We start from the raw sequence: 72,089 nt of genomic DNA, 5'->3' as shown, positions 1-72,089 counted from the left end.
AATACATTGTCTTTACAAAAAACAGAAAGAAAAAACACATATTGCAATCATAGAAATCTAAATAAAATACTACTCTCCACTCCTGGTATAATCAGACCACATAGCTTGGCATATCTGAGCTCTCTTGCATTCCACGATCTACTATCTTCAACGGACTCCCGACGTGATTGTGTTTCTTGTTGGGGGTCACTAGACTCTACTTGGTTCATTGCTTCTTCCATAATATGGTCATTTGGTTCAACCCCCATAATGTGATTATGAACCACACAACATGCTAACACTATTTTCACTTGGGTTGGGAAAGACCAAAATGGTTCTGCATCCAACACTCAAAAACGTTTCTTCAACACTCCAAACCCTCGTACAATGGTAGTTCTCAATGAAGAGTGTCGGAGGTTGAACAATTCTTGCTCATTCTCAGGAGGATGATCACTAAACTCTTTTAAGTGATATCGTACACTCTGATAAGGTGACAATATTCCATTTTTATTACCATACCCAGCATCACCAAGATAATATTTACCTACATATATTCAAAAATAAAACCAAATCACTACTATGCTTAGGAAAACGCATAATGTTTATTAAACTAATAAACCAAAAAGGTGAAGTAATTGTATAATACCATCGGGAATTGAAAATCCCCCTGGCCTAGCAAATGCATCATTTAACACACGTGAATCATGTGCACTGCTTTCCCATCCAGCCAATATATAAGTGAAGTTTAAGTCAAAACTAATGGTAGCTAACACATTTTGCGTAGTTTCATCTTTGCGACCACGAAATCTTCCTTGTATTTCAGGTGGCACAGATGCACAAACATGTGTACTGTCTATTGTTCCAACACAATCCTAATTTTCGACAGACATAATGGTTTAAAATTACACAAATCTTCACAATTTACAAAAATACACAAGTCGCAATATTTACCTTAAAATATGGGTAGAACCTTCTGCTATTCCTTATCTTTGGGGGTGTATCTTCGCTACGCAGTCTTATTAGAGCTCTATATAATTTCAGGACCCCCCTAAGGACGACCTTGAAGTATCTATGAACAGTCTCAGTTGATCTATAGATCCGACTACCCATTACACAAAACCTCACATTTTGACCAATAATGTATAAGAAAATGAATACTTGCTCCGTAACAGACATGTGAATAGTCGGGCGTACGTGCTCCCCCTTAGTGAGGATGTGACATAAGTGGTGGAAAGCTATAGGCTTCATCCTAAATTGATTCACACAATGTCTCTCAGTTCCATGCAGAACACTATTTATGTATTCCTCTCTCTCGACGACATGATTAACATAAGGCGCCCTAGGCAGTCGTCTACGTATACACCGCAATTTCCTTAACAATGCAACCCCCACAAGGAGGACAGATGCAACTGAGGCAAGAATTGCGGTTTTGATTTTTTTCTTCATCTAACAAAATCATAAACACTGTGGTCTAAGAGGTATGTAAACAAGCATGCTATTGATTACACAGTAAATAAAAACAGCCACAAACAGAAAACATCCAAACCACATTGATAACGAGTACCAAATCACATTGCATTCTATTTACAATCAATATTTACACTATCACAATACCATCACATTGATAACTGCATTGATATCATCACAATACCATCACATTGCATTCTATTTACAATCACCTATATACCCAGTGCACCTTCAATTAAGGTTTAAACACACACATATTCTACTGCAAGAAAATAATAACACCAATCATGGGTCAAGCTCCAAAATTTCTACACATAACCCAACTAGCCAAATTAAAAAAAAAAAAAAAAAAAATATATATCACAGCAAAAGTTCTACACATAACCCAACTAGCCAAATTCTAAAAAAAAATCACAGCAAAAACCAATCATGGGTCAAGCTCCAAAATTTCATACGCGTAACCCAACTAGCCAAATTCTAACCAAAAGCATAGCAAAAACATTGACCACCCTAAACCCAATCATGAGTCAAGCTCCAAAATTTCATACGCATAACCCATCAAGCCAAATTCTACCAAAAGCACGGCAAAAACATTGATCCCCTTAAACATCCATGAATAATACACAGTTTAAATAAAAAATGGATAATTAAAAAAATTAAATAAAAAAAGTAAATAATTATATAAATATTTATATAAATAAATATATAAATATTTATATAAATAAATAATATATATATATATATATGTATATATATATAAAATGCTAAGATCGGATCCGAGAGGTGGGTCGGAAGGATGGGTTGTGGATTTTGGCATATCTGAGTTTGAGGGGATGTGGATCGGACTTGTGTGTGGATCGGAGGTGAGGTGAGGTGAGTTATGTGGATCGGAGGTGTAAAACGGTCAACCGGAGAAGGAAAACTCACCGTGGGTCTGCGTTTGGCTCAGTGATCGGACTACCGTGAAGGAGAGGATCGAATGGCTGAGCTCGGTGTGACCCGGAGTGAGCTGGATCAGTGTGAGTGGCTGGATCTGTGTGAGTGCAGTGTCTGAGCTCTCTTCTTTCTCTCGTTCTCTCTCTCTTTTGCGCGTGACCCGGAAATGATTTGAAGTGAAAATGAACGTGTAAAACCATTTCCGGGTCAAAGGAGTAAATTATAGGTCAAATGAAATGATTTTCTGGAAAATTCTATTTTCCGTAGCTGCCAAACACGCGGGTCAAGGGGAAAATGATTTCCTGAAAGCGTTTACCACCAAAACAAATGCAGCCTAAATTCCAATGTTTTCCAAGCCAAAAATGCGATTCAATTTGCTGCTGAAGATAATAACGTTTTTTGAACATTTTACCTTTTTTTTTTTTGAATTTTTTCATGGATCATATTTTTTTCTCTCCAAATTGTTTTTCAAAAGAGCAGATAAGATGCCATAAAGGAAAACATTTTTTATTAAAAATAAATAAATAAAATGAAATCCAATCAAAATTCACACTTAATTCATTTTAAATAAATTCTTACTGGAACCAATGAAAATTAAGTGTTTAAAATAGGACGTGATCGAGCCCATTGTGTATGATAACTGTGGGCATCGGGATACCTCTTAGTAAGTTGGTAATTGGGCCCCCAATTAATTTGTACGTGGGATATACTTCAATCTTACTAATGGGGCTCTCAACTTAGTTTGGTTCGTCCTCTCTAAGCCCTAATCTAGGACCCTCCCCCTGACTTCCCTCAGTTCCCAAGCGTTTCCCTCTAGCTTTGCTCTCAACTTCATTCTTCGTTTGGAGATCTTCGTGCACTACGATGGTCAGCTAAGGGCCTCCCCTCTAATCTTAGGTTGTGTGCCCTCCTATACAACTACTAGAATTCGTCAAGTGCTCTGACGGTCGGTAGGTCATTGTTATCATATTTGGACGTTCGGGGAAGCCTAACATTTAGGTCCTCGATTGGTTAGGCACGACTCCTTAGAACCCATTCAAGACGGTTCGGGGGATATCGTTTTCCAAGGTCATGCAGAACATATTCTCGTGGACACCCTATCCTTAAGAGATCCTAACGAAGAGGGTCCAGTTGCCGAAGAGACAGATCCTGTACTCCCTAACCTGGCAAAAGAAAAATGGTGAAGAAGCAGTCAATGACCTTGGACCGATGGTTTCTAGCAGCACAGGCCTTGAGGGTCCAAGCTCCGACTTAGCCCACCCCCTAACAAACAACTCCTCATGCGTCCTGACAGCACAAGAAATGCCACAAAGGTAGCTGTGGTGCTGCGACCGAGGAAAGGACCCCTCTCGTTACCCGATTGCCCATCAAAGCATTGGGTTGGTTGACTGTTCCACCTACCAATAAGACCCCTCAGGAGTCACGATCCTTGAGCCAACCTGTCATAATTGGCTCGCAAGTCACAACATCCTCCTCGAGCTCGGCTTCTCCATGGGAGTGTTCCTTCCAACTGGGGGATAAAGCCCTAGCCTCTAACTCATTTCTCCAAACCTGGAGGAATGGCAAGGGGGGCCAGGTATCGGACAGTATTAGGCAGGCCTTGTTGCTTCCCGCTGACATGGAGCATTACTTTAACTACTGAGACAGCAACCTGGTGCTCAAGCTGAAATGGCACACCATAGCAATACGTTTCGCTTCCTCCCAAGCCCTTTTTGTTAGCACCCTTGTACACCCACTACTGTGATCACTATCCCATATGCATCCATATGCATATATCGGTTTACTCATTCATTTACTTCTTTATATTCTTAAGTGTTACTAATTGGTCTAGGTAACCAAACTCTACTTTCTCTGTTGATTCAGGTCGCCCAACTAACCCATGTGGTGGAAGGTCGGCTTAAAGACGCTCAAGAGGAGGCCGATAAAAAGAAAGCCTTGAAACAAGTGGTCGAGGCCAACCTGAAAGAAAAAACCCTTGGCTGAACATCAAAGAGTGGCAGGCAAACACTGCTGAAAAGCCGCTGGAGCTGGTCGAGAAGAAAGCCAACAAGGCCACACGTAAGCTTGGTGAGACCAAGCTTAAGTTCGTTGAGACCGCCAACGTCCTCTTTGCTTGGGACAAAAAGTTTGCTGAATATAAGGGTAGGGAGAAGGCCCTAAAGCAAACCTACTACAACAGAGGCTTCAAGGATGTTGAAAACTCTGCTAACCCCGTTATCTTTCAGGCCTGGAAGTTTGGGTTTATGGAAGGCTGGATGGCAGCTGTTAACGCCATTGGCCTTCTCGAAAACTCCCCCTTCAGGAACTCCGACCGAGTACCTTTGCCTGAAGACCCTACTAGTGAGGCCCAGGCTGAAGAGCAGGAAGAGGATAGCAGTGACAAGGAGGGCACCGAGAGCCCGAAGTCCCAAGAGTTGTCCCAACAAATCGACTCCCACATGGTGGTGCTTGATGATGACCAATCGAGAACTAGAGCCACCATGTCCAATCAGACTGCCCAGCCAACGGTCACCTCCGGCCTTCCGCCGAACATCCTTCCAACTGATCAAGAAGCCCCCACCACAACTCCCGTCGCCACTATCACCCCTGAAGCCTAACTTTTAGGAGTGTCTATATTGTGTAAGTTGGTTTTGCTTTATTTTATTTTTACTGTTATTAATTTTCCTCTCCCGCTTTTTTGTATGAGATTGATGGTGTTAACTTTTCTTTTTATCATATTGGGTTTGTATTGGAAAGAATAATGCTCTCTACCTACTTTTATCATGCTTTTGGTAATTCTGCACCCGTTCTAAAGGCCTTGACGCTTACTCTGGAAAGCATTCAAGTATCAACGTCAGGTAACATAGTAACCCAAGTATTTAGTAATACGACCAAACTCAAAATTTACGATAAAAATATGCCTAAGTGTTATCGTTCAGTGACACCCCATTACTGCTAAGTATTTCCTTTCGGTGCGCCTCCTTTACCTACACCAATCAGTTACTATCAAGTATGTATTTAAAGATAATGTCACTCATTTATCACTAGTCAAAACAGAAGGTTGTGGCATCTATAAAATGCATCCAGGCTATTGTTTGTATCCGATACCGAGCATAGTTATGATCCTCATTATTACTATATATCACTTTTTCATTTTTTTTTTTTGAGTGGTGCTAAGGTTTCTGTTTGGTCAGTGACCGAGGTCAGATTGAGATCAGACTTCTGTCCTTAGGTGGAAATGTGAAGGTTTCCATCTAGTTGGTGACTGGAGTCAAGCCGAGGCCAGACTTCTGTCCTTAAGTAGAAATATTTAAGGTTTCCATTTGGTCGGTGACTGGGATCGAGCCGATGCCAGATTTCTGTCCTTAAGTAGAAATATAGTTTACTTCATCATTCATCTCTTCCTTACACAGGATCAATTAACCGAAAATTACTTAATTCCATGGTCCTTACTATTTTACATATTACAACTGCCTTTTCATGCCAACCATTACATTTACTGGTAATACTTCTTTAAATTGTAGACATTTCATGGTCGAGGCAAAGGTTTCTCTTCCAGATCTTCCAAGTAATAGGCTCTCGCTCCAACCGTTGCTGTCACTCGGTAGAGCCCTTCCCAATTTGGAGCCAATTTTCCAACATTTTGAACTTTCATACTCTCGATGGCTTTTTGCAGGACAAGGTCCCTCGACACATTCCTAAATCCTAACCTTCCTGTTTTACCCCTGAGCCAACTTCTACTGATAATTTGCGAGCCGTAATGCCACCATATCTCTTCACTCTTCCAAAGCATCCAGATTTTCGATCATACTTTTGTCGTTACGTCCCTTTGCAAAGCACGCCACCCTTGAACTTAATAAACTGATTTCAATCGGTATAACTACTTTGGTACCGTAAGTCATGGAGAAGGGCGTTTCACCTGTCGACCTTTTAGGAGTTGTTCGGTATACCCACAGAACGTTCGACAACTCCTCGACCCAGCTTCCCTTTGCCCCCCCCCCCCAATCTCTTCTTCAAACCATTGACAATCGTCTTGCTCTTCGCTTCGACTTGCCCATTGCTTTAAGGGTATGCGGGTGATGAATACTTGTTGGTTCTACAAAGGCTGCTACAATATTCTCGAAAGAGCTTACTATTAAATTGCAACCCGTTATCAGATACCAACACTCGGGGAACTCAAAACCTTGTGACAATGTTCTTCCACACGAATCTTTTTGTATCCACATCCTTGATATTTCCCAAGGCTTTGGCCTCCACCCACTTGGTGAAATAGTCTGTAGCCACTACCACATACCATTTGTTTCCCGAGGCTCAAGGGAAAGGTCCGACTATATCTAGGCCCTATTGGGCAAAGGGCCAAGGGCTGGCGATCGGGTTGAGGTTTCCCCCTAACTGATGCAATAATGGTGCTTGAATCTGGCACCGATCACATTTTCTAACATAATTTGCCACTTCCTGTTGCATATTTGGCCACTAGAATCCTTGAGTTATGGCTTGGTGTGCAAGGGACCTCCCTCTCGAGTGCCCGCCACATACTCCTTCGTGAAGTTCGGTCAACAACTCAGCGGTTTTCCTAAGATGAAGGCATAGCAAATACAGTCCACTGTATGACCGTCGGTATAACCTCTTTTCCTCAGACAACTAGAAACGTGCCAACGTCCTCCGCACCTTCTCTGCCTCTTTTACGTCCCTCGGCAAAGACCCGTCAAACAAAAAGGCTACGGACGGATCCATCCAACTCAGCCCCAGTTCCGACGCAACTGCAACTAACGTTTGGCACTCAATGCTCGAGTGCCCCAAAAGCTCTACTAGTATCATTTGGGGAATGTGATCACCCGAAGAGGATGCCAGCGTAGCCAAGGAGTCAACGTGGCTGTTTTGACTTCTCGATACCCTGACTATACTGACATCATGGAAGTTTACGTGTAGAGATCCAAACAATCGCAAATACTGCAACATATGCTAGTCTCTTGCCTTGAAACTCCCATCTACTTAACTCACCACCAACCTGGAATTTGAATCCACTTCTACCTCCAATGCCCCGATCTCTTATACTGCCTGCAGTCCAGCAATAAGGGCTTCGTATTTGGCCTCATTGTTCGAAGCCTGAAAGCCTAACCTTTGTGACTTCTCTATCCTTATGCCCTCGGGGGACACCAACAGCACCTTAACTCCCGAACCTCTCACGTTAGACGTACCATCCACATACACCTTCCATTGTCTAACTGTGACTTGGCATATCATCAAAGAAGCCTTAAAGGAGGGAGTGAACTCGACAACAAAGTCTGCCAACACCTGCCCTTTAATGGAATTTCTCGATTTATAGCGTATGTCAAATGTCCCCAATTTCGTCCCCCATTTCGCTATCCTTCCCATGAAACCCGACTTCCTCAATAGCAACTGCAGAGGGTACTCGGTCAACACTCAAACTGTAAGCGCTTGAAAATAATGTGACAACTTCCTCATAGCGTGCACTAAGGCCAATAACATTTTCTCTAATAGCAAGTACCAAGTCTCTGCATCCACTAGGGTTTTTCTAAGGTAATAAATGGGTCTTTGAATCCCTTCATGTTGCTTGATCAATACCGAGCTCATGGCATGGTCGAAAACCGCCAGATACAGGAAAAGTCCTCATCGGGCTCTGGTCATGATAGAATTGGCGGGTTGGCTAAATAAGACTTCAAATCTCTGAAGGTCGCATCACACTCCTCTGTCCACTGAAAACCTTTCCACTTCTTATATAACTAGTAAAATGGTCGGCACTTGTCCCCCGATCTTGAGACGAATTTGTTCAGGGAGACAATCATTCATGTAAGTTTTTGTACCTCCTTCAGGTTACTAGGGGGTCACAGTTGTCAGATCACTGAAATCTGATCGGGGTTCACCTTTATTTCCCGAGTGATTATCATGTAGCCCAAAAACTTGCCAGATCCTACTCCAAAGGAACATTTCTCGGCATTGAGGCGCAACTGGTGTTGTCTTAGTATATCAAAAATCTCAGCTAAATCGATTGTATGCCCCTCAATCCCCTTCATTTTTACCACCACGTCATCGATATATACTTCTACAGACTCACCGATCTAGTCTTTAAACATCCGGGTGACCATTCGCTAATATGTGGCTCCTGCATTCTTCAACCTGAAAGGCATTACAGTGTAATGGTAATTCCCCCCAGGTGTGATGAACGATGTTTTCTCCTGGTCCTCAGGCGCTAGCGAGATCTGATGGTAACCTTGGAATGCATCTAAAAAGCTCATTCTCTGATATCCGACCATTATGTCTACTAATTGATCTACTTTCGGCACCGAGAAAGGATCCTTCGGACATGCTCAGTTAAGGTTGGTGAAATCGACACACACCTTCCAACTGCCGTTCTTTTTCTTTACAACCACCATGTTGACTAACCACTCTGGGAAAAACACTTCCTTGATCGCCCTTGCACTTTTCAGCTTCTCCACCTCCTCTTTGATAGCCTTAATATAAGGCTTTGCGGCTCTTCTGGGCCTCTGCTTCTTAGGAAGGGTTAAGGGGTCTACATTCAATCGATGCATGATAAAAGTTGAGTCCACCCCAGGTACTTCGTACGGGCTCCACGCAAACACGTCCAAGTTTTGCACCAATGACAATAGGATTTCCATTTGATCCCCCACCAACAAGCTCTTACCAATTCGGAAATACCTACCCAAATATGGCAATATTCTGACTTGGACCAACTCTTCTGCATTATCCACACCCACCGGACTCTTGACTATCGGTAATTGCTATAATTGCTCCCTACTCGTTTGCTCTTTCTGCTTTATCTCGTGGTTTATCATTGTACTAGACACTGTCTTGCTACTTTCTAATTGGCACAAACTACCACGACTCCATCTTCAATGGGGAACTTGATCTTCTACTGTAGCGTCGAAGGAACTGCCCTTATGGAATAAATCCAGGGATGTCCGAGTATCGCTGTGTAAGGCAAATAGGCATTAACCACTATAAAGTTAACTTCAACTTCCTTACCCTTGGTCACTACTGGCAACTTTATTTGTCCTTTAGGGGTCACAACCTTCCTATTGAAACCCACCAAGGGCTTGTCATACTTACTTAAATCCTCAAGTTTCAGTCTCAACCCCTTATAAAGGTCGTGGTACATAATTTCGGCCTCGCTCCTTTGATCCACCATTACTTTCTTAACTAGGAAACCACCAATCCTACACGTAACCACCAAAGTGTCATCAAGTGGCTGGGATGTCCTTGCCAAATTGGTTTCGCTAAAGGTAATCGAGGTGATTGACCTCCTAAGTTTCTTCTCTGGCTGGCTCTCGCTGTTCGTTTCGGGGGAAGACACTATTGGAAAAACACATATTTGTATCGCATACAAAACATACGCAGCGGAAAATTAACGAATCTACTTCATTCGCAATTGATAATATGTACTATGTAAATTTCAGAATATAAGAACAAGAAAGTGTACCTTGATGTGGTGAAATTCAAAACCAAATATTAGAAGTACTTGAGAACACTTTTAATCTTCACTCCAATTTCACTTGTGCCCAAGAAGTGTGGTTTCTCAATCAGTTTATATGTGTATGTTCAAGGAGAGAATAAGAAAGTGTCCTACACTCACATACAAAACATTTCATTCTCATACAAAATTCTATATGTTTCTCTCCTTATAACTGATTATCTAATTAGGCTAGCCTTTTAGGCCATTCCAATTGGGTTTTAGTATGTGACCTGGAGTGGGACCAAAAGAGAACAAATAAGACACTAGTTTCAATGGGTTTTGAGCTTTTCTGTCAACTCTTGACAAGTCCAAAGTTACCATTAATTATATTTAATACCACTATATAAATATAATTGCAATCTAGGCCTTATTAATAAATTATATCCCAAAACTTTATTATACATACAACCCCTTCTTAAAATATTCGTAGTAATATAAAGTCATAAATATAGACTATCACTTTAAAGATTACTACATCTTAATCCTTGAGTACGCGATTTAATCCTTTTAAGTTATTCCTTATATATTTATGAAATTGGATTTCATAAATATATACTTTAGTAACTCCTTACTAAAGTAGTTAAGCCTAACATTCTGAATAACCAAACCCATTAAACTTATCTCAAGGGAATATTTTATATCTCCGTTAAGAAATTATGAATTTCATCTTGAGAATATATGTTCCATCAAAACTAAAGGCTGCCCAACATACTGAAGTTTTGATCGTGACTTTAGATCTCACTTCTGATATATCAAAACAACCTACACTTTATGATTATGTCTGTTATTCTCTCAGGATTAAGAATTCATGTAAATAGAAGTCATAAGATTTATTATTCATTTGACAGTCGTTAGGAAAATAATAAATCTCACAGTGGTCCAGTTCAATATGTCTTAACTCTTAAAACATATCAACATATCAACTAGAAGTCTCTCCACTTCTATAATCAAGACAAATCATCTTAGTTGATATGTTATAGTCTTCGCAGATGAAATGCCCAATTTCATCACCAACTACAAACTAAAATTCTGAGTTTACAAAAAACTTATGATTTATATCTTCTGTGACTAAATCACATAAATCACATACTATGCATCTCATGGATTATATGATAATGTCCAAATATTCATGTTACCATTATTTTAGATAATAATAAAACAACTTTATTAATCACAACATTAAAGTCATACATAATGTCATATATAGTATCATACAATAGAATTTAAGGGCACTAATCCTAACATACACCACACTTAAAACTGCCCTCTGATTGCTCCAACTTGTGCCCCGTGAGGCCGCATGAATAACCTCAATAATTCCTAATGGAGGGGGAAGAGTACGGTCATTTCGATTGCCTGACCTCTGGCCCGCGTTCCCTCCCCCTTGACCGATCAAAAACTCCTTGAAGTGCCTGCTTTCACCAGTTGTTCCAAGTGATCCTTCAAAACACGACATTGTTCGGTGGTGTGGCCTTTCTCCCTATGATAAGTATAATACAAACTTTGGTTCCTCCTCCCCGGGTCACCGCCCATCTTACCGAGCCACTAAAAATAAGGTTCATTCTTAATACGTCCAAAGATCTTATAAACGAGCTCCTTGAACGCTAGATTAACTCCCTCGGGTCGTTGTGCCGAATCATCTCTAGAAACCCTCGATTCACTTCTAGGCCTCTATTGGAACTTGTTAGGATGATATTCTTTATGGTACTGTGAAGAGGCCGGGGCCTTGCCCTTTCCCTGCAAGCGATCATCTTCTAATCTCTTGTACTTTTCAATCCTCTTTATTAACTGATGCATGCTCTCGAGGGATTGCATGGTCAAAGAGTCCCTCAACTCGAAGTCCTTGGGGAGACCTAACCGAAAAGTGCTAGTGGCGGCTTGCTCATTCCCCCCTCCTATTCCATTATAGAGTTCCCAATACCTATTAGCGTAAGAACAGAGGGTTTCCCCAGTCTTCATCCTCATAAACAACAAAGCATTTATTAGTTATGGGACTTTACTGCACGTTATGAACCAAACACCAAACTCTTGTATTAGCTCACCGAAACTTCGAATTGATCCTTTCCTCAGTCCGTTAAACCATCTCATAGCTGTTGGGCCAAGATTGGACGGAAATACTTTACACATCAACCCGTCGTTATGAGAATAAAGCAACATCATTTGTATATAATGACTTACATGCTTAACTGGATCAGTTTTTCCATCATAAATGATAAACGGTGAACGAGTAAACTGCCTAGGCATCTCTATGCGCTCCATCTGTTCAGAGAACAGTGACCTGGCAGCCCTCCTCAGCACTCTACTCATAGCATCGAGAGCCACATTATAATGACCATGTCGACCACGACGGGGAGATTCGCTACACTGCCCAGTTGTCTCACGAGATCTTTCCCTCAAATGACACGAATCACTACCTCGGGATGATGCCCCCGGAATGTAGTCGGGATTGACAGATAAATCATCCTGCTATCTTTTATGATTTCGGCCTCTCAGTTCAATTTTCAAATCATTAACCTGCTTTCGCAAGTTCTCTAGTTCTCTTTTCCGATCACCCCGATGAGATCGTTTGGGAGCGTAAGATATAGTTCTCTCCCCCTGCGAAGATCTCTCATCTGAGTCTACCCTCGTCTCGTGCCCATCTTGCATGTGCTATTGCTCCCTTCTACACTCCCTTTCTAGCCTCCTACGGCCTCGCGATGAGGCCCTTAAATGATTTCCCGCCTTAGAACCTTCTCCAACATGCGGACCTTCCATGATCAGACAATATCAGACCAGCTCAAAGCCCCCAGAATAAGTAAGATTCCCACAGACGGCGCCAATTGTGGGCACCGAGATACCTCTAAGTAAGTTGGTAATTGGGCCCCCAATGAATTTGTACGTAGGCTATACTTTGATCTTACTAATAGGGCTCTTAGCTTAGTTTTGTTCGCCCTCTCTAAGCCCTAATCTGAGGCCCTAATCTGGGACCCTCCCCCTGACTTCCTTCAGTTCCCAAGTGTTTCCCTCTCGCTTTGCTCTCTCTCTCTCTCTCTCTCTCTCTCTCTCTCTCTCTCTCTCTCTCTCTCCTTCCTTTTGTTTCTTCCTTCCATTTTTTCAACCAACCCTTAGCTCTCTCTACCTCTTCCCCCTTTTATAGAACTTGGTTAGTGGGTTGGTCATCGTTATTTTCATGCTATACACGTCCTCCCACGTCCATATAAATCCCCAGGGATCCTCACAACTTTAGAGGATTCCCTCGTAACTTGTTCCAGACGCCACCTAGTGCTTGGCGGCAAATTTCCCAAAGGCGTTACTTAGTGTCTGGTCACTGACCTAAACCACCCTTATTTTCTTAGCTGGCCCAGCGGTTGATACCTGTGCGAGACTAAACACGATCCCAGTTGAAGTGGTGCTACCAATCATTGTGCCCTGATCCTTGTGGGCCTCTCAAATGGATGGTTCTAGCCCAACGATCCTGGGCTTCAGTCATGTGAGCCATTCTGGGTCATCCAGGCCCATACCCCCACAATAACTTTTGATCAGGTGGTTCGATCAAAGCCCAACATACCATTATAATCGTTAGAGTATCATGATTTGTTTTGTTTCACAAACCTGAAGATCTATTTGTTGATTAAATGCAAGTTGTAAAATGGGGTGTTTACACTAGCCCACATCGTAAGGTCACTAAAAGTTGGAGTTATTCAAGCCTTGAAACAAGCCTACCAGCAAGCCCTACCTGAAGTCCAATTCACGAAACTTGTCCTAAGTCTCCAGACTTGAATAAAAAATTGGCGATTTCACTTGACTTGAAAAATAGTTACCGCACTAACAACAATAAAAGTGAAGTTTATCCTCAGTTTTAAGCCCAAAACAACCAGAATTCATAAGGTAAAACAAGTTAAAAGTATTTCTAATCCTCATTACAAAAGAAAAAGTAATTTTAGCAAATTTAAGAAAGGAGAGTCGACCAAGTCCATAAGACAAAAATGCAATTTGAGTTCCTCACAATACAAGAGAAGGTACATAGAATCATTTAGAGGATATCCGTGACCAAACCCAAGAAAAGCATATAAAAGGGGATACACGAATGACTACAAGCTTCACTATTTGTAATAGTTCTATAGTTTCTTATAAATAGTGTGCTTATATATAAGTGTTTTCATCATACATTTTGATTTTATTTTTCCAGTTTGGTGTTTTTATTTTTTTCAAAGACAATATAAGTATTTTTATTGTACTTAATTTGCTTATGTAATTATGAGTTTGGTGTGTTTATTAATTCTATTTTGCTATCACATTATACATTTATTTTTTTATATTTCTTGGGTTCCATATTTAATTTGAAATGGCAATTAAAACCTCATTTGATTCTAATCGTATGGAAAATCTTAATGGTAGTAATTTCTAATCATAGAAGCATCATATAAAATATTTATTATGACACATGAGGACTTTATTTACATTGTCAACAATAAAACTTGATGGAAGCCTTAGAAGTTAAATATGGACCAAAATTTGAAACACATGTGCAATTACTATTAGATAAATTTAATAGTACACGTATGAATGAAGGTGATTACATAGGTGACTGTAGTAATACAATGAAACTTTTAGCCAAAGAATTGGCTAATGCCGATAATTCTATGTCGGACAAAATGCAAGTAACCACCATTTTAAATAACCTTCCACCATCTTGAGATCATATAGTTACAATATTTACACATAGTGGTAAAAAAATCACTATGATATCATTGCCTGTTTTGTTAGTTGTTGAAGAAGAAAGAATGAAAATCAAAATAACAAATTGATGATGACTCAAACAGTTCCTAAATCAAGAGCTCCTAAATGACAATGGAAAAATACATCATTTCCATATATTTAAAAAAAAAATTTCAAAGAAAGTGGCCGAATAAGCAAAGATATAATGGAAAACCAAAATATGCTTGTTATCTTTGTGGAAGATTTGGACATATTAGGATTAATTATCCTAATTATAATAATAATAACAAAAATAATGAATCAAAGTAGATTATAATGACGATTTTTGAAGCAATGATAATTGAACCATCATCAAACAATTGGTGGATCGATTCAACCATGACTCATCATATAGCAAGAAGTAAAGAATTGTTCGTTGAACTAAAGGAGAAAAAGATAGGAGAAAATAAATTTTATATGGGAAATAAGACCTTATAGTGATGTATTAGGTGAAAGAAAATGTAAATTATCAATTAATGGTATTGTTGTAATTTTAAGTGATGTATTATATGTACCAGATGTTCATTGGAATCTTATTTCTATTTCTATACTAGATAAAAAAAATGTTATGAAATTAAGTGAGTCTGGTTGCGTGACTATTTGTAAGGGTAATGTAAAACTCAAAGGAGTAAGAATCGATAAAATGGTTGTACTTAGCAATAATATTTATAATAAAGATTCCGTTTGCTATTACTTTGTTGTGTAAAATTCTTTTTACTTGTGGCATCTTAGATTAGGACATATGAGTAAAATAGATCAAATGAGTAAAAATGATTTATTACCTATCTAAACACTGAAAATTTTGATGTTTGTGAATCATGCATCAAAGGAAAGATGACATCAAAAGATTTTGCTAAACATTGGAAATCTTCAGAGTTATTAGAAGTAATCCATTTAGATATTTGTGGACCCTTGAGAACCAAAACACATAAAGGAATGGAATACTTTATCGCCTTTATTGATGATTATTCGTAATATGGATATATTTATCTACTCAAACACAAATCTAAAGCATTCAAAAAATTTAAAAACTATAAAACTAAAGTTAAAAAAAAACAATTAGGATGATCAATTAAAAGTATCAACAATGATAGAGGTGGTGAGTATGAAGCTTTTGATCAATTTTGTAAGGGGGAAGGAATTAGGCTTATTTACACTATGCCTTACAAACCTCAACAAAATGGTAGTGCTAAAAGATGCAATAGAACTCTGATGGGGATGTCAAGATCAATGATGGCTCATTCAAAATTTCCACTCACTTTTTGGAGAGAAGGTTTGTCAACTGCCACATATTTATTAAACAAAGTTAATATAAAAGTCCAAGGATCTTACACTTTAGGAATATTGGATCGGTCACAAACTAAATCTATCAAACTTAAGGATTTGGGGATGTAAGGCTCATATACTTATATCGAAATTAAAAGGGAAGACGTTGGAGTGAAAAATCATTGAAAATGTTCAAAATGGAAGTGATTACAGATTTTATAATCAGGAAAAATGATTTATAGAAAGCAGGGATGCTATTTTCCTTGAAAGTACTAATCAAATTACACCACTTGTAAGAGATAAGATTATGAGAATACCTTGAAAATGAAAATCAGGATCAGTATATGGATGCTTCTAAAAGTGGGAGCAAAAGAAAATTAGATATATTGGTACCGAACCAACAAGCCTTTGTTCCGAACCAACAAGCCTTCAATTCTAAGAAGAGTGGGAGTAAAAGGATTAGATGACCGTCAACTGTGCTTAAAGATTATCATTTGTTTAATATAGAAGAATAAATGAGGAACCAACTAATTATGGAAAAACTATGGCAAGATGCTATGATGGATAAACTAGAATCCATAAAGAAAAATGATGTTAGGGAATTAACAGCTTTACCAGATAGAAGAAAAGTCATTGGCTGTAAATGGGTTCTAAGAAAGAAATTTAAGGCTAACGATATTTTAGATAAATATAAAGCAAGATAGGCGACTAAAGGGTTTACTCAACAACCCAGTGTAGACTTTGTTGATACTATTCAACAGTATCTAAATTCGCTTCAAATAGAATTATTATGTCTGTTTTGGTGAGAATGGATTTAGAATTACATCAATTGGATATCAAAATAGCTTTTCTTAATGGTGAATTAAAAGAAGACATTTACATGTTAAAACCAGAAGGTTTTGAAATGCAAAATTATTATATTTGGATTAAGAGAACTACTTGGAGAAAGTATTCAAGAAATTTAATATGGCTGAATCTAAGGCTTTGAGTGTGTCTTTAAGTAAATAAACTATGTTAAGTAAGAAAATGCGCCCTAAAGATAAAGAAGAACAAGAATTTATGGAAAATGTCCCCTATGCCCAAGTTGTGGGCTGTTTAATGTATGCAATGACTAGCACGAGGCCAGACATTTGTCATGCGGTAGGATTAATAAGTAGATATCAATCTAATCTTGGAAAGGTATATTGGCAAGCAATCAAAATAATTTTTAGATATCTCCAAGGCACCAAAGGTATGAAATTATGTTTTGGAATTAGTGATCTAGAAGTAATAGGATATATAGATGCTGATTTTACAGGAGATGTAGATGATAAAAAATCTACTAGTGGTCATGTATTCCTATTTGGTGGAATAGCTGTTTTTTGGTTAAGTAAGAAATAAGATTGTGTTGCAAAACATACCATAGAGGCAGAATACATATCATGCAGCACAACGGTAAGTGACGCGATCTGGATTAAACAATTTGTCTACAGTTTAAAATTAGGTATACCAAATAGACCAATCAATGTGTTTTGTGACAATAAGTCCACTATCTTGTTAATAAAAAGTGGAGCAAATAGCTCTAAAGGCAAACACATCAAAACAAATTATCACTATATTCAAGATATAGTGGAGAGGGACGAAATACGAGTCCATTTTATCCCCTCGAGCAAGATGGTGGCTAATTCTATGACCAAAGGATTGATTCTAGATAGATTTAGAGTGCATGTAGGAAATATGGGACTGGTGGATCCAAAAACCTAGGTGGGATACTACATGTATTTGCATAGATGGAAGGACTGGGGATGCCCGAAGAACATAGTTATGCAACTTCTGCTTTAGGGACACTATTGGTCAGTACTAAGCAGAATAGCATTGTATGAGAAGTTAAGTGTATGAATGTAAAGTCCACTAATGTGTATCATACATAACACAGCTTGTACAACAAAAGTCATTGCAGTCATACAAGAAAACCTTTAGGATACTGACTTAGAGGAAGCATTAAGAGATTCAATGCAAGTCAACACATGTCTGGTGTGTATGGCTTGAGGACATTGACCGACAGTGCGAGTGTGGACTAAGATCCCTGACTAGTTGTGGTGCAAACATCCCACGTGTTTGATGCCATTTATTGGAAATAATAGTAAGTGATAAGACATCCGAAGTATACTATTGGAGTGGTATAAAATGAAGGGTGCGGTCAGCGGTACATGACAAGATGTGTACTCAGTTTTGTCAGAGTCAAACACTAACGCCAATCTATGAAAAGCATAGATGAGAATCAACATTGGACAATATCATGGTGACACCATAATATATGTTGATTGTAGTTAATGTCATTTATTATGGTGCGATCAAGTGGGAGATGTTAGCATATAATAGTGATAGGTGATCACACCATAATATAGTACACCCTCTCTTATACAATAACCCCCACTTGGTGGATGATATTGTCTCACCAACTTACAGTAGAGAATTAATTAAACGTTAGAGTTAGTTATTTACTGAAGAGTTGTGTCTCTTAGATAAGATACAATCCTTGGTAAACAAACATATCTTTTCCTAAGAGAAATGAAGGAGTCTATAAATACTAAAACTCCTCATTCATTGTTACATTTTAATTCTCTCTCTTTCTGTGTTGGTGATTCTTAGTCTAACGATATTACCATACACATTAAGGAACCATTAATATCGGTATGAACAATTACACCCTTTCACACAAATGGGCGATCTTCACTTACACTGTTAAGGGTGGGGGTACAAATAATTCTTAAGAGAGAGATAACTGCAACTTTTATAAGCTTAAACTTCAAATAACTATATGGAAAATTCTTAGTTTATATTAAACTAACAATGTAAGATTTATATTGTAGACTAGATAAATGTGTACAACATTGTGTATATATTTGTTTAATCTACAATGTGACATTTACATTACTATAGTACAATGTAAGCCTATAATTACCCTAACTATATACCATAAATAATTACTCATACTAAAAAAAAAAAAAGCAGACTTTTCCTCGAAGAAAAAAAAAACTGGTAGCAATGGCCCCTATTTAGGGATGGCGATATTGAATACGACCCGCGAACCTGATACGACACGACACGAAATTAGTAGGTTATGGGTTGAGCCTTATTGGGTTCATATTATATTCGGGCTGACACGACTGACTTGTTTAATAAATAGGTTGAGTTAGTGTCCATCATATGGAACCCGTTTGACTTGTCTAACTCGTTTAATTAAATAACATTTTACCAATATACCCTTCAAACCCTAGGTATATAAACTTATTAGTTGTTGTGGGTTATTTTCTTTGACATATTATGATCGATTATTTGTAATATTGAGATATGTTTTAGTTTTGAATTATTATTTGTAATGCAGTTACTTGTTAGTTCTCAATTTTATATTAAAAATATTTATTTGTTTGGTTTTTCATAATTCATATCAATTTAGTTAATACTAAAATTAGTTTTTTTCCGTTTTGATAAAATCTAATAAACATGTCGACATAACTGACCCGTTTAATAAATGAGTTATGTTAAGGTTGAGGAATCCTAACCCGTTTAATAAACAAGTCGGGTTAAAGTTGACCCATATAGTTGAATACTCATGAGTTAATGTGACACAAACCCAACACGTGAACACGAATTGCCACCCCTACTCCCATTCAATGTGAGAGAGAGAGAGAGAGAGAGAGATTACAGATCAAAACACAAGTGACATTATTTCGACCAGGAGAAAGTCGTCTCCTTCCCTCGTAACATCAATCAAGAGAGAGAAACAAACGAAAAAAAGTAAAAGAAAAACTAGGAAAATGTCACTAATTACTCCCTATAAACGATCTACCATACCACAACTACATACAGTACATAACAGTCGAAATTTCTATGATCTAAGTTGTACAGCATGCATGAACCAGCATCAAGAGTACGTACGTTTCACAAACTTTTTTCTTTAGCCATGTGATTTTATTATTTGATAGCATTCAGACCACCATGACTTCCTTGAAAAGTGTATAGTCCACTGCAAGAGATATTGCAGCCTCCGCACTTGCCACTCCTCATGCGGAAACTTGGCTCTCTAGGAACTGTCAAGGGCCTGCTTGATCTGCAAAATGGGGAAACAATTGGTGGTATCAATAGTTTCCAGCTCCCATATGAATTGAATCTCAGACATAGATCCTCTTCTTTAAGATTGAAAAAAATCACTAAGGTTCTAAAACGTAGTAAAAGACTAGTCATACATATAGGCAAAATTTATTTGTTGCGCTATATCAACTCTGGTATAGATTATGAAACCTGAATTAGATCAACGAATTGTCAGAATATTGGCCATAATTCTATGGATCTTTCACTAATTTCGTATTAAAAAAAAAATAATAAAAAAACAATTCCGTGAAGTTTTTCCATTGAATTTTTTTTTTTTTTTTTTTTTTTTGAAAATTAAATCAGTTTTCCATTTTTTGGCCTCATCATTTCGTAGAAAAACTTCAATTCCGATTTGATATAATCCGCTTTCCAAAAAAAAAAAAGGATCATCATTTAAATATATACTTGCCAAAAAAATTCCGTTGATGTACACTGTCTGAACCCAAATTTAGGATACCTAAACATAATTAAGGCCCTTAATTACCTTTGTGGGAAAAAGGGTCTATCAAAAAAGGGCATCAATTGAGCTCTTGGAATCATCTCCTTTCTAAGCAAACGAACCTCTTCCTCTTCTATCATCTGTTTCATAATCAGCATTTCTATCAATGTGCTCTCACATAACATATAATTGGTTATATATATATATGGTTTACCTTCTGCAACTTTTCTGCTTGTTTCTTCTGTTGCTCTATGACAAACAACTTGGTAGCAACCTGCATGTATATTTATTCATACGTTTATAGAAATTTGGAGAAATGATCAAACTAAGCTCTAGTTTATACACAAATTAAACAAGCAAGCTCATGATCAAGACTCACCTCGTAGTTGAACATTGCGCGTTTGATGGCTCTTTCTTGGGTATGAAGTTTGAAATCTTGTGGCTTGGTGTTCTCTCTTGGTGGAGACTTCTGAGAAGCCTAGAGTGATGGATAGAAATGCATTTGGAGTCTCACAATTGAGAGAGATAAAGAGAAAGAAAGGAATGGGACAACTGAAGTTGAATAAATTTACCTTAGATTTGCCAAAGAGCCTGTCTTTGAGCTCATCTTTTGTCTGTGAATTAAAAAACATCCATTTTTATATACTTTAGTGACAATCATGTACCACCAACTACGTAAGCTCCCAGGCCAATATTCATGTAAGAATGAGCGTATGATAGAGAATAAAAATGCCTATATCATGATTATGCAAATAAAGGGGCCTTCTTGCTCGGACTCTTTTGACCTTTATTTCTTTCAATTGTTGCATATATATGAAGTTTTAATATCTTCATACCTTATGTCAAAAAAAAAAATATCTTCATACCTAAAAAAATTTTTAAAATTTTTCTAGGCTGTAGTGTGATATGGTACACTTACAAAACTTAGGTTTAACATGTATTACATACATATTAGGGATACTTTGAAGTGAAAAATGAATCTAGAAAATTCACAGTATGATGCATTATTATAACAAGTATATGGGACAATATCTAGGTGATTATTGAAAATCCAATTGATTATTTGAAATATATGGTATTAATTAAACAGTGGATAAAATGCACATGGTACCTAAACTTGAATAGTGTTAAAATAATTTTGATTTGAAATAAATCCATTTTATTATCCATGTTAAATATTACAAATTTAGTGCTACAATATTTAAAATTTTAAATAATATAATACTCTATAAGTTATCAAATTTAAAAAAATAAAATACTAACCATAAAATAGACTTAAAATTGAGAAGATTATGTTCCACATGAGTCGAGGTTTTTTTTTTTTTTTTCTTTTAAAAAAAAAAAAAAATTTGTTTTAAGCTGGTAAGTCGTCCTCAACAGTCAACACAACCAATTTAATTTGAGAACTCTTATTGAATGGAAGCTTTCTTTATTCCTTTTTTTTTCCCACTCTTTTTAAGTGTATGTGTTTCTCCTATTTGCCAAGCGGAGAAATACTTTGGAATAAATGACGTTTCACATGTGAAAATGTTATTTTTCACAACTAGTGCACTAACCGTTACTATTGTGCATATGTGGAAGAACCTAGAATTAGATTGACTTGTTAGGCATATGCATTGTGCACTTCCTGTGGATCCTGAATTATTAATTTTATCAATATTAAGGAAACAATAATGGCAAATAAGTAACTTCCTCCATAAAAGGGATACAATAGGAGAAAGGTAGCAACAATGATTAGATTTTCTTTTCCACTTTCCTTCTCTAAAGTTACGTGAAGTTGATTCTCAAAAAAAAATTATAATGTAAAGTTGTCTATAATCATAACTTCAAAGATAAGGTCGAGCGTGTCTATATTGCTTCTACAGTATGTAAAGCTGTCCACAATTTTATAAATTATGACTTCATAATTGAGGTAGGGTAAACCAAAATGAGATATCTTTTTGCTCACACAATAAGTTACGAACCTAAGATATATCTCACCCCCACACTCCCTCCATGCATCCCCCTTTTCAAATCCAAGTATACATCAACTGTAACTTAGATTAAAATTTCAAAACTAAGTTAAAATGTGATATCTTAAGTTATTAGTTTGTTTGGTACAATTTATTTTTAAAATGTAATTATTTTAAAAACTTAGACTTAGGAAATTAAAATGTGAAGTTTGGCCCGTTTGGTACATGTGTTTAAAAATTGAAAATTGTTGTTTGAAAACTTTTGTGGAAATACCTGTGGGTGAAAAAGTGTGTGAAAATGCGTGAAATGTTGTTTAAAAACTGAAAATTGTTGTTTGAAAACACTCACCAAACACCCCCTAAAAAACTATATGCAATTTCAAAACACTTTACCAAATGAGTCCTAATTCTAGGGGCCAAACTCATGTGCTACTTTGGTAATGATATGTTTATAGGAGCCTAGCCAGTTGAAGTAGAACATATCTCACCATTCCTCTAGAAGTAGAGCTCCACGAGAGTGCAGATTGTGAACTAGCCTTCATAAACTTCGAAGCAAAAAAAAAAAAGAACAAAAATTTATATTAAGTACAAACATTGTACTAAGAGCATTAAAGAGTAAACAAAATAAAGAAGAAGAAGCATAAAGAACCTTAAGTGCTGATTTGGTGTGTGCCTTCTCCATGTTAGCTAGGCTTTGATGGTTGAACCGTTACAGAATTGAAGTGAATATATAAAGGGTTGGAAAACTGGAGGTTGGAGATTGGTAGCTGTCTTCACTGCTTATTTCTGTTGCTACATCACCAGCATGCTTAGGAATTTGCATGCTATCTTGCACCAAACTTTCTGATTAAACCTCCCTCTCATTCATATATTTGTCATACGTAATTACCCTACTAATTAAGTTTCTTCAAATCTCCTTTTGGGGGTTTTAATTAAAGACATAATTCCTGGTTCCTATCAACTATCATAAAAAAACTTCAGTCCTAATTAAAGCAAGAGCATGACATGGTTTTGTCAACAGCTTACGATCTCAGTAAGACTAGCTAGCAACTAAGCTAGAGTTGTCAGTGTGTACAAGAAAATTTTGAAATGCTAATTTCTATATTAAAAATGTCAATGACAAAAGTTTTCAGAAAATAGATAAAAGAACAATATGCAATGATATGATTCTACATTTTTTTAACTAGATTGAAATAGTGTAGCTCAATTGTTTAATGTGATAATTGCAAAGTGAGAGTAAAGTGAAGAGAGTGAACTGTACATGTAATTCTTTTTGGCTTGCCATGGAGGGAATCCCAATGATTTAAAAATTTAAATTACACATACCGAAAAAACAAAAAGATGCACGCTAGAGTACAAGTAACAGTAATAGCCTTAAGGTTATAATTATAAATAAAAGCGACAGCCTTAAAGTTTTAGTAAAAGTTTCATTATGAGTAGATTTCTAGTAAAAGTTTAATACGTAAGTAGTGGTGAAACCAGAATTTTTTCCCAAGGGTCAAGCTAATTACTAGAGCTCAAATAGGACAATTCATAATGCTCTCTTCCTTCCAATTTAAAAAGAAAATTCAAAGAATATATATATATATATATATTAAAAACTTGATTTAACATATGATATTTTACATAACTCAATTTGTTTATACAATCATTTATAAACTATCTTTTAAATCATATTAATTGTATTTATTATTTGTAAGCATTTTTTATCAAGACTTTTTATAAAATAAGTCAAGGTTGCACAATTAAAGTATACCGATAATTTTAAAAATTAAGACACGTATAAAAATTTAATCTATTTTAAATTATTAAAACAATAAACGTCCCTTACATGCATGCACAAACATCTACAAGTCGATATAAGAAATATAACAATAATAAAAATAAATAAAAACCTTATTATTCATAGATGATAAATGTAATAAGGATCTTTAATTCCTAACCACAAAATCCGCATCTTTTATTTCTACTAAAAATTGAAAGAAAACTGAAAACATAGCATCCATATTTCTAACTATTTGCATGAAAAATTAAAAAAAAAATTAATTAATTTCGAAAATAAATAAGGTTTTTATTAAAGAGATTTTGTATATTTCTAAGAACATTTATCTTGAATATTGGTTTGATGGACTATGTATGGTGTAAGAGTAATAATAGGTAAGATTAATTAAACATTTATTTATTTACTCTTAAGAAAATATACTTTGATTAATATTACACTTTAATTTAATGAGTTATGTATGCTATTAATATTATGCCATAATTTAAATAAATGTAGTACAAATTTATAAAAAAAAAATTAAATAAAAATAAAGGGGGCCATTAGTTATATTTTTAATTTCTTATAAAAAAATATATATGTAGTGGGAAAATTTTAAAAGTAAGTGGGGCCATTCCCTCTAGGCCCCCCCCCCCCCCCCCCCCCTTCTTCCCCATAAAATAAACATGTGTGTGTATATATATTAACCAAAAATAAATTCTTACCTTATATGAAGCAAAATATTTTTATAATTAAAAGTATAAAATACATATTAAACTAAACATCAATATTTTTATTGACTTTGTAATTGTTTATTATTATAAGCTATATCATTATATGTGATCACAATTATCAAAATCAATATCTATAACTCTATGTTTCATTACCTAACATCAACAATTTCATAGTTTTTAATTACAATCTTGAATTTTTTTTCTTTGATCGATTCATAGTTTTCTATGGCTTGGTTTATTATATAGATTTTAATAATACATACATATTGATAGGGTTCGTAGGTATAACTATTAACTTCAAAACATATCAATTTTAAATTGTATCAATAGAATTGTGTTAGGATTGAGTTTGGGTTTGGACTTTGGATTAGAAATTACTCAAAGATAATAAGGTTGTAATTTACTCAAGATGATGAATTGGTGATATTTTGTCCGTATCATTTGCACCATATTGAATTTTGAATGACACTTGTTTTATTGGAAAGTATGCATAGAATCTTCAACAAAACACAAACTGAACCCAATTTGGATTTGAAATAAGTGAAATATGACTATTTGAAGTTTGCATAATTGTATTGTCTATGGGAGTTCACTTGATGCCGACACTGGCTAGATTCTTGCTCAACCGAAATTGCAACAAAAAATAAATCAAATTTTCACACACACACACACATTACAAATTTTACATAAAATAAAATTATTTAAGTTATAACAGTCTGAGAAATAAATAATTTTTTTATTTTGCTTGAACACTATCAAAAAATTAAAAAATATATATATAATTATATTAAATTACTTAGTATCCTGAATTAGTTTTTTTTTTTATAGTATCTCATGAAATTATATTAAAATAACATAATTATAATTATTATACTAAATTAGAATACAATAAAAGAAATAGTCTAGCAGAAATAATCGCACTTTTTGTTTAGAATTATTTATTCACATCCATGTATGTACATTCACTTTTTTTTTTTCATATATGTTTTTTATAATTTTCTTACAAAATTTTGAAACATTTGTAAAATTCTAGAATAAATGAAACCATCATTCATATTTAGTACTGTATATTCTATGATGTTTCCAACTACCATGATGAGGTATGATTCTTTCTATTTAACCAAGAAATAAAAATACAGATGTTTAGTAAACTATAGTAATCATGATGAGGACCAATGTATATGATAAATAGATAAAATAATAATAATAACATCAACAACTTGAATGAGTTGTCTAGTAAGTTGACTCAGCAAATATAGCACGCTGCTTTATGTCACACTCTCTCCTTCAAATGATCACAATCAAAGGTACACGAAGACGAATAAGAAGATGAACACGGGTTGTTTTTTTTTTTTTTTTTTTGATAAGAATGAACACGGGTTGTTAAATACCCACTTTCAAGTATTTCTTGTTAAAGCCGTTATCTAACAAAGACACACAACAATGGAGCTTTGATTGCATTTGTGGGAAACCCTCAGAAGCTATTTTGGCTTTACTATTATATGGGTAAGCAGCATGTCATATAGTTAGTTAGGTCATGATTCGAAAATTTACCTACTACTATTGCATTGCTTGTCATTTAAGTTTTGCAAAACAAATGATTAGCTCCCTAATTGAATTTAACAAATTAATGACCCAATCTCAATCTCTCTCTCTCTCTCTCTCTCTCTCTCTTCATTAGAACAATCTTAACTGAAGCAGACAAGATTGGCAAACCACTGCTCTTTAGTCTATAGTAAAACTGTTGTCAGTGGAGGATGATGATAACACTTTCTCTAGCATTGGAACAAGATTTCTTACTTACCACAAGTGTGCTTCTGCAAGGAAGCAAAGTCAATTCCAGTATGGAATTAATGAGTGACATTGTTCCAATCCAACATTCAACAACCAAAGAATAATAAGTAAGATTTGCTCAATATTTTAGGAAACAATTTGCTATTTGGTTGGAACTTGGCTGTCTGCTTCTTAATCAGGATTTAGATGTATCTTTGCTGCATGCTTGTGTTGTGCTTTTGTGAACTAATGTGGGAATAATTGCCCCATAGGACCTTTTGTTGGCAATTTTTGTTGGTTGCTAAGGAACTTTAAATCTAATTAATAGCAGAAAATAGTTTGTCGTTTCAAAATCTAATTAATATGATTTAGAAAGAAAAAAAAAAAATCAAAGTATTTAAAAGGGCTTTATTTTTTTATCATGCTTGATTGATCACTTGTCAACTGACTCTTAAAAATGTTTGAAGCTTTCAACTTCAGCAATGTCCCTGCCCTCGAAACTTTTATGGCCCCTTTATTAATTAATTTCAATCAACTACGAATGCATGTATTAGTACTATAGATAAGGAATTTCATATAATCATCTATACAAATGATGATTTTCCAGTTGATAGCCTGGCTAGAAATCAAGGATAAAATAGTCTACAACTGTTTTATACAAAAACTCGATTTGAAAAATGTCTTTCCATATCCCCAACTGTTCCCTGATCTCAAATCCAAATTATTTGTGAAAAGAGTTTGCATAAATTACACTTAACAACTCCTAAAATATGATTCTTTCTCAACAAACAAACAAAAACAAAAAACTCCTAAAATATGATGATATTAAGATTTTCAAAAATGGCACTACATCTCTGAATTTCCAAGATAGTTGACAATTATTTCTATAAAAATAAATAAATAAATAAAAGAGGAGAAAAAGGAAACTATTTTTAATATTTTTTTTTGAGAAGAAAAACTATTATTAATAATTAATATTTTTTAAAGTATAGGAGTTTAAAATAAGATCTAAAAAAATGACAAAAACATAAATGCTGATAATTCATCCATTAACTAACTTGTATTTTGAAATGATATGCGTATTTTAATTTAAAAATTGTGGAGACACTAGCATTACTCTCGTGCGTTGAATGGTTTTGACCATAAACTTTTAGAATAATTTTATTGAAAAATAATAAATTCATAATCACTTGAATTGAGTCTAGATCATATAAATTGTATGTAAAGTATTGTTCTTTGGATTCAAACAATCACACAACATATTTATATGAAAAAAGTTCCTAGATTTAATAATTAAAAACCTAAGAATATTTGTAGTACCTTTAAAATGTGTTATGCACTTGAAGAATATAGACTACATGGTATTTTGTTTTTCAAAACTTTATTTAGAGTTACGTTTTGATACACTGATGACCTCTTTTAAAAATACACTGAAAAACAGAATATATATATATATATATATATATAGAGAGAGAGAGAGAGAGAGAGAGAGAGAGAGAGAGAGAGAGAGAGAGAGAGAGAGAGAATTTTTAATGGCGAGGAAGTTAGATTTCTAATCATTCTAGAAATTATAAGAGAAGAAGAATTAACTTAGGATGTATTTTTAGCCCAAAAAAAAATAAAAAAACCAAAGTCATATAGTCATTGAACATAATGTAAAAAATAAATAAGTAAATGTGAATGGCAATAAAGAAATAGGATAGACATTTTTTTTTTTAAAAGTTATAATCAGCTTTAGAAGTTTAAAGTTATCTAAAGAAGAAGAAGTTAAATTCATCATAACTTTATCCAAAAAAAGTGATAAAGTCATAGAAGAAAAGTTGATAATAACAAAATTATATCTATAAATTTCTGCATGCCTAATATGTTGCTATTTATTTTAATTAAGATATTTTAATAAAAGATTAGATAAAGAATTTTGATTGTAATCAAATTAAGATAGAATTTGGATTGTAATCAAAGTAAGATTTTTATCAACTTAGAAATTATAAGAGAACAAAAATTATATCTATTTTTCTTAAAATCTAAAAAAATTTCTACAATTTGGTAAAACCACTTGGTTTAATCATAGCTTCTAAACCCAACTTTTATTATATAGTATATGATAATTATGATTCTCAAGTATTTGGGATCAAAATTAGATGTTTTTTAATTTTAGGGACTAAAGTCAAAATTTCCCAAACTTAGCTGGTATAATTTGATTTCCAATTTACTCAATAAACTAATATCATATCATACTACAAATACATAAGGGGGAAAAAATAGCATCTTCAGTTTCCCATGAAGATGGAATAATCAAATAGAAAATTACAAAATGCAGAAAATAAGATAAACCATGTAACATCAAAAATTGATATTTATTGTTTCTCAAAAAAATATTTTGATATTTATTATGTATGTTTCCCTCTTCTTTAATACAGAAGTCTGGTCCCTCATGGTCTCAGGTAATCTTCTTCAACGCTACAATAGCAGTTTCCTTTTTATTCATCAGAAACCTTGAAAAAGGTATATGATAAAATCAAGTTATTGATACCATCCATTCTTGGATCTGTCTCAAACTCGGGATCAATATAAAAGAATACCTGCATTTTGATTAAAATTAATAATATAATTCAATAATTTGCTGATAAATTATTTAATAAATATAATTATAATTTAAAATAATAATAAATAAAAACACGGCTTACAGGCATATCAATCTGCTCCCCCGGAAGGAGACGCTGCTCCTCAAAGCAAAAGCATTGTATTTTATTGAAGTAAACTCCAGCCTGGAAGTGGAGGGAAAAAAAAAATTCACTACCAGATCACTCTCTCCCAAAGAATTAAAATATATATATTAGAAAGGAAAATATTCAATAATCTCAGTAATCAAAACGCTCTAAAGTTAAATGCAATCATATCAATCAAAAAGGCAAAATACAAATTTCTGCTGCTAGGCCTTAAGGTATCATAATGGGCAAAATACTCGTTTATATTCCATGCAAATGTAGACCCATGATCTCATAGAGTCAGCATTCCCAAGATTATCCCCTAACCTAGTTATAACTTGCAAACTTTAGAAATGAAATGTGTAGACTACAAGAAGAGTTTCCATAATTTGGAGAATTATTTCGGACTTCATTGTAATAATTCCATATCAACCAACATCAATCAATCCAGAGTATGTGTACTATGTCTATAGCCACATTTACCTTTGACCAAGCTTTTGTCCAAAAAACTTTATGACTTATACTTTGATTTAGTGCCCTTTGCTGTCCATCATATTCAAATTAGTTGGCAATGGCACCAGTTTAAAAAAAGGGATGGATGCATCTGCAACAAAGTGATCCCTAAGTTCTAACCAAACACTATACTATACTGAAAACATAATTTAGATTATTGCGGTGTTTTGGATCTTACTCAAGCACAAGTTCTACAAGGATCTTATTCAAGCACAAGTTCTACAAACATAAGGCACTTAACAGTGTTTTATCCAAGTTACTATCATCTCTCCATCATATCAGAGTGCATTAGACTGGCTATAGAGAGTTGATATTTTTCATTTAATTTCGCTTCTTCCGAGTTTAACATATGACACATTCCTCATTCCAAATGAAATCACATTTAGACAAAATATAATGACATCTGTCACAAATCTGTTCAAGTGATTCACTACCCCACCAAGCATCCTCTAGTTCCCTTGTAACTTTCATTATCACATTAGATAGACCATTCAAATCAGCCTCCTCTTGAGAAATAAAATAAATAAAAAAGATGAAGAAGAAGAAGCTCTCATGTCTGGTAGCTTACCATCATCCAGATATTTGCAGTCTTAATACTGAAATCCAATCAGATTGTACCATTCCACAAAAACTAACCACCTTAAACCTAGAGCTCTAACAAGAAATGACTTCAGTGAAATCAAAGTGCATTAATGATCTTATTCACAATATCTCTCTGTCATGTCAACTTATGAGTGCAAATTCCCATGTCAGCTAGACCATACTTCAATCACTCAACTCTATAGATTCATAACCAATTCAGTTCATCAACATCTTAAATGAAATAACATAATCTCAAAAGGCAATAGGTGATAGCTCATGTTGCAAATTCCAAAATGCTAACAGCTTATTTCTACACTTGAATACATTTTTTGACTTGTTTTCAAATAGCCTTAGGCTGTGTTTGGTTGCTGGAAATCGTTTTCCGGAAAATACATATTTTCCGGAAATGCTAATTTCCGGAAAAGGAAAATGTTTCCATGTGTTTGGTTGCATTTCAAAAAATTTTCCGGAAAATATTTTCTGGTGTTTGGAAAAGAAGAAGGAAAACACAAATCCAGAAAAAATCATCAACGACCTCGCGATCAACGGCGACGGCGACGGCGTGAGATTGCGATCAACGGCGACGGTGCGATCTCGCGATCGACGCTTCGCGAGATCGCGCCGTCGATCGCGATCAACGGCGCGGGCAAGATCGCGATCTCGCGACGGCGCGAGTTCGCGATCGACGCGTCGCGAGATCGCGCCGTCGATCGCGATCTCGGTCGAAGGCGAGATCGCGATCAACTGCGCGATCTCGCGACGGCGCGATCTTCGCAGCGCTCTGGGTGTGAGGTTCGATCGCCGTTTGGGGTGCGTTTAAATCGACTTCAAACACTCGTTCGCCGGATCGTTCGCCGGATCGGAGCACTGGGTGTGAGGTAGATTGTTTTTTTTTTGTTCTTTCTTTCAAGCTCGCGTGTTGTGTTTTCTGTTTTTTCTCTCCCTCTCTCTGCGTTTTGCAAGCCACGGAAATCAATTGAAGTGAAAATGAAGGCAGATTTTCATTTCCGTGGTCAAGGCTTCAAATTTCGGTCAACAGGAAATTCATTTCCGGAAAATAATATTTTCCGTCACAGCCAAACGCTCCATTTTCCGGAAATTGATTTCCGGAATTCATTTGAAGTCGAAACAAACGCACCCTTAGTCTCAATATCTCAAAGTTGGCTATGTGAGCAAAATAAACAACACCAAGCATTGATACCAAGCAATGACATGACCAGAACACATATCAAAACAGCTGATATCTTCTTCAGAATCTAGAACTACATGTTCCAACCATCCATAGAAAAATCTCTTTTCTTACACAAACTTGGGCAAAGATTAGTACTTTTTTTTTTTGGGGGTACTATTGAAGGCAAAACAGATCAGTTTAACTAGTACATGATCATAAGTTGTTCGGGTACATAGATATAACTATGGTTAGCTAGTTGGTAGGCCTCCTTGAGAACTAGAGGTGGTACCACAATAATCCTATTCTTAGATTATGATCTCCTAACAGGAAAATGTCTTCTAATACTTAATAATCTTGCCAAGGCCATTGTCTTCTTGAACTCATGATTTGTTAAAGCCCTGTTTGGCAAAGATGGGTACTCTTTTTTGGAGTGTATCCCCTCTGTTTGGCAAAAATGAGTACTCATCAAAGGAAAATGAAGATATATTTTTTAAAGAAAATGAGAGGGGGAGAGGAGAGGTGAAAAAAGAACATAGAAATGTACAAATGTTATGAACAACCAAATAATAAATAATAAGCCAGTAAAATGTCATATTATGTAGGTAGATTGAATAGGCCCTACTCCCTAGGCTTAGCTCAGGTGGTAAGGAGTATGATACAGACATCAAATTGGACCTATTAATCTGATTGATTTTGTCAGACTAAATTGATCATGATTTTTTTTAAATAAATTTAATAGTTACAATATTGGAGAGGGCATTTGAACCCTAAACGTCTTCATTGGAAACGCCAGGAGGTGTCAATCGAGCAACAAGGCTCTTGGCATCGAATTTTTTATTTTTTTGGTTAAAGGCTCTTCGCATTGTGATCATTGATTGATGCTATTAGAGAAATTCAATTCCTATTTGATTTTTATTTCCATATATGATTTAATCTTATTATGAGTTTATTTCTTTACATATTTGATGTTATATAAGAATCCTATTTAAAAGGGCCCAAAGTTCACAATTGTCGACAATTGATCATGGATTTATTGAAATTTGGGTTGATAGTTTTCTTCCAATGCTTTGTGCTAATTCCAAGCAAGCCAAAGTGCTGGTTCCTGGTTCCTATTTTTATCCCACGCTTGTGTTTCTAAGCAAACCTAGGTGGTGATTTCTGCAATCTATTTTTCTGTTTTCATTGTATGGTATTAACTCCGAGGTGCTAATTCTGAGTTTCTATCCCTTTTTTTGTTCTCTTTTTATTTCCCAAACACGTTCCCCTTGAGACCCTATTCACCTGCATCAGATTGTCCCATAAACCACAGCAATCTGTTTATCACCATCATTAATTGTCACTCAATGAGTATATGTTAATAATGATCTTAGGACGGTCCTGGAACCACATGTCAGGTTTTACTGTGGGCAACATAGTGAATAGTTTGACGGTGTCTCATTTACTCTTTGCCGGTGATACACTCAATTTTTGTGGCGCTAATCCAGAACAAATTATATTTATTCACCTGGTTTTTATCTGGTTTGAAGTGGTGTCTGGCTTGAAGGTGAATCTTGGTAAATCTGAATTGGTTCCTGTGGGGGAGGTTTCTATTATAGAGGTATTGGTGGATATTTTGGGTTGTAAGAAGGGGTCTCTTCCAATGAAATATTTGGGGTTGGCACTGGGAGCTAAGTTCAAAGAGAAGACAATCTGGAATTCTATTTTTAAGAAAATGGAAAGGAGATTGGCGGGCTGGAAACAATTGTATTTGTCTAAGGGTGGCAGAATTACTTTAATTAAAAGTACTCTTTCTAATTTGCCAAATTATTATATGTCCCTTTTTGCTGTCCCTTGCAATGTAGCTAGGCACATTGAACAGATGCGGTGGAACTTTTTATGGAGTGGGATGGGAGACAAGTCTAAGCTTCACTTGGGTAGATACTTAGATGGGATAAGGTTTGTGCTTCTTTTCAATCAGGGAATTCAGCAATTAGAAATTTGAGACATTTTAATGAAGCTTTACTTGGGAAATGGTTGTGGAGATTTGGTAATGAATGGGATGAGCTTTGGAGGAGAGTGGTAGAGGTGAAGTATGGACGTATTTGGGGGGGATGGCACACCAATATTGTTTCTGGTTCTTATGGAGTGAGTCTTGGAAAATCTTTAAGATAATGGTGGCCTGTATTCTCACAGTAAATTCTGTTTGAAATTGATGATGGGTCCAGGGTGAAGTTTTGGGAGGATTCATGGTGTGGGGATAATATTTTGAAATCAGTTTCCAGAATTATGTTGGATCAGCCATGATAAAGAGGCAGTGGTAGTGGATCTCATGAAATTTTCCAATGGTGCTCTTCATTGGGATTTGCATTTCATAAGACCTGTTCAGGATTGGGAATTGGAGTTGTTGTCAAACTTTATGGAGATGGTTTACTCCATACCTCTGAATGGAGCTGGGTATGATAAGATATGCTGGAAACCTAATAGGAGAAAAGGCTTTCGGGTGGATGGGTATTATCGTGTTCTGACCTTCCTAGTGATATCCCATGGAAGAGCATTTGGAAGGCAAAAATCCCGTTTAGGTTGCTTTCTTCTCTTGGACAGCAGCTTTGGGTAAAATTTTGACCATTGTCAACCTGCGTAGGAGCATCATCTAGGTGCTAGATTGGTGTTATATGTGCAAAGGTGATGGGGAAACAGATGATCATTTATTAGTTCATTGTCCTATTGCTACAGAGTTGTGATCTATGGTGTTTGGCTTGTTTGGGGTGTAGTGGGTTATGCCAAAGACAGTCATCGAGTTATTTGCTTCTTGGCAAGGGCAGTTTGGTCGTCAGAGAAACGGAATTATTTGAAAATCTTCTCCTCACTGTTTGAAGTGGTTTATTTGGAGGGACCAGAATGCCCTAAGTTTTGAGGATTTGGAATGACATTTGGCAGACATTAAGCTATTTTTCTTTAGAACCTTGTTGGATTGGATGTCTGTTGTTGGTTGTTCCTCACTGTTTGATTTTTGATTTGATTGATCATTGTAACCTGAGTGCATGATTGTATTGTGACTATTGTCCCCATTTGTATATATCCTGTATAGTTGGGTGACTATTTTCTGGTTTTAATAAAATTTTCATTACTTATATAAAAAATAAAATACAAAAACAAAAAAACTTAATAATGATCTTCATGAAGACACCATGACCCACTTCATCTTGCAGTTTTACTTGTGCCATGACAGTTCACAAACATCCTTATGAGCTCATTTCCTTTTAACTGTGCACTAGGCATGCTCTTTCAGACAACTCCATTAGTTAACAAACCCTAGCACCTGGTACCATACATAGTATGGGTATAGATGACTGCAGATTACAAAATTTTAGATGTTCAAACCTTCCTATAGGATCTTTTTGAAACCAAAACATGAATGATATTCCATAGAATTTTAATAACAGAATTCAGTTAAATCCATTTCTAAATTGAATTCTATTATTTGGTATATAACCAAGAAACAAAACTAATCGAACTTATTGTCTTATTTCAGAAAATTTTCCTAAAATAACCATTATGATTGTTAGAAGATTTTGTGAAACAAGCACCAAATTACTATATCGTTCTCCACATTTAACAGTCCTGATATCAACAGAGGATATAGGGGCAATTCTTAAGGGCATATGATTCAGTACCAATAGTAAACTTTTCTATCCTTCCATTTTTCTCCTTCATTCTGAACAGACCCTAAGGGAGGACAGCTTGTTTTAACTTTTAATCAAGAGTATGTTATCTTCCTTACCCACATATTTTACATCACTCTTCACAATGCCCATTCATATTACCCATAGATTGCAGGTGATAGAGTTGCTGTTTTCATGGAGAGGCACAATGGACACTATTGAAATCAGGTTATTTGGCTAGCGACTCCTCATATTATCATGTGAACCATTTGGGGGTGACATGTAGTTCCATAGTTTATTTTTTGGACCAAATGAATGTCTGATTGTAATTCTTTAAGGAAGCTTGCCTCTTCTTTTAATTAAACATCTTATTTGCATAGAAATTTTTTTTTCTTTTTAAGTTACAAATTTGTGGGAAGGAGCTGGGATGTTCCTAAATTTCATTTGGTGGACTGGGGGCCGGTGTGTTCCCCTTTGAAAGGGGGTGATTCAGGGATTCAAAAGTTGATCATTTTAAATAAAGCTCTTCTTGGCTATGTAGATTTGAGGTAGAGAGGGATCGCTCGTGGAGAAATTTTGTTTGTGTTCAACATGGGAGGATTGGAGGTGTTGGTCAACGAAGGAGGTCCGAGGTTCTCATGGGATGAGCCTATGGAAAAGTACTAGAGGAGGATGTTCTCTAAACATATTAAGTTTGTTGTTGGGAACGGAACACGTCCAGTTTTGCCATATCAAATATTGTGGAGACTCACCTTCAAGACTTTCTCTGTTTGCTTTGGCTTCAAATAAGAATGCATCAATTGCCTCCAATTTAGCAGTAATGGTTGACAGTTTAACAAGGAATTGAAATTCTCAATTCATGAGACAGGTCCAGGATTGGGAGCACTATAGTTCACGGAAAATCATTTTGAACTATTGTACTCTAATTTCCCCTTCTACTCGAGGTGAGGATCAGATATCTTGGTATTTGACAAAAAGTGGAAAATTTTGAAGTTCAATCGCATTATGAAGTCTTAAGGGGTTCAAGAGGTATTCCTTTTCCTTGGTAAAGCATTTGAGGAGCTAGGGTGCTTCATAAGGTTGTTTTTTTCACATGGACAGCAACAATCCTAACTAATAATGATATGCAAAAAAGACACATTGTGATTATGGCTGCCGTGGCATGCATAAGAATAGTGATGAGATAGTGGAATATCTTTTATTTGCTTTATTTGGAGTTCTTGAACCATGCCAAAGACAGTGATCCACAAGTTTACTTGTTGGCAAGGCCATAATAACTGGGTACAAAAGTTTGGAAGGTTGCTTCTTTATGCATTTTATGGAGTGTATGCAAGAAAGGAATGGTAGGGCTTCTAATAGTGTTGAATGTCCCTTCATATTATCAAACAATCCTTGTAATATCCTTGCATGATTGGATGAATGCCTTGGCAACATCACTGTAATTGTTTAGAATTAGTTGGTTGGACACCTTGTGTATTCCAACTGGTCCTTTATTTACAGAAATTATTTATTCATAAAAAAATAATATATAATTCTTTTGTTAAGAAATAAATATAATTTTTTTGTAAACAATGAATTTCATAGTAGAAATAAGATCTTTTTTTGTGGGGGAGGGGGTTATTTGTGAATTTATGGTAATGAAGTAGAATTTCTACGCATAATAAACTTGAACTTGATATAGGGTGTGCTTTTATAAGCTGTTGGAAAACAGTGTTTTAAGTTTAAAATGAGCGTATGTAAAAAAGTTTTGAGAAGTTGTGGTTGCAAAATAGAGTTTGGAGTTTTAAAAACCCTTTTTTAAGCTCTCAAAATGCCAAACCAAATGGACCCATACTACATAAGAAAATTAATTGCACCCACTGATTGAAACACTTGTCTCAGCTCCTGTTTGGGTAACAAACATACCCCATTTACCTAAATTTTCAAAACCTTCAGCATAAACTAGTTTCTTTTTAACACTTACTAATCACAGCTAACCTAACAATCCTTTAAACATCAAACAAAAGAATACAACATGTAATAATACAAAGAGAAGTCAACATTTTATAAGAGAACACACCCCCCCCCCCCCCAAAAAAAAAAAAAAAAAACCCTATGAAATCCAACAGATATTAATAGAGCAGAACAGAACACTACTCAGCTTAGACTTGAAAAAAAAAAAAAATCTGCATGCTTGATATTATTAAATAATAAACAGTATTTTTCAGTACCTTCATGGGGGTGACATTATAAGTAGACACACCAGTTATTGGAGTTTTACTTTGGTTTTCAGCGGTGTAAAATGCAAGGGCACTTTCTCCAGGTTTGACTCTTACCTGCAACAAAGATACAGAGATCACGACAGCTTAGTTTATGAAGAGCATGTTATACATTCTAGATTAGACATGTGCTTCACACAAGAAGCCTTTTTATGCAACTTTGTTCTTTACATTAATATTTTTAAAATAATCAAATAATTAGTTGTTTACATACATATTACTCCTTTTTTTTTTAAATCTTGAACCAATGTTACTGCTTCGCAAATTCTTCCATTCCAGATCTATTTTATAAGGCCCATATGTGAAGTACAATTAAATTAAAAGTCATGTGGTTTTTTTTGGATAAATAATAGAATTGTATTAAAAGAGAAAAACCAGGTACACCGGGGGTGTACATGAAAAACAGTACATCAAACACTTAAATTACAAAGATCAAGCATTTCTAAAAAATTAGAACAAGGAAAAAGATTAAAGGACAAACTCCAATCCAGCAAGGTATGAAAAAGGAGAGATTTAAGATCCAAAATAGATCGTTCCTTCCCTTCAAAACATCTTGAGTTCCGTTCTCGCCAAATACACCAGAGTACAAAATGAGGGATAGCCCTCCATAAATCAATGCTCCAGTGCCCACCAAATGAACCTTGCCAACTCGAAAATAAATCAGTAACACTATGCGGCATAAGCCAAAGGAGACCAAAAAGGGTCCACACCATAGACCATAACTCAAGCAATAGGACAATGAAGAAGAAGATGATTCACCGATTCCCCACTTTTTTTACACAGATAGCACCAATCAATAACTGCAACACCCTTATACCATAAGTTCTCAAGAGTCAAAATCTTACGTAAAGCGGCAGTCCAAGAGAAGAAAGCAACCCTAGGAGGGATCTTTGGATGCCACACAAATTTCCAAGGGAAAGAAGTTACAGGAGTAGAGGAAAGGGAGAGATAGAACTCACTCACTTTTAAATACTTATTCCCTGCTGGTTTCCAACATAGTTTGTCATGACCTTCACCATTAAAAGGCATAGAATTGATATGATCTAGAAAGGTGTAGAAGTGTTACGTTTCCCAATCTTGGGGAGCCCTAAAAAATTGAAGATCCCAGTGAAGCCTTTGATTAGGAAAGTGCATAACATCCTCAATAGAAGACTCCTTATTACAACTAATGTTATAGAGTTCTGGAAATGCCTCCCAAAGAGTACAACCCCCACACCACACATGATGCCAAAATTTAATTCTTTTACCAACAACAACCTCGAACTGAATGGATTTTGAAAAGGTTGGCCAGCCTTGTCTTATGGTTCTCGAAAGACTAACACCATAAGGAATAGAGACTCCTTTTGTACACCAACCACCCCAATCATTCCCAAATTTAGTCTCAATGACCCGCCTCTAGAGGTGAGTTGTCTCTCTTCCATATCTCCACAACCATTTCCCCAACAAAGCTTGATTAAAGATTCTCAAATTTCTAATGCCCAAACTGCCGGATTGCAAGGGAGAACAAACCTGGGCCCACTTAACAAGATGGAATTTACGGGACTCATCTATCCCACCCCATAAAAAATTCCTCTAAAGTCTCGCAATACGATTAGTAATATCCACATGTGGTTCTAAAAGTCTAGTTATATGTGTCCTAAGATTAAAAAATTTTAATTGGGTTTTTATTTAACAACTTTTGGCAATTTTGTATTTAGGGGTAAAACTGTAATTTCTGCAACCCTAGCAAATACAGTTAGCTAAATATTTCCAATATTCTCCTAGTGGGTCCCTCGATCAATTCCCCCTCAAGCAATTGTGTATATATAATAGATTGGCTAGGTGGAAGAAGCTGTATTTGTCAAAAGGTGGAAGACTGACGTTACTTAAAAGTACGTTATCTAGTCTTCCTACTTACTATTTATCTCTTTTTACCATCCCTATGCATGTGGCTAATAAAATTGAGAAGTTGCAAAGGGATTTCTTGTGGGGAGATTCCAAGACACATTTGGTGGGGTGGGATAAGGTGTGTGCGCCTATGGCGAATGGTGGTTTGGGAGTAAGGAAATTAACTACTTTTAATATAGCCTTACTAGGAAAATGGTTATGGCAGTTCGGGGTTGAGGAGACACGGATTTGGAGAAGGGTTGTAGCTTTGAAGTTTGGGAAAGAGTGGGGGGATGGTCTTCCAAGCTGGGTAAGGGTGTTCATAGGTGTGGTTTGTGGAGAAGTATCCGAAAAGGTTGGGAGGTTTTTAGCAAAAATATTTGGTTTGACGTAGGGGTGGGGGATAAAGTGAAGTTTTGGACAGATCGGTGGTGTGGGGATTTACCACTCCAACTGACCTTCCCGATTGTGTATGGGATTGCTACTACTAGAGAGGCATCTGTGGCCTCATCTCTTAGATGGTTGGGGATAAAGGAACGGAGAAGTTGGAATGTTCATTTAATTTGGGAACTAAATGATTGGGAGATGGGTGTTGTGGATGAATTCCTTCATACATTGGGATCTAATTTACCTCCAATTGAGAAATGGAGACCGTATGAGATGGAAGTTGACAAAGAATGGGGATTTTGACATCCGCTTGTTTTATAATAAGTTACGAGGTCCCTTGCCCATTATCTTTCCTTGGAAAGGTATTTGGAAGGTTAAGGCTCCTCAGCATGTTTCTTTCTTTGTTTGGACCGCAGCTTGGAATAAGATTCTTACAGGTGGCAATTTTCAGGGTAGAGGCCTTGATTTTGTTGACTAGTGCATTATGTGTCGTTTTAATGGGGAGACAGTGAATCATTTGCTACTCCATTGTGAAAAAGCTTATCGGTTGTGGAGTTTGGTTTCTAAATCTTTTGGGATTTCTTGGTCTTGCCAAGATTGATTGCAGATACTCTTTTCGGTTGGTGGAATTGGTTTGGAAAGCACTCTTCTAGCATTTGGAATTTAGTTCCATTGTGCCTAATGTGGTGTATTTGGAGGGAGCGAAAATGGCGGACTTTTGAGGACATGGACAAATCCGATGACCAGTTGCTTACTTCTTTTGGTGTTTCTCTTTTTGAATGGTCTAGGGCTTAGGGACTCACCCCTAGTGATTCTCTCCCTTTGTTCCTTAGTTCTCTCCTTTGTAATTAGCTTTTTTTGTCTGTTTGTTTCTTTTTTTATAATCTTTGGTCTGCCTTATGCTTTTTTTTTGCATGAGGTAGCTTTTTGAATATACACCTTTCTTACTTGTAAAAAAAAAAAAAAAATAGGGCAACATATTAATCTTGATAGAACATCACCCATTTCACTTATATTAGTAGAATTTTGTAACAATTTAAGATATTCAATTGGCTAAAGGCTCTTAGTTAATACATAACAAAGTGCAAAATATTAACCAAATGCTTTTTTCCTTTAAAAAAAATTGCTGTATTTTTATTTATATACGCATTCCTATCCGCTATTCTAGTCCAAGTAAAAAGATAAATCATTTTGGTTCCTTTAATTCAACCCACCGATCTCTAAGTCATAACACCAACGTATGCAAAAATCAGTGAGGGCCCATCAATTTTGATGAGACACCACCCTAAACATAGTTCATATGTATACACACATATTATTTATGTATGTGTGTACAAATTCCTTCCATCCCTAACTAGTAGTCCATATTTCCTTTTGTGACTACCTCAAAATATTTTTATCCATTACCAAAAAGGTAGGAACAATTTTTCAAACTCCCTCAATCATCTATGTCAGTTGCACTTACTACTTATTAATAGAAATATGCTTGCTTCTTCAAGCTTCAATCAAAAGTAAAGAATAATACTGGAAATTTCAAATATTGAGGTATGTGGAAAGTCTTTATTACTAGCTTTCTTAAAATGTGTGCATTTTTTAAATGGGCTAATATTTTTGTATAGAGGGAAGTGTGTGTGAGTGTGCATAAGTGTGCATGTGCATATTTTTCTATGTATGTATGTGTATAGTGAAAGGAAGAACCTCTCTTTGTGTGGGAACAAACTTCCATTGCATTCCATCAGCCACATCAGCATTGAACTGCACCACAATCTCCCTGCATGGAAAACAACTCAACTCATAAGGCAAGAGCATTTATAGAAGAAAAAAAGGAACTTCATTATAAATTTATAATCAAAATCCATTTGATGACACTTCCAAAAAAGAAAGGAATTTTCCAACTTTGATCTAGACGGTTGAAGTGTAGAACATAAACAGGTTATTCATAATCCCAAGTCTAGTCATCACAACGACAATCAATGGCTTTGATGGGTGTTTCAACTTGAGGGATTGTATGGTTAGAAGATGGGCCTAAATATTGGCTTGTATTATTTGAGGGAAGAGACACTTTATGGAGAGTCGAATTGTGATGAGGTATGATAGTTTATTGACTTCAAACAAGTCTCACATATGATGAAGAAGAAGAAATTCCAGCTTTGTCGCTTAGTAATGAGACAAGACATGCAAGGGCGGGGGCAAATTCGGAAAATTTTCAATGTTTATCTCCAGGTTGATCATTTAAATTAATAAACACAAAGTTATGTTCCCCTCTCCACTTCCCTCATTTTTAACATCATTATTGTCTTGCAAAATAGTTACTCAGTATAAAGCATCCAAACAAAAGGAACAAATATGTGATTTCAAAACAGTACATTGAAAAGGAGGGGTCTTACAAAATACAATAATTTAAGAAATTAAAATAATAAAAAGACAACTTTTCTTTTTCAAGTCATGAAAATAATAAGAAAAGACTAGTACATGGCCAATGAGCTCTATTTCAAATGGCATCTCCTCTCCTTGTAATAACAAGGTGAGGGTGTGATTGTGAGTTCAAGTCCCATTAAGTGTGTGTGAGTGTATTAACAATAATAAAAATTAAAAAATAAAATAAAGAAGAGAAAGAACTAGTAATCTGGTATTGACAACCACAATAAGCTCCTAATCAATTGTGAATACAGAAAGCTACGATCATTCACATTGGAAACATAAAAAAAAGAATGAACTTCATCTATGAAGTATAAATCACATCTTTTTTTTTAAGTAACGAAACTTATATTGAAAACACAAACAAACCCAAGTACACTGTACACTGGGGAAGTTGAAATCACACCTTGAGGTAACAGTTCCATCTTTAGCATGCCGAGCTATCTTTTCTTCAACACTCTACAGATAGCAATATCTTCTTGTCACAGAGAAACATAAGAGAGGAAATATGAAGGGAGAAAAAGATGACAAAAAAATTGAGGCCAATGAAATTTAAAGAGGGAGAGAGAGAGAGAGAGAGAAGAAATAAATTCAATCATACCTCACGACGCTGAGTAGTGCCTCCATACCCGGTAGCTTGGCAGAACCTTCTATACAGAGGAACAGCTGCATAAGTACTTCCCACCATTACAAAGACCAAACCCGTGAGGTATAAAAGCATCTTCCATGATTTTTGTTCTCTGGAAGCTTGAGAAGCATAGTGGCGCTGGATACCAAGCAAAGAACAAGACCTCCCAATATACTGAGAAGCAATAGGTGAAAACCGGCTACACTTGTAAAATGACCTTGTACTATATTCACTTCTTAACTTCAAACCCCATATATCATAATTGAAACCTCTCTGATATCCAGCATTAGCTCCAATGAAATTATAACTTGACCTCCCTAACACATCAGGTATGTGCCTGAATCAAGAACAAATTAATCTACATGTAACAAATTCCCATAGACAACATTTGATTTGGCAGATAAAGAAAAATAAAAACATCACTATAATCTGTTTGTTTCGGAAAGAAAAAGGTACCCTGAATTTTTTTTTTAAATCAATTATTAAAGAGCAAAATATTTCAATTTAACTAAGAACAATAATAACCTAGCCTTAGTCTCATAATTTTCAGGGTTGGGCGGTTGGCTATGGATTCTCAACAGATAGTCAAGGTCGGCAACATGTATCCTAGTCCTAGCTCACTTTACACTGCATCTCTGATGCAGCTGTCACTAGTAGAGGACGCCCCAACATCTAATAGAGTGACTAAATTTTTTGATGGTCATCGACATATCGCAACCCTCCTCAATTTAACTCTGAACTTGGAGAAGAAATATATATATATATATATATATTTATATTTATATATATATAATGTGTCCTAAAATAGCCTCCGGAAGAGGTGTAATTTTCACAGTGAATTTAACGTATTGTAAGAAAATGTACAACTCAACTAAAGTCTTAAGCCAATGTAATCTTCCAACGTTTTCCAATAAAACAAACAGAACCCAATAAAAGATTTTCAGTTCAAATATTAGTTTTAGAACAACAAAAAAGAACTACCTGGATTCAGGATAAGAGTGTTGTAAATTGTTAAGGTAAGGCAAGAGACAGGTTCTTCTACAAAGTCTTGAAAATGACATGTTCACAGGACATCCACTAGCATCTGAAAAAAGGAAAGGTAAAAACCCAAACATGAATGAGAAATCAAACACTATTATTTATCGTGCACACAATAGCTTTGTTGCTCTGAAGAAAAATCAAAACCCCATATGTATTCCTTTCTTCTCTTTTATATTTTCCTAGAGAAATATGATAGAATCATTTCCTTTGTAACCAAACGAGTCGTTAAGAACCAAGGGCAACCCAAGAGAAAATGCTATGCCTACTTGTAAAACACCCATGAATTGAATGACATTCACGTCTATACAAACAGAATGAATTCAAATCCAAATCCACAGAGTTCACAAAGTTCCAGAAAAATACAATACTACTAAACCAACAGAGAGTAGGAAGATGAAAGTCAGGGAGACTCAAAGCCTCCATTTTCATTTGATAGGCAAAGAACCAGAACCGAGAAAAAAACCGATTCAAGTGGAAGAAAGACAGCATTTTTTGGAAAGCTTTGGAGAACTAGGAAGATGGAATTACCTTTGGAGATTTGCTGGGGAGGAGTGACGGAGAGGTAGTTCTAGCGGTGGGAATCGGAGCCAGTGCGGTCAGCTATGGATGATCGGCAAGAGTTGCAGAGAGAGAGAGAGAGCCCCAAGCGAGAACAAGGAGAAGCCAAAATGAAAAAGTGAAAGAGAGCAACTGAGGGACATGCGCTTAACAACTTAAAATTGCCGTTTGAAATGATGTGCGGAAATGCGTAGAAATACGTGGAGTGGAGGTGAAAAAAAAGTGTAAAAATACAAAATATGTGTAATATAATTTAAAAACTAAAAATTGTTGTTTGAAATTGTTGTGGAATAAATTTTTGTACCTTAATTTTATTAGCCCACTCACAAAAATACCCACATAAGCTCATAATTTATTTTGAGCTCATATAAATATTCTCCATATATATTACCCAAATATTCTCCATGTTATTGAGCCTTCACAAATATTCCATACACAAGTCCATAAATTGTCTTGGGCTCTCTCACAAATACTACCTATTATATCCCACATATTATCCAACTTGGGTTTTCACAAAAATACTCACCATATTGCTACCAAAATTAGGCCACAAAATTATGTTATCCCCACAAAAAAAGCCCAACAAAACCCCCTCTAAAGCCCGTTACGATACAACATCTCTAAAGCCTGTTACGATACATCACTCTAAAACCCGTTACGATATGGCACTCTAAAGTCTGTTACAATACGGCACCTCTAAAAGCCTATTGCTACATAGCAATATTTTTACAAAATCCTACAAAACCCAAATGCTAATTTGGCACTATTTTACACTATTTTACAAAACTCAAATATTAATTTGGCACTTATTTTACAAAACTCAAATACTAATTTGGCACTATTTTACAAAGTCCAAATATTATTTTGGCAACTATTTCATAAAGCTCAAATGCTATTTTGGCACATATTTACAAAACTCAAATATTATTTTGACACTTATTTTACATATACTAAATCTCTCACTCATGGGAAATATAATTATTCATCCCTCAAGAAATACCTCTCTTACAAAATTTATGAAAGCTCACGTATATCACCTATGGCAAAATTATTCATTTTATAGGGATAACCAAGCCCAAAGAAGCTTAACTACAAAACCCAGCTGAGCTAGCCTAGCTGGCTAGCTTACACACAAATTCCAGCAGCTGGAGATCACGTGAGCTGACCAGCCAAATTTTAGCACAACTAAACAGTTAGAGCCCATTCCTATCAAGTCTCAACTTGTCCAATCAGATCAGAAGAGGACACGTGTCCACCAGGGGTTAAACCCTTCCTTCATAAGCTGAAATTTCATCATTTCTCATGTGACATAAAGCTGCAAGTCATGTGACAGAAAACTGAGAAGTTTCAACCAGCTGTCCTTTCTTTCTTCTCCAACCCATCCGATCAAGAACCAAGAGCAACCATGACCAGGCCATTAAAGCTCCTGAAATAGCTTGAAATCAATTCATTTTCATACTAAAAACGTGTATTCTCTAGTTCATGGACCAAGCACATGAACTTCAAATGGGAAAACTTAAGGAAATATGGTTTGGAGGGCACCAAGGGGATCCCAACAGAGTTCCCAGCAAGGGCTCCAAGATTGACACCTGGCTTGGGGTGATACAATCTGCCCTAGGGAGTTCTGATTCTAGCAGTAGCATAACCAAGATCATTTGCTTAATGCATGCTCTAATCCCATCAACCAAGGCTAATCAACATTCAATGCTAAATCAGAATCCCAACTGTTATTTCTCAAAACAACAAGAACCTGATAAAAGTTGAGCTTATCACTCTTAGCTAAAATCCTAGGAACGATTCTCTAAGAATTTTCTGAAGATTGAGAAAGAATTAGCAGAAATTATTTACTAATTACCCCTTAAAAAAAACTCAGATATAAAAGGAATTCTCCATTAATGCTTCAGGGAGAGAACATACTAAGATACACACAAGAAAGAAAAACTATTCCTTAACCTCTCTGTTTAAACCTTCTTTAAACTCTGAAAAAAGTCACTGGGTTCTTAGTTTCAAACTTAGAAACTAAGTTCTCCAGCTCCTAGCTCAAAACACTTCTTATAACTCTACTCATAAACACTTATCTATCCCCAGCAAAAAGCTCCAACAGTTTTACTATACACACTCACTCTTACTACTCATACTACCTGAAACGTTCCTCATTACTCACTATATTCACAAGCATGTCTTGACACCATAATGATCTTGTTGCACTAGTTGGGATCTCTCTCTCTCCCTTCATCTCACCCTAAGTTTTCCTCATTATTTGTTATAATGGAACCCATGATATTTACTTATTCATTTACTATTGATGGTTATGATATAACTGTTACTATAGAATTTTTCTCTTATATTGTTATATTAGAAGACTCTTTTCTAGAGCTAACGGATGATGAGTCTAAAAGTGTAGATATTTTCCTTAATCTATGAAATAGCTAACAGTTAGAAGTTTATCCTGTTTTATCTCACTTTACCGCTGGACTATTTTCTGTAGAAACATTTTACTGCTAGGCTATTTCTTACAGTATGCTTTTTAACCATGCTGACGTGTCTGCTGTAAGGATTGTTTATAGGCCGTTCTTGTCAATCTCAATCTAGGCCCAAGGCATAAAATACGGTGAATTCTTTGGATCTTCACCAATAGCCTTTGGGTCGTGCATCAAGCCCATCGTCGAGTTTCGATTTAAACCCCCCAACCCAACATAAATCTCATTTTTCAGAGGGGAAACTTTTTTGTCCTCGACAGAAATCATCTACCAAATACCTCCTGAGTGTTTTGTGATTTTTTTTTTTTTTTTTTTAAATTTGCGTGAGCAGAGGTGACCCCAGTGAGCATAAGGCTTTGTATGGGGTTCGGAATGGAATGGAATGATTATAAGAGAATGGAATGGAATGTATTTAAGTAAGAGAAAGAAATGAAAAAAAATGGAATGGAATGGAATTAAGTAATCTTGATTGGACGTTTTAAAATAAAGGAATAGAAAAGAATGAAAATGAATTGAATGTAAGTAATTGTTTAGGAGCAACATGGAGAGAATGGAATGGAATGGAATCATTTTATGACAATATTACTATTAGACCACTATTTTAAAATAAAGGGTTGAATATATAGGGGTCTTTTGAGAGTTTTAGTAAAAAAAATCATTAAATCTAAATTCATTCCCTCTCATTCCTCCCAATTTTGAGGGGAATGAAAAATTTGAGATTTTAAGGAAATAGAGAGGAATAAGTGTTCTCTCCTACATTCCATTCCCTCCCACTTAGGCTCCGTTTGGGAGTTCATAAGGGAATGGAATGGAATAGAATGAAATGATCATAAGGGAATGGAAATAAATGAAATGTATTTAAGTAACCTTGATTGGATGTTTTAAAATAAATGAATGAAAATGAATGGAATTTAAGTAATCTTATTTAGGAGCAACATAGAGGGAATAGAATGGAATCATTTTATGACAATATTACTATTAGACCCATATTTTAAAATAAATAGTTGAATATATAAAGGTATTTTAGGTGTTTTAGTAAAAAAAATCATTAAATCTAATTTCATTCCCTCCCATTCCTCCCAATTTCGGGAGGAATGAAAATTTGAGGTTTTAAGGGAATAGAGAGGAATGAGTGTTCCCTCCTACCCATTCCATTCCCTCCCACTTAAACTCTCAAACAAAGGAATGAACTTTCCATTCCCTTCATTAAAACTCCCAAATAGGGGAATGGAAGAATATTCTAAAATGATTCTTTTCATTCCTTTCCATTCCATTCCCTCCTCCCAAACGGAACCTTAAACTCCCAAACAAGGAAATGGATGAATATTTTAAAACCATTCATTTCATTTCTTTCCATTCCATTCTCTCCTCCCAAACGAGGTGAAAAACAAGTGCAAAGTTAGCTACCAACATTCTTACATTTTTCATTAAAAATATTAACATAATTATGTATTTTAAAAATCTAATAATTAAGTTATTAAATTTTGAAAATTAAATAATAAAATAATGTATTTTTAATATTCTTAACATTCATATCAAATTTCATGCTAATTAAATATTATTTATTATTTGATCTATAAACTTATTTTTATATATAATTTTAAATTATAAAAACTTAAAATTTAAACATTTTATTAATGATATAGTTATTAATCTTTAATTTTTTGGAAATTTTGCAAACATAGATAATATAAAAAGAAAATGTTATACAATGGTAAATGTGTCAAAATTCACATTGGCTGCAATTAAATTTTTAGCCACACTTTGTAAAAAAATAAAAAATGAAATGAATTTTTTTTTTTTTTTTGGTTAGTAGATCCCTTAGAGCATCTCCAATGGTGTAGCTAAACCCAAAATTCTCTCTATAATTGAGAATGAAACCATAAATCGTTGCTCCAACAGTCTCTCTATATCTCAAAAAGTTTTTTGCTCATGAATAATAACTCATCAAGTTTGATGAGTTACTGTAGATTAGGAAAAGAATTTATCACAATAAAAAATTCCAGAGCTAACTATTATATTAATTTTTTCTCTTTCTTCTTCATTTCTTTTTCCCACACCCTCTCTTGGTTTCTTCTCGCAAGCCAAAGAAGAGGAGACAAAACACAGCTCAACCAACAAAATCAAACATCTTGAATAAAGGAAAGAATTTAGCATCCAGGCTGCATGCCGTTGGCGATGAGGACGAGGACAAGCAATGGTGGAGGTGGAGCAGGCAATGGAGGACGAAGAGGACTTCTTTCAACTCTCTTCCTCTCCCTTTCCGTTTGATGATAAGATAAACTTTTTGTTAGAAGATGAATGGTCTGGTTTTGTTCAAATGAAATGTGTGGCCTTTATTGTTTTTTATTTTTTATTTTTTTTATATGGGAGAAACGTGCGATGTGTGGGTGTGCCAGTGTGGATAAAGGAAGAAGAAAAAAAAGACTAAAAAAAATATTAAAGAAATAATGAAGAAATAATATTTTAATGGAATAGAGAAAATATTGGAAAGTGTATTTTATAAAGTGGGTAAATAAAAGCTAAAAGTCACTGTTGACTCACCAAACAATACAAAAATTTGAAAAAGCTACTAGAGATGCTCTTATGTGGGTGAATTCAAAAAAAACTAATTTGGGAAAATAACTTTTTTGTGCAACTGGTTCCCTGAAAATATGAGAGGTGGTCCAAAAATGGTAATGCCAATGCCAACGTGGACATTTTAAAATATATATATATATATATGTGTGTGTGTGTGTGTGTGTGTGGAGGTCAAAAACACATAAACTAAAGAACTAGTCTCTTGTTTAAGATCAACATGACTAATTTCTTAAGAGTGGGAGGTAGAAATCCACAATGAGAAGATTAAAAAAATAGTTGGAGACAAAAATCACTGAATTAAAACTTTATATGAGTGGAAAAACATTCTTCCGAGGTACATACAAGAATTCTAAAGCAAAAATACAAGTGAAGGCTCTTCTCACTTTCTTTCTCTTGTTCTTCCCTTAATTTTTATGAATCTCCTTTCTTATGGTTCTCCTCTTCCTTTTATAGTCATCGTCCTCCTCTTTCAACTATCTTGCTCTTAGCTAGATTTAGGGGATACTTGTCCCATCAACACATTTTCTTGCCATTTATTAATCATGAAGATAGACTTTTGGGGGTGTTCCCACTATTCAGGCCAATCATTCAACATTCAATGTGGCTAACATTAGGTGAGAAGAGTTCATTAATGTGGAAGTGACTGTTACATTGGGCTTTGCATTCTCTTTGACGTGATTCCCAAGAAAGTAGGTGAAAAAGGGTGTCCTTGGCTAAGCAAATGACAACTTCTCAGTTAGGCTATATTTTCTCGGGAAGATGGGTTTCTCAGATTACCTCAATAATGAGCTCAAATGATCTTTTCTCAACAGAAGGCTCATTCATCCCTTGTCGGCCCCTGGGCTAGGCCCATTTTGCGGATGGGGTTTCTCGAGACTTTCTCTTCAAGTTAAGGTCCTCATGGCAGATTTAGGTCCACTACCCCACCAAAAAAAAAATATATATATATATATATATATATTAATTAGATCTTGTTGAGATTCATCTAAGACATTTCTTTTCACCTTATTTTACTAATGAGAAATGTTAGATCTATAACATTTTCATAACTAATTATAGGCGGTAGATTATTACTAGTTATTATAAAAGTTATGTCAGTTGTGAGTCCAAATTATAACTAGTAAAAGTGATGTCAATGAATTGAGAGGGATCTTAAGTAGACAACCAAATCTACTTAAAATCCCTCTTTATTTATTTTTGTCTCTAAATTTCTTCCTTTTGGCATTGGGCTTAGTTTCAATCCTTGAAACCCTATCCACTCGTCTATATTTCTTTCTTTCTACCACCACCCTTAACTTACCAATCCAACCTAACTCAGTCGTTGCCATGTTTATCCATGAGCATCATAAGTCAGGTTCATTTTTTGTGCAATTCACCAATGATTTAAGTTATGAATAAATGCCTACCCCTTGATATTTGTCCGTCTTTGTTGTTCAATTTTGTTATTATGGCTAGTAATACATCAAATAAAAACGAAAAATCATTAATTAAGCTTTGTATTTCACTAATCTTATTAACAAATCAATTTGATAGCCATTAAACGGAGATTCTGGCATTTTACCCTTAATTTAAAAAAAAAATTGGCAATATGCCCCTGTTTGCAAACTATATAGGGGCGTGCCCTTGCTTCGATACTCGATTACCCTAAAATCGAGTTCAATTAAATACTCGATTCATAGAAAATTGAGTTATGCCCGATCAAACTTAAAAAAAAAAAAAAAAAAAAAAAAAAAAATTACATCAAACTCGAGTTTCAGGAAATCGAGTTCCATGCAAAAAAAAAAAATTTATAAGTGTCATTGCCCCCATATTCAGGGTGACCTATAGTGGCGTTTTTAAGCCCTATAGTGACGTTTTAAAGCCATATAGCGGCGTTTTCCTGCAATTTTTTTTTATTAGTGTGATTGCCCCGTTCAGTTAGCCCTATAGCCCCGTTCAGTTAGCCCTATAGTGGCGTTTTTAAACCTTATAGTGACATTTTAAAACCCTATAGCGGCGTTTTCATGCAAAATTTTTTTATAAGTCCCCATACCAGGTTCAAGGAGCCCTATAGTGACGTTTTAAATCCCTATAGCGGCATTTTGAAACTCGACTTCCCTAAAATCGAGTTCCATGCTCTTTTTTTTTTTTAGTTTTATTGGGCATAACTCGATTTTCTACGAATCGAGTATTTCATTGGAACTAGATTTTAAGGTAATCGAGTATCGAAACAGGGGCATATCCCTATATAGTTTCGAAATGAGAGCATATTGCTAAATTTTTTAAAAATTAAGGGCAAAAGGCTCGAATCTCCGCCATTAAACATAGAAGGTAAATGGTAAAAGCATGAATTAGAGTAAAAAACTGATTACATGGAAATCAAATTTAGTTACTTAGGCAAAACACAAATTTTATGAACGATTTCAATTTTTTCATTTGCTCCAAAAATGTTATGAATAACGTAAATGAATAAGGGGGATGGACAAGTTTCAAATTGAAAAAATTTCATAAGTTTGAAACTTTAATTAACAAAAAAAAAAAAAAAAAAAAAAAAAAAACTTAGAGCCTAATATGAACCATGTTATAGGGATGGACAAGTTACAAATTAAAACAATTTGCAACTTTAATTGTCAAAATAAAAAACTTAGAGCCTAATATGAACCAAGATATAAACTATATATATATATATATATAATTTCCCAAAAAAATATTTATAATTATATTTTCCAAGATTTATACTAATTTTGTATACAATTCACTAGTAACAAGTAATGGAAGAGTGTAAATTTGAACCTTTTTTTTTTTTTTTTTTGGTGAAACCAGACCCAAAGGTCATCAATATATATAAAACCGAAGCCTTTGAAGCTCTCATAATTTTTTCCACGTCAGCACAGTATTTAAAAAAAAAAATCTAAAACCCAAAAAAAAAAAAACATTTTCTAATGAAGAAAAAAAAAAAAAAAAAAAAAAAAAAAAACAGACCCATGCTCTGCCGTTCCCGTTCCACTCTCTTCTCTATTTCTCTACCTTCTCCATCCCCAAAACCCAACACTGTAAATCAACCCTGCCAAGAAGCCATCCCCACACGGTTAGGTCCGAGATAGAAAGAAGGCATCACCAACCATATGGTTTGGTCCTTCGGTGATACATACAACTATGGTTTCACAGTCAGAGAGTTTTTCCGGAAGTGAAGGTGATGATGGGACTGCAACAGAGCTTGAGGAGAAAATCAAATCAGACACCACCACTGCTGGTAAATAATTTTCTATACCATTAACATATTTTATTTTTATAATTTTCCCAATAAATGTAAATGTTTAATTTTCCAATCTAGGTATTTCATAATATTTTGATTAGGAATCCATAACCCTAACTAAATTTGATTAGGAATCCATAACCTTGTATTTTTCATTCCTCTCTTATGAAATTTTTTTGCTCGCTTTATAATTCTGAATTTTTATTGCTCTCTTTATAATTCTTCAGTTTTTTTGGATTTAATTTTGTGAATTTTTATCTGGGTTCTTGTGGCTACCTCTTAAAAACTTGATTTTAGTGTATAGTTTGGGGATTTAAATTTGAAATTCATAAGGAATTTTAATTTCTAATTCTTTGAGATTGTGTATTTGAAATTCTTTTATGATTCATATGTTAGATATTGGGATTGGTATTGATGGTGGGATAGGTTTATATTGTAGAAAACGACATTTAGATAGTTTTGGTAATAGTTAATAGTATTGTACAAATGTTTTTTTTTTCTTTTGGCTGCACTATTGTAATAATGATTTACCATATTGATTATTAGTCTGTGGACTGGTGTTACTTTGGAGCTTTAGGGGCCTCTGTTGGGCTACTATTGCTGTGGACTAGAAGAGTATTGGTAAGGAAGAAGATAAGTAAAGAATGTGATGCTATGTTGCTGATTTAATCAAGTTGAGATGTGTTTGTCGGCCTTCTTTTTTCAATGTCATTTTTTTGCGATGTAAAAACATGACTGGCTAGGTTGCTTATGCCTCTAGACAATTAAAGAATTTTGAACAAAAATTACCCAAAATCATGATTTGAAATTGGCTGCTGTGGTTTTTGCTTCAAATCTGATGGTAAAGTATTGAATGTTAGTAATAGGCCATTGGTTACAAAATTGTTATGATCTGATATGTAGGTATGATATATAAAAGGTCCATATATGATTTTGGATGAGGGATAGCATGAATGGTTTATATAAATAGTCTAAAGAACTCCAGTCATTTTTCTTATGCTTTTTTAATTGAACCAAGATGGATTTTGTTTCTCCAATTTAAAACGAATGACTGGCTTTTATGTGCTACACCTATTCTTTGAACTTTCTTTCAAGTTTAATATGATTGTATTCTTTAAGAAAACATGTATTAAAAATTTGCCTTCTGGAATATGCTTTTACATCCTTTATGAGATTTTGTGTTACCAAGATTTGTTGTAGCTCAATTTGTTGTATAGTTTATAGTGGTGGAACAACTAAGTGTGTATTTTGGTTTCTACAATGAAAATAATTGGTTTAAGATCTCTAAAGATGACAAGAATTATCTGCAAAGTTGTGAAGTTTGTCTAATGGTAGGAAACAGAATTCTGTGTTAGGTAGGAACAATAGACAACCACAAAATTTCAAGGGTGGTTAGAGATGATAACCCAGAATGGAAGTGGTGACCAGATGGTATGGATGATATAATATAAGTAAATGCTATTTAGGAATGAAATTTTTTCTTTTCTTATTTTTGAGTTGTTTTAGTAGTGAATATTATTTTTTCACTTTGACATTAGCGAAACCGTTACATCATTTCTTCATACACGTAATTTCTTCATATTATTTTTTTCCTATAAAGTTTTTTTTTTTTTTTTCAAATTGTCACCATTAGCAATTCATAACTATTTTTTTTCTTAAAGTCATAATACATTTAGTGTTAATTTTGTGATTTTTCTTGGGTTGTCCTTGATAAATTTAAGTTGAATCTTTGAATTGAACAGTGGGAGCCATCCCAATTGATAAGGTTATTTATGTACAATCTATTTGTATTTTAGATTGAGCCAATCATTTGAGAAATTCACTAAAGCTATTTGATCTGTCAGATATGGGCTTAGATAGCAAATTTGGAAGTACTAATAGATACATGTTTTGGAAAATTTTCTGTTACATTTGTAGTTTTGTAATGATTTATGACTATTATGCTACTATTTTAAAGTTGAGTATGGACATTTTTAATAATGTTCACTTTCATTAAGTGTTGTTTTTTTTACATGTACACAAGGTGTTTGATGAAATTTCTTATGAGTTCTAGAAGCCATAATACATGGAGAGTTGTAAGGAGGAAGATAGGTAAGAAATGTGATGCTCTATTGTTGATTTAATCAAGTTAAGCTATGTTTGATTCTTATTACTATTTATCAATTAAAAATGTATTGAATATAAATGTTTTTTTTTCTTCTAAACTTTGTCTCATTATTTTTATTTTCTTTTTTCTCCTGTTTTATCCTATACAATTGTTCAACTCAGGAGCACTCCACCAAATTTTAGATTCCTTTTCAATTGAACTAAGATAGGCTTATAGATATACATACTCCAACTTATAGATAGACTATCCATTTGGATTAAAAATTTGTTGTTTTTTACCTCCGGGAATATGCCATTACATCATTTATGAGATTTGTGTTACCAAGATTTTGTATAGCTCAGTTTGTTGTATTGTTTATAGTGATGGAACTATTGAGAGTGTATTGTGGTTTCTTCAATGAAATTGGTAGGTTTAAGAACATTTGCAAAATTGAGAATATTGTTTAATGGTGGGAAACATAACTTTTTGTTGGCTGGAAGCATAGACAACCACAAAATTTTAAAGGGTGATTAGAGATGATAACCCAGAATATGGTAGGTGGATGGTATGTTGATGCAATAGTTTCAGAAGTAGTCCCTTTTAAATTTGATGGTTTTTCTACACAATGAGGATGAACTATTTAGTACATTGATACAATTCTTTATTATGTTCAAAATCCTAACTTTCTTGATGTGTGGCTCTAACAACCTTTCATATGAAAGCTAGGAAACTTTGAAATTTTAAATTAATAATATAGATCATGTAGTTCAAACAAGATGTTCAAATTTATGATTTATGTCCCTTCCCATTCCTCTCTCTCTCATTTTAGATAAAATTTTCTTGGGGAATGATCTTAATCTGTATAGCAGATTGCTTGCAGCCTTGCAATGTTGTTGACTACAAGTATTCTCTACATGGGCTGCCAATGGATTCTGATGAGTACTTTCGCGTATTATATGAGGTTTCTTTTAAACCTTCTCTCTTTTTGTGCCATTGCAATTTTTTTTAATAATGATTTCTGTTTGGTTACTAAGAAAGTGTAGCAATAGAATACATATAGTTTTAGGTTTTTATTTAGTTTGGTTGGGATTTAGGCATCTTCTTTATATAGCTGTTTGGGCTTCGTTTCCCCTCCCCCCCCCCCCCCCCCCCCCCCCAAAAAAAAAAAAAAAAAAAAAAGAATTTTATTTGGTTGCTGAAGGAAATCAAGTTCAAATTAGAATCTCAAATAAATTACATTGTAGGCAAAGGAAAGCAAAAATATTTAAATTTTTACAACATTATTAGATTGCATGCACAAGATCTCTTATGGTCATTCTTCCAAAATTTTACATTGAACTACAAACATATGTGGTGACTCTTGACAACATCATATGCATTAAGAATTGACTTTTTGAAAATATGTAACAACTTTTTGGAGAAAAAACATCATTGTCTAATCCTTTAAGCAAATATAGATTCTAATTTTAAAGTGGTTAACACATTCCAATCATTTTAAAAGGGTATAGATGATTTTGCTTTAAATTACTGGGATTGTTTTTCTGATTGAAAGGTTTGATTTAGCATCGACAAAAAGTAGATAACTCAATTCAATTATGATCCTGCTTTCATGGAGGAAATGAGGACAAGAAGACAAACATCTCATGAGTTTCACATACACAGTTGTAGAACCAGTTCATAAACCATAAAAATATGGACTGTAAATGTACAAATGTCTACGGACAATGAGACATTTGCTTATTCAACTTGTGGTGGTGCTCATAAAAGTAACGTTCAACTAGCATTGATAACACCTACTCTTCTATGTTTATGAAATTTTGCATGTATTATTTTTGCGATCTTTTGAAATTATGTTGTTTTAGGTTTCTACAAGTTTGTGTTTATTTTTATTTTTATGTGAACTTTTATTTTGAATAAATTGTTTTTATCTTCATATATTTTCAAGTCAATACCTTGAACAAAATAAATATATTTAATTTCTATTTAACTATCTCGTGCATTGTACGGGTTAGCGACTAGTTTATTAATGAAAACGAAAGATTACCGTGAATCACGAATTACAAGAGGAGCTATATCATCCAAGATGGATGCCATCCAAACCTAGAACTCCTCACCAAATTTTGCACATCAAGCAAGATAATGGACTACTAAGTTGCCTCATCTTTCGACATGGAGAAAAGCAAATGAACGAAAACACGAAGAAAATGATAGACAATCTTCCAATATATGGCTATAGACCGGGTGCTCTACTCTTTCTTCTTGTAAGGCTCTAGTAATCAATTGTGCATCGCCTTCAAAGACTGCTTTAAAGATACTAATTTCCTTTGCAAAGACAACAACTCTTCTGCAAGTTAAGGCCTCTACAATATCCACAGAACATGAGAGCTGGAAGCGGTGGGATTGACCCCAATAACTTTGCCATTTAAGTTCCTCACTACCACCTCAATACCAGCTTTGTTCATCTCACTAGTCACTAAAAATTTTGCCCCATCGAAGTTCACCTTGTAGGCGGGTGGATCGGATGGGTGCCATCTGGCTGGGCTGAAAATAGTTTGAGGGAGCAAATTAGAACCCTAGTTCTCTTTATAAAGAAAAATAGATATATTACTAAGTCACAACTCATAATGCTCTTCGCAAGACTAAACTAATTTTTATTATAGAGAAAAATGACAAAGAAAAAAAAAGTGTGTAGAATGGAGAAACCCACATAATTTTTCACTCCCTTATCCCAAGCAATCATAAGTTCATAACACTTGGGCCTCACTATAATACAATCGTGAGAAGGGAATGAATTACTTGTAGGTTTTTGGGGCAACAGTTTGAAAATATATATATTTTTTTTAATATGGAAAAAGCTAACTAATGGCCTAAGAGCATTGCTTTAAACAAATATTTTTAGAAATTTTTTATAAGAAAAGAAAAAAGTAACTAATTTTTTTGAAATTTTTTTTATATTTTTTATAAAAATTGTATCAAAATTTTCCTAAAATAGTCCATTTACAAATGCCTTAAGGGCACTTGTTAACAAAATCATTTTAATAGTAAGGCAAAAACACACTTTATATTGTATAACTTTGATCAATTATTATTTTAGATCACTAAATTAAAAATTTGTAATTATAGTTCATTAACTCTGAACAATTGTCATCTTACTCCACAAAGTTTAAAACTTTTTATTTTTAAAAAATAAATTAATAAACTTTTTAAGGACAATGGCTGGAGGGACTAAAGCTATCGAGTGGTATTTTAAAAAGTTGATCAGATTGGACCCTAAATTGCCTTGATAAAGACCAAAAAGACCAAGAAAAAATCGATTAAAAATCAGTAAAAACTGAGAATCAAACCTAAAAAAATCGATTAAAAATCAATAAAAACTAAAATTGTTGTTCCGATTTTAAAATCACGTAACCAAGTCATCAAAGTTATTGAACTAAAATTACAACTTTTAAAATTAGTAAAACTAAAATGACAATGGATCAAACTTGTAAGTTTATTCTTGCCTAGTATTAATTTTTTTTAAATAGTTTTTTTTTTTTTTTTTGAGAAGATTTTAAATAGTTTATTTAAATTGGTATTATTTCAAATAATATAATTTTATTCTATCAATTTTTTTTTTTTTTTTATAAATTCTGCCACGTTTAGCATTTTTTTTTTTTTTTTCCCAAAAAGGAAGAACAAAAAAATTTAGAGAGAGACAGAAAGTGCTAGTTACTTTTGATTCCTTATTCTTGAGTTCTCTTCTAAATCCCCAGTGTTCTAGACGCTACTGGATCCTTCGGAAATCCGAACTGTGCCACATCTCCTCTCCTGTACAAAAACCTTGTCATCTGAGCTGACACTTTGCATATGATCGATCGAGTTCTCTCCTTCTTCTTCTTCATCATCCAAAAATGTTCGGCGTTGTGTTCCCAAACCGTAGTTTCCCAATGGACATCTCCAGCTTCTCTCAAATCGACACCTTCCACTGGGTCCTCGACATGAACACCTTCGTGGGCGAAGCCTACGACCAAGTCCGCGAGCTCTGCATATTCCTCCTCAACTCCTTCACTCTCCCGCCGGACAAGGCCCTCGCCGTCTACATCCAAGCCCCCGGCTCCGCCTTCCAGTTCTGCGGCGCGGTCACTCTCGCTCGCCCCTCCGCGGTGCTCTCCCTGGCGTGGCCGGAACCTACCGGAGATGGGCAGCTGCAGCTGACGGCGGCCGATGCGGCGCCGCTGTCGGCGAAGATTGGGGTGTCGGTGGAGGACTTGGCGACGCTGCCGTCGCTGGACGTGGCGGCGGAGAAGAAGGTGGAGCGGTTGGCGATGAAGGTTGGGGAGAATTTGTTTAACTTCATGCAGTCGTTTTGTGGTGTGGATGGGAGTAAGCTGGTGGTGCCTATGGATATTTTGGATCGGTGGTTTAAGAAGTTTCAGGAGAGAGCTAAAAGGGACCCAGAGTACTTGAAGTCCTTTGTTTTCTGAATTCTGGGAGGTACTGTGATTTCTCAGTTTCTTTTTTTTTTTTTTTTGGTTTGATTTGGTAATTTACTATGCATGTCAAAATCAGAAATGGCATTTGTATTTTGGTGCATTGTCATTTTTGTATTGAATTTTGATGATAAGTGATGTTCTTAGATTAGAGAATAGACTTTGCCAAGAGACTTGTAGCTTAATGCCATTTTGCTTTCCCTTTGTTGTAACTATTTAATTGTCAAAAAATTAGAAAGCATACTTGGAATCGGAAGTGATTATTCGAATTAAATATATGCATATGGGAATTGAGATGAAGATTGAAGAATGTGCAATAAGAAGAAATAAGGAAATTATACTGCTGGTGTAGTTGTCAATAAAGCTTAGGAGGGGAAAAGGAATTGTAATTCTTTGAATTTTCTACTTTGTTTCAATTGGGTGGTGAAAATTGAGTAAGTCGGGTTCAAGTTTAGATGGGAAGAAGTTGTATACTTTCCATCTAAACTTGAGTCCATGAGCAATTTTAGTCCTTGAAGTTTAAAATGCACTTCTAGTCCCTAAAACGCTTAAAAATGACTGATTTTAGTTCCTAACAAACTTCAAGTGATCTTTTTTAGCCCCTATGGAGTGATGTGTCACTTTTTTGTTTAGCCATGTAATCTAAGGGACTAAAAGTGATCACTTTAAATTTAAGGGGCCAAATGGATGTTCTAAACACGGTGTATTTAAGTCTTAGATTTATTATGTTAATCAACCTTGAAAACATAGAACAATCTGAGCAAATGCTTCTGTGCATAGGGATTTGACCATGTTACTCTGAAATATTTTTACTTTCTATAGAAGTCTTCAGGACTAGCCAACATGTGTAAATGGGCTTAGGCTGAATTGTTTTTGATGTATGTTGTTTAATAATCAAAAAATAGGCGGTTTATCTACATTGGTGGTACATGTGGCAGACTTTACACTGTCTCAGCCTGAAGCATCTGTTTTCACATCTATTAGTTTAGACTTTAGATAATTAGATTCTATCTTGGAACTGGTTTGAAGTGATTTTGCCTGTTTTGCACTTAGATCTTGTCTTATGAAGTTTGAGAGAGGCAAGTAATGTTAGTTGCAAATACAAATTTGTAGAATTTGAAATCCTATTCAAGGATTTGTGAACGTGTGGATTTGGATGAATAAATTTTGAACAGAACACTTGTAGCACTTATTACTGCCTCGCTGTGTTATGGTTTAATAGAGAATATGCCATCAAGAGCCTTGTAGCTCAACTGGTTGGCACCTCCTAGTGTTTCCAATGGAGACATCCATGGTTCAAATCCCCCCACCCCCAACTATTGATGTATCCAAAAATAAATAAATACAGAATATCCAATAGTTAGAATTAAATGATAAAAAAAAGAAAAGGAGGTTATTGGGTGAGTTGTCAAGTATATGTATATGTATATGTATGGTCTTAGATGCAAAATTGCAAACACATATAGCTGATATCAATTCATTTCCAATATATTGGTAATTCAGACCTATATGATGAGAATCTGCCAAACTCTGTACAGCTTGTGTTTACATTTTCTTTTTTGGATAAGTTCAGCTTGTGTTTACTTTCCTAAGACTACATTGTGCATCTTAAGTTTATTGCCTTCAAACAGTTAACATTTGAATTCAAGAGTGAGCCAAGGTAATTGAGATCACATGTAGCACCAATGGGATAAAGTTTTACCTCAATTAGTTACTCCACATGACATTTTAAAACTCAAGCAATTGGACATCAGTAGATGCAGACATTATTATCAGTAGGTCTGCATAGGGGATTGTGGACTTTAGGACTTTGATTAGAGGGTCTTCTCATCAAGCATTTCTAGGTATGTAAAATTAGAATAAGGCTGGGGGGATTTGAAGTTTCTGTCTATTGTGTCCTTTCAAAACAGTTATTACGCGTGTTCTGTTGTTAAGAACGTTAGCATAGGTTCTTTAATACAAAACTGAATATGCGGAATGCCGGAATGACAGAAGAAATGGTGACTCCTCTTGATTTGACAACTTTTTTTGTCATCTCTCTGAGAGTGTTTGTTTTACTGGCATGCTAAGATCAACCACTGAAGAGCCTGGAGTGGTGGTGCCTTTCTTCCCCATTCATTTTAATTTTTTTTAGTAAGTAAAATTTTTTTTATTAACTTAGTGGAGATTCTTCATGCACATAGAATGTGTGTGCAAAATACTCCTAGAAAAATTATTATAGTCATTTTAATTTCTCCTTTCAAGGAAGAGAGGGGAGAGTGTCTAGAAGTCTAAATTGATTGATGTTATTAAATAGTAAGCTTAGTTGATTAGGGAAGAAAGTGAATATGTTGAAATGTGACCACAGAGTGTATCATTTCATTGGAATGGGAAGCATCCAGCTGCCCTTTATAGTTTGTAGTTATAATCGGCTAGGGACCATGCCTCACATAGCCACAAAGCGGAATTCACTGGTTTGAGTCTCACTTTCTACTTACCCTTGGGGTCAAAACTCACTCACAATAAAAAGAAAGTTTGTAGTTGGAAGCAAGACAATTCTAAATATAATGATGAATCAGTTAGTTACCATTACTTGCAGAAGTCTTCAACTTTTGGTTATTGTTTGCATTTTATATACTACTATTCATCCATATCTGCAGGTGAAAGAGTCTGCTTTAGATTTTAAAGCTTTCTGCATGATGTCCAAGTCACTACATATTATACTAGTGTACATATCAGAGCTCAATTTCTACTTATCAAAAAAATAATAGTAATAAATAGCTCAATTTCTTAGAGCTCACCGAGTGTGTTTCAGTAACCTTCTTGCCGACGTTATGCTGGTGGCATCTGCAAAAATATGTTCTTTTTTAAAGGAGAAACGATCTTATCAATTAGAAGTCTATATGCACACAAAATTTCTCACTCAGCTGATGTGAAGGTAGATAAAAAAGTCATGTCTGCGGTGGGTCTAGATAAGAACTAATAAAAGCTTACCAACTCTTTGGTGAAAAATGCTAAATGCTGGGAAATTGTTTGTATTATGTAACATTGCTCAATGCTCATCTTATCAAATGTTTATACTTTATACAGATATATGTTTTTTAAATTAAAAAATAAATGGTACAATTTAATCTTTGGCTGGCCAATGGCTTAGAACTTCAACCAATTATTGTTTTAATGGTTGATAACCTGTGTACCATATCTGTAAGACTATAACACTTTACACCTTTATTTTTTCAAAATTTTTTTTTAGGAACAAATTGTACAACTATGAACTAACGGACAGGTCCCTTTTATCCTAACTATTTAATTTTAATTTTAATTTAAAAAAAAAAACCATATATATTAACACTCTATTTTTTGCTCTCTCTCTCTCTCTCTCTCTCTCTCTCTCTCTCTATATATATATATATATATAACTGTACAGCTAAATTTTACTGAGCAAATTCAAGATAAGCAGCTAAACAACTTCGCTGCAAATGCTATAACTAAGCGCATGAAACCAATCTGCCTGTGAACTTAATCAACAACTGGCAATCTGGCATCATCCTCTTTAGACAAAGAAAATTAGCTCTCCCATCTACTTCATAGCTATATTAGGATTGAATTCTTTACTTTCTTACAAATCTCAATCATTATTTGAATTTATAGCCTTTCGGATTTGATTTGACCATTGAGGATTACGGCAGCCAAACTTGATAAATTTCATAGCTCAGGCAAGGCTTACGGAAAAACAGCTTTAAAGCTCCTTCTCTTTAGTTTCTTAATCAAATTTCATGACTTGCAGCTATATTCTTTTGGTAAACACAATGCCATGACTTGCAGCTGTTTCTGGAAAATGCCTATAAATTCATTGCAACCTCATTCAATTAACCTGTCACAAGTTGAGAATCATGAAATTTAATTGTATAGGAGGTTTTGCTAAATCTACCTGGACATATTCTAGCAAACTCCCCCGAGCTATCATAGTCGTAATTGTATCTATCCTAAGCATTTTATCCAGTTTGAAACCTATGGCTCTCAAAATATCAGGGTGGAAAAATTCAATAGGAAGATTTATTAACCGAGCCCAGATTGGAAGGTAGAGTTTTCCCTCCATTATTATTATTATTATTATTTTTTTTTATGTTATAATAGCACATTTAATTTAGCAAGAAAGTGAATGGGTTTTATTTTCATCTTAAAATAGTACATTTTAATTAGTACAAAAGTGAGTAGGGTAAAAAAGATATTACTACGTGATTACCTAAACAAATGAATTTTAATTGGCATATGTTAGAGTAATTAAGGATTTTGTAAAAATAAATAGTATTGATTAAGGGTCTTCATCAACCGCACCTAACTGACAATCCTAAATGGTTTCGACCAGCTCGAGTTGCTGCCTAGGAATATTGAATGGAACCAAGCTGATGATCGGAGTAGGTGGTCCATTTTCGAAACCAATTAGATGTAACATCAATCGTGGTTAATGGATATCAAAATCCATCTCCCTCACACACACATATATATTAGAAGTTAAGTTCAAATTAAAATGGACAAAAAATATATTTTTATATCAAAAGGGGTTGAAGCTCAAATGGTAGAGCATGTGATGAAACTTACACAAGGAATGATGACCGATACCTTGCACTTCCATTAATTTTATTTTATTTTCATAAATTATCACATTTTAAAATTATTTAGCAAGAAAGGGGAGTAAAGGAGAAAGATATTACTATTTGATTACGAAACAAATAAATTTTAATAGGCATATGTTAGATTAATTAAGGATTGCAGTAAAAAAAACTAAAATTTATACCATTTAAATTATATTTACTATTACATTATCTCATAAGAGGAAGAAAAAAAATTATTATTATTACTGTTACTAACCTTTGCAAAATTTAAATAGTAAACATGTTCTAATTAAAATGGACAAAATTTATATTATTATATTAAAAGGGCATGTAACTCAAATGGTAATGTATGAGGTATAACTTACACAAGGAACAAGGAATGATTGATACTTTGCATCTCCATTAACTTTATTTATTTTTTTAAATATCTCATTTTAAAATTATTTAGCAAGAAAGTAAGTAGATGAAAAAAAATTACTAATTGATTACCGGAACAAATGAATTTTAGCATGCAAATGTTAGATTAATTATGGATTGCAATAAAAAATAACTAAAATTTATACCATGTAAATTATATTTACTATTACATCCTTTTGATAAGTGTAATTTTTACATGATTTTTATTATCCTCTTATTTATTAAAATTGTTAGTTTTTCTTTATTTCTTTTGATTTGATTTGATTTTGATTTTGATTTTTATTTATCTATTCATTTGTGCTTTGAAGGAATGAGAAGATTTCAGATTAATCTACAAGGGCTTTACATACAAAGTGGGGCTAGGTTAATTAAATCAAGTCAACTTACATCCAGCCAGGCATGAATTCAAGAGAAGACCAACCCAATTAAATTTAAGTCCAACTGGAGCAAGGAATCAAAGGAAATTTGCACCAAATCTAAGTCCAATTCCGATTAAGATTCCAATCTGCATATCAGTTAGTATTTTTGGCATAACTTTCGGCTCAGATATCCAATCGAGATAATTCAAGTTGGGCTGGAAAGTTAATTTAAAGGGCTACAACTTTTTAGTTTACCAAAAGCCCGAATTTTGAAGTTAAATGGGCCAAAATAGTCGGTTAAATGAAGCCTAAAAATCTGGGATTTTCTCCAAATGGGAATTCAACTTGTAATAGGATTCTTTAACCTATTTAAAGGCTCTTTAGGGCAAAATTCAGAGAGGCCAGTGCTAGGGCTGCAGGTGCCACATTGAAGTATTTTTTTTGGGAGTCTTTCTGAAGAGGAGGATCTGAGGACAAAGGCGAGAGCTTCATGTTGATCAACCAATTTAGATGAAAGACATAAGTTTTATTTGTTTTCTTTTCAATTTTATTATGAACTAAATTTTATTTTCTAGAGCGTTGATATAGTCTAGCAATGAACACACAATTTATATTCTGAGTTATTTTATTTTTAATATTTCCATGATTGAGTGTTTAATTCTTATTCTTAATGCTTAATATTTCTTTTGACGAATTATTGATTGATCAATTGAATGACAATGAGACTGAGAGGTGATTTGTTATTTTAGTTCTATAATTAAACACCATTAGTTGAGCGAAAGCAGAGTTGCTTTACCGCGATTAGTGTGATGTTTTAGAAAATTCAAAGTACGAATGAGTCTCCAATTAATTAAATTCGCATAGAGATATGGAATTGTTAGTTGAAGATATTTTTGATATTATTCGAGAGAAGATATTGAATACTTAAGGAATTTTTAATCATCAACGGGAGATTATTAGAATTTAATAATTAGAAAGAATAAATTGTGTGGGATTTGTTAGGTGAAATCAACCGCTCTAGATCCATTCTTATCATATTTTTTTTACGCTTTTAGATTTTTACGTTTTGTATTCGTAGATTTATTTTTATTAAATAGTTTAATTTAATTCAGATAGTAGAATATTCCATTTATTTTCGATTTTCCAAATAGTAATTAATTTAGTGAATTTTGGTATTCAATAACATAGTTAATCTTTGTGGGTTTGACATTCGTTTTCTAAAAACACTTTACTACTTGTTACGATTCTGTGCGCTTGCAGATTATTTTTCGCGAACACCTTTCAAAAGAAAATGAAAAAGTTGATTATTGTTATTATTATTAAACTTAAAAAAAAATTAAATAGAAATTAAGTTTAATTAAAATGGACAAAAAATATATTTTTATATCAAAAGGGGATGTAGCTTAAATGGTAGAGCATGTGGTAAAGCTTACACAAGGAACGAGGATCGATACTTTGCATCTCTATTAATTTATTTTATAAGGAGAAAAATATTACTATTTGATTACAGGAACAAATGACTTTTAGCATCAATGTGAGGATTGATTAATAATTTGCATCTCCATTAATTTTTTTTCTTAAACTAAAACATTTCAAAATAATTTAAAAAGAAAGTGAGTAGATGAAAAAAAAATTACTAACAAATTTCCGGAACAAATGAATTTTAGCATGCAAATTTTAGATTAATTATGGATTGCAATAAAAATAACTAAAATTTATACCGTTTAAATTATATTTACAGTTAATTCCTTTAAAAAGAAGATGAAAAAGTTTATTATTGTTATTATTCTCAAACTTTACAAACATTTAAATAGAAATTAATTTTAATTAAAATGGACAAAAAATATATATATTTTTTTATATCAAATGGGGATGTAGCTCAAATGGTAGAGCATGTGGTAAGGCTTACACAAGGAATAAGAATTGATACTATAAGGACCAAATTTGAGTCCCTAGTCCAAAAGATGGATGGACTTAGGTCCAAAAAGCCCAAAACAATGAATTTATAAAGAGTGGGTTGGAAAACTGGGATGGAAAACTGGGCTAAAATGAATTGGACAACAAATAAAGTGGATTCAAATGACAAGAACAGGTAGTTAGATTGATTTAAACTAAAGAAAATCGTTCTCGGCACAATTCGAGGTGATCAGTTCTTACGTATTTCTCACAAGTTTGATTACAAAGTTAGTTGTTGATGGCTACAGTGTTTCTCTCTTAATTTCTCGATCCCCTCTTTCAGGGTCCTTTCACTAATTTATACCATCTCCGTTTTCTTATCTTCACCTTACACGTGGACAGTAGATTGCTCATGTTGATCTTTATCTTATCAGCACATTTTTGAAGTCTTTGGGGGTAGTTGTAAGGCTGAAAAACATTGTTCAGAGATCACTTCCTCATTAATACGACCAGAGGGCTAGCTACAGAGCATTCAATGCGATGGTAGCAGCTTTCTCTTAGATATTTCTAAGCTTCTATCCCTCCTATACGTTCATAATTCACGTCCCTATCAGTGAAATTTCCTGAAAGGTCACTTTGAACGATAGGATATACATTTGGTCTGTGCTTCGTTTATCCAAGGAGATACTCCTCCTCGGACCACCTCCCTCAACCTTTCCATTTACAACATACTCATGGGACTTTAAGCTTAACACTCTTACTACTATTTATTCATCCTTGGACCAACCAAAGTCCTCGGCCAAGGCCCAAGGCCTAATATATAATTTTGGGCCTTTATCCCTATAATAGCCCCTCAAAATTCTAGTTTTTCCCTCTTATCCGAGGAGAAAAAGTGGGGTTTTGATTTTTAAGAGTCAAGACCATTCATTTCTTTGGTTTACACATGTGGGAGTACTGTTTTGCATGCCCCATAACTGTTACTATCGCTTTGGAGCCCGCGAAGCGTCATTAATTGCTCCAAGCAATGCCTTGTTCCCCTCATCCAATGGTGAGACGTAGATCTTACGGTTGACATTTCTCCTTGAATTTTGGGCGGGATAACTCCCACTGAATTCCACCTTCTATATAAGGCACTCGGGGAAATCATTTTTCCTAATTTCATAAGTCTTCAAGCTCTTTAGAGATCCCAAACACTCAAACCCTCAAGGCTTTCTAAGTTCCCAAATTTCCCAAGTCCTTTTCTTAAAAAATCTTTGAATCTTTTGGAAGGATCAATACACGTGCTTATTCCCATAAGTTTCTACCTCTTTAAGTTTTTTTCTCCTCGGCCAACCTCCTCGGCCTTCTATTCTTTGTTTTCTTTCTTTGAAAATTTCTTTCGCATCCCTTTAGCTTGCCTAGATGGGTAAGTTCAAGTACCTCGTAGATTCTCCGACTAGCATGGAGGGTTTCAGGGCTAGGTACCACATTTCGTAGGGAGTAGCCCTGCAGTATTGTGCCCCAGACCAAATACTTACAAATAGAAAAGAAGGTGAAGTTGTCATTCCTATGATCGCCTTCATAAAGGGAGGAATAACGCTTCCCATGGGTAGGGTGACCTAGGACTACCTAATCAACCACAAATTGTACCGCCACCAGTATACTCCCAACCTGTTTAGAGTCTTAGGGAGTGTAGATGCTCTCAACGAGCAGATGAACTTAGGGCTCACATGGCACGGCGTCGTTCACATGTACGAGTGCCATTCCCTTGTTGATGCGGGATTTTACCTCAAGTCCCGATCCACCATTGTTAGAATGGTATCATGTCTTCTTAAGTCCAATAAGGGCATGAAGGATGATTACTTGATCATGTCTGGGGAGTGGCACGACAGTCTTCATTGCCTAACTTGGGAGGGAGAACTAGATGGGGTACCCTAGGATTAGGTTCCTCGGCAAGGGATTTAGCCTTTTTAGTTTTACTACCTTTCCCCCTTAACATTTTGTCTTCTTTTGATGGCGAGTTTTGTTGGTCTAACCATGATTTCCTCCTCGGATGTTTTTGCAGATAAAAGGCACACTGCTCCGAGACTCAACTTGGTCAATGTTTAGGGTCTCAACAAGTTACTGAGGTCAGAGATATTTATAAGTGAAGATAGGCAGCTACGAGCCGTGTACTAAATACTCGATTATGAGCCCCTGTCAAACATATTCTAGGACACAGGCCAAGCAATAAGAGTTGATGATCCCAGACTAGTTTGTATAGACGTTTCTGTGCCTGGCTTCTTGGCCCGAAGAAACCTTCCACCAGATGAATTGCCTCTTCAACATTCTCCTCGAGAAGTAGCTGTTCCGAGGGAGGAAACAGCCTCTTCGTGTCTTTCCCTTGAGGCCAAGATTGACCAATTTCGTCTCGAAGAAGAAGGAGAGGTGCCAGAAAGGCCTATGGAGCTCTCGGATTCTAAAGCTGAATTTGATAGATTTTCTGCGGCCCATTCTCCTAGACTTGTAGTTGCCCGGATTGATACCAGCTCTGAGGAAGAGGAAGAAATGGCCTTGAACCCGAGAAGAGGCCTTAAAAATCTAGTAGTTGGGAGAAATAAGGGGTTATCATCCAAGGAGGCCCCAAAAACCCAGCTTCCTCCCAATCCTTCCCTTCCCCCTTTCCCTTCCCCTCTCTGCCTGCACCCCGATCCAAACTTGCAAAAGAAGAAGAGGAAGGAGAACGAGATCGAGGGAGGGGAGATTGCCCCACCGAAAGGCTTGAAACAACAAAAAATAAACAAAGATAGACAAAGGGAGACTTCGGTGGAGAGTAGGGAGGCCAAGCACTCGACCAATGTACGCTATTCGACCTGGAATCCTAAGCTGGAGTTGGATGGCACAACATTGCCTTGGAATTCCTCCATCAAAGAATTCTAGAGAGGCCATGCCTATCATGTGGCCGAGGTTCTAAAGTGCCCCCTTCTCCTTCCTAAAGACACGGAGGCCTTGAGGAAAACAAAGCAGCCAGAGCTTTTCCTATCCCTGAAGAGGGACCTAGCCATGGTAAGCCTCTAGGTACACTTTATTTGTTTCCTTTTCTGTTTTTATTTATTTATTTATTATTATTATTTTTTTGTTTCTGACATATTCCTTTGTTTTTTATGTGTAGGATATCTAGGAAGTTTTTATGGCCGAGGAATGGGTCAATGACACCGGAATGAAGTCAGGGTCGAGGCCAACCTTCGTACCGAGGCTAACTAGGCCTTGGGTGCTTTTGAATAAAGAAATAAGGAGCTTGCCGACAAGCTGACCGCTGTGGACAAGGCACGTCTAAGTGCCGAAGCCGGTTTGAAGAATGTGGAGATTCAGGCCAAGGACCAGTGCAAGTAGCTTCACATGACAGAGATAAAGCTAGCCATCCAAAGACACCTGATCTTAGATCTTAAGGTTGAGTTGCAGAAATTTAAGGATGCAGCTCGGGTGGCTAGGGAAGCTATTGAGGTTGCGGAGACAGCATCCTATGAACATGGGGTTCTGGACACGAAGACACGGTTAGTAGAAGAGGTGGCAGGGGTGTGCAGGGATTACTGCGTCGAGGTATGGGCCGAAGCGGTCAACCAGGAAGGAGTCCCAGCTACCTTCAAGATGAGGAGCGCAGAGAACATTTTCTTCCCTAAGGACATCGGAGAAGTTCCAATGACGCTCCCCCCTCCTGCTGTTCTTCCTCCCCCTCCTCTTGAGCAACTCTCCACCATCCAAGCCCCTTCTCCTGATGTTGAAGTCTTAACAGGGGCTAGCAAGTGTAAGGAGGATGTTAAGGGGGGTCCTCAGCTCGAGGAGAAGGGCAAGGACAAGGAGGTCCAGCCACTAACCAAGACCAACCACTCCAAGGATGCTCTAATGATTAAGGATGTGGTTTCCAAGACCAAAGATGCTGAGTCCAAGTCCAAGGTCGGGGACACCAAATCTAAAAGCAGCTAATCCCAAGGAGGACTTTTTTGCTTCATCTTTCTATATTTTTATTTATTTGTGGTTGTTTGCCATCGATTATAATGTACCTTCCTTTTTTATTCAATGAAAAGACTTTTCTTTTTACTCTATGTGCCTTTACTTTATGTGTCTTTAACTTTAACAATATTGCAAACAGCAGTGAACTACGGCTATTCTTTTATTAAAAGCTAACAGTAATACATTACTGATAATTTAAATAAAATGGACAAGTACCAGCAATAAAGAGAATTATCACATACTTGTACTGAAAATTGAACCTTCTGCAGGGAAGGTAGAATCTTATAGAGATGAATAATATACCTTGTAAGAAATAAACAAGGAAGGCAGCTCTCATTCTGCTCATTACTTAGATAAAAATCCAAGAACCATAACTTACTTAAAGCCATTGATTCGAGGAGTTGGGTATAACCTATGATCTGTTTGACGCTTAAGAAAATAAGTGGATGTCACAGAGTGTTAATCTACCCAAAGCATGTGATCCGAGGAGCCAAGCATGACTAAGGTTTTGTTTAACACTTAAAAAGATGTCATTAAATATTAATTTACCCAAAGTATGTGGTCTGGAGAGTCAGGCATGACTAAGGTTCTGTTTAATATTTAGAAAGATGTTATAAAGTGTTAATTTACCCAAAGCACGTGATTCGAGAAGCTAGACATGACTAAAATTCTGTTTAACACTTAGAAAGATGTCATAAAGTATTAATTTACCCAAAGTATGTGATCTGAGGAGCCAAGCATGTCTAAGGTTCTATTTAATACTTAGAAAGATGTCATAGAGTGTTAATTTACTCAAAGCATGTGGTTTGAGGAGCAAGGCATGACTATGATTCTGTTTAACACTTAAATAAAATGTCATTAAAATATCAATTTACCTAAGGTATGTAGTCTGAGGAACCAGGCATGACTAATGTTCTGTTTGATATCTAACAAGTAGTAGAACACATGAGTGACATGACGTATAACATGATAAACCATAAATATGGCAGATGACATATAATATGATGAACCAGAAATATGATAAAGACTGCTTTCATTAATAATAATACCTTCTTAGGTTATTTACATTCCAGGGACGGAGTACAGTACTTTCATCTAGATCTTCCAGATAATATGCACCTATTTTTGCTATTGATGTGATGCGATATGGTCCATTAGGCCACAACTTTCCCCATGCTGGATTCTTAGCAGTACTCAAAACCTTTCTTAACACCAAGTCCCCCGGTGCTAGTGGTCTTAACTTCACATTGGCATCATATCCTTACTTGAGCTTGTGTTGATAATAGGTTAATTGGACCATGACATTTTCTCTTCGCTCTTCAATTAAGTCTAGGCTCTTTTCTAGCAGTTCATCATTGGAGCTTGGAGTGAAAGGACTCGTTCTCAGTGTTGGGAATCCATCTCCAAAGAAATAACAGCCTCGACTCCATAAGTCATTGAAAAGGGGGTCTCTTCAATGGACCTAGGAGGTGTAGTCCGGTATGTCCAAAGAACGTGTGGCAACTCTTCAATCTATTTTCCCTTTGCGTCATCCAACCTCTTTTTAAGTCTACTCACTATGACCTTATTGACAGCTTCAACTTGC

The 72,089-nt window shown here is 35.1% G+C and overlaps 4 protein-coding genes across 5 annotated transcripts; 1 reads left to right on the top strand and 3 right to left on the bottom strand.

Annotated features, from left to right (window-relative positions):
- Window positions 1-9,253: 9,253 nt before the first annotated feature.
- Window positions 9,254-11,309, bottom strand: LOC115967612. Its single transcript, XM_031086752.1, has 2 exons — window positions 11,069-11,309; window positions 9,254-9,693 (listed from the first exon to the last, which is right to left on the bottom strand). Exons 1-2 carry the CDS (start codon window positions 11,307-11,309, stop codon window positions 9,254-9,256), a joined length of 681 nt encoding a protein of 226 aa, XP_030942612.1.
- An 8,231-nt stretch (window positions 11,310-19,540) lies between these two features.
- LOC115978117 (protein TPX2) lies at window positions 19,541-23,163 on the bottom strand. Of its 2 annotated transcripts, none has more exons than XM_031100139.1 (7): window positions 23,031-23,163; window positions 22,870-22,926; window positions 21,002-21,043; window positions 20,809-20,907; window positions 20,644-20,703; window positions 20,475-20,569; window positions 19,541-19,949 (listed from the first exon to the last, which is right to left on the bottom strand). In XM_031100139.1, the coding sequence occupies exons 1-7, from the start codon at window positions 23,061-23,063 to the stop codon at window positions 19,814-19,816; spliced, it is 522 nt and encodes a 173-aa protein (XP_030955999.1). In that variant the 5' UTR covers window positions 23,064-23,163; the 3' UTR covers window positions 19,541-19,813. The 2 variants fall into 2 exon arrangements, with proteins under 2 accessions (XP_030955999.1, XP_030956000.1); XM_031100140.1 differs by lacking the exon at window positions 19,541-19,949 and adding an exon at window positions 20,070-20,140 and having other exon boundaries at window positions 23,031-23,079.
- A 5,822-nt stretch (window positions 23,164-28,985) lies between these two features.
- Window positions 28,986-44,578, bottom strand: LOC115976015 (cytochrome c oxidase assembly protein COX11, mitochondrial). Its single transcript, XM_031097081.1, has 8 exons — window positions 44,389-44,578; window positions 43,801-43,903; window positions 42,793-43,156; window positions 42,598-42,650; window positions 41,472-41,544; window positions 37,473-37,577; window positions 29,335-29,415; window positions 28,986-29,229 (listed from the first exon to the last, which is right to left on the bottom strand). The coding sequence occupies exons 2-8, from the start codon at window positions 43,878-43,880 to the stop codon at window positions 29,128-29,130; spliced, it is 858 nt and encodes a 285-aa protein (XP_030952941.1). The 5' UTR covers window positions 43,881-43,903; window positions 44,389-44,578; the 3' UTR covers window positions 28,986-29,127.
- Window positions 44,579-58,477: 13,899 nt separating this feature from the next.
- LOC115978116 (protein OPI10 homolog) lies at window positions 58,478-59,424 on the top strand. The gene has a single exon (XM_031100138.1). It carries the CDS (start codon window positions 58,690-58,692, stop codon window positions 59,260-59,262), a length of 573 nt encoding a protein of 190 aa, XP_030955998.1. The 5' UTR covers window positions 58,478-58,689; the 3' UTR covers window positions 59,263-59,424.
- The last annotated feature ends 12,665 nt before the right edge of the window (window positions 59,425-72,089 follow it).

The sequence above is a fragment of the Quercus lobata genome, chromosome 2, assembly GCF_001633185.2.
Source record: "Quercus lobata isolate SW786 chromosome 2, ValleyOak3.0 Primary Assembly, whole genome shotgun sequence".
Taxonomy (NCBI): Eukaryota; Viridiplantae; Streptophyta; class Magnoliopsida; order Fagales; family Fagaceae; genus Quercus; species Quercus lobata.
The sequence above is the reverse complement of the archived record's forward strand: the minus strand, read 5'-3'. Positions and strand labels throughout refer to the sequence as shown.

Bases quoted from the DNA above. Each gene is read 5' to 3' on its own strand.
- LOC115967612 (XM_031086752.1), bottom strand. From the start codon at position 11,309: ATGTCGTGTTTTGAAGGATCACTTGGAACAACTGGTGAAAGCAGGCAC. The intron at 9,694-11,068 runs GTATGATACTAT...TTTTTCCAATAG, and splicing joins TAGTGCCCTTAAATTCTATT to TGTCTTCCCCCGAAACGAAC.
- LOC115978117 (XM_031100139.1), bottom strand. From the start codon at position 23,063: ATGGAGAAGGCACACACCAAATCAGCACTTAAG. The intron at 22,927-23,030 runs GTTCTTTATGCT...TTTGCTTCGAAG, and splicing joins ACACCAAATCAGCACTTAAG to TTTATGAAGGCTAGTTCACA. The intron at 20,704-20,808 runs GTGAGTCTTGAT...ATATACATGCAG, and splicing joins GCGCAATGTTCAACTACGAG to GTTGCTACCAAGTTGTTTGT.
- LOC115976015 (XM_031097081.1), bottom strand. From the start codon at position 43,880: ATGTCATTTTCAAGACTTTGTAGAAGAACCTGTCTCTTGCCTTACCTT. The intron at 41,545-42,597 runs GTGTGATTTCAA...TTTTCCATGCAG, and splicing joins GATGGAACTGTTACCTCAAG to GGAGATTGTGGTGCAGTTCA. The intron at 29,230-29,334 runs GTAAGCCGTGTT...ATCAAAATGCAG, and splicing joins GGGAGCAGATTGATATGCCT to GTATTCTTTTATATTGATCC.
- LOC115978116 (XM_031100138.1), top strand. From the start codon at position 58,690: ATGTTCGGCGTTGTGTTCCCAAACCGTAGTTTCCCAATGGACATCTCC.